Here is a 72,089-nt window from a genome sequence, read left to right on the forward strand (position 1 = left end):
CGCAGTCGGTGCCTGTGCATTGCAGACCGCCAGCACACATTCGTGTGCAAGAAGCCTTATGCTCTAAACAGTGGTAGGTGGTAGACCCTTTCAAGTAAAACACATGGTTAAAATCTCTTCCTGCTGAAACTGAAGAAAGACTATGCAAAACAATGAAGATAAATAACTGGTATATACTGTTATTCCTGTTCTTTTTTTACTTCCCTTTAGTATGAACTTAAATCAACAATTCATACTTTTCTTTACCTTTTTAACTTCTATTTAGTATGTACTTAAATCAACAACTCATACACCAGAATATTTCCAAGCAAAACAAGAAATTTCAGTCACTTAAATCACGTGTCATTGAAATGTGTGACAACAGAATGGAAAGTTTATTTGCATATCACATATTGCATTATGCCATGATATTCCTATGAGTAAAAAGCATTTTCAGATGACTTGGCATTTTTAGATCACAGTTTGACAGACAGATAAATGGGCACTGCCGTTTCAACAAGCTGTATAATAAATATCAATAGCACAGGTGAGAATAACATTTTTTGTTATATCATCAGAGAAAAATGTCTCTCACCCTAATCTTATCCTCAGGATAGGCCATCAATATCTGATCGGAGGGGGAATGACACCCCACACCCCCACCAATTAGCACTTTCCTAATGCCTCTGGAGCCAGAACTATGTAGCTCTATCCATTGTGTCCTGGATAGAGCTTGTTACGGCAGTAAAGTGGAAGGCACCCAGCACTCGGAAATAAAATACAATAAGGTAGAAAATGTAATATCCAAGTTGCCTATATGCTTATAGTGCCCAATACCCACTTAGTAAACAAGTAGACAACTTGGATTGGGGTCATTGATTAAGGGACTTGCGACTATTTTATTTGTAAAAATAGTCGCAAGTCCCTTTTTTTACCAGCTGTGTGACAATATTTTGTTGCATGGCCAATTTTATGCCATGTTCTGAAGTTGGGGGGGGGGGGGGGGGGGGCGGTGCACCTCGGCAAATTTACTAACATTTATGCCTGCAACAAAAAAAAAACTACTCCAGCTTTGTCGTAAATTAGCCAAATCTCACAATAGAGTAGGAGGGAATCTAAAGGCGCATTTAGACCCGCCGAGTAGCAGCAGATTGTCGGGAAGGAAACGTTCCTTCCCAACAGTTCACTGCTCATTCAGTGGAGGAGAGCACTGCATTTACAAGCAGCGATCACTAAATCTAAATTTAGTCATAGCAACCAATGACGCCGTGTGCTCCTGCTCTCAACAGGAATCCAGGCCGTGTTACCACGGACCGCTCTTGGCCGCGGAAAACGGCCGTGTGCATGAGGCCTTAGCAAAGCTCATTTGGAAGAGTGCTGCTAAGGGACATTTCAGCACCAGTTTTCTACCACAAATAAACTTTTTTCCTAGATAAAGTATATTACAAAAATGTTCCCTGTCACTGTCCCTACACATAAGAAAAGAAAATTTTAAAAAATTTAACGGCATTACTCTTTAAAGAGAACCTGTCGCCAGTTTTATGGTGTCCTAACTAAGGGCAACATAAATAAGTGACTGATTCTTTTAGCAAAATACTGGGTCGCTTTCTTTAATTGACCCAGTTAATCTGCCAACATCTTGTATTGGAAAGCTCCAGCTGATAATGATGAGTCATGAATATTTATGAGATCCTGACTCTCCCCGCCCACCTGCTGCTGAATGAGTTTGTTTCCATATAAATCAGCAGCAGGTGGGCAGGGGAGTGGCTATAGCTCTGAATTAAATATACACTGGACTCACTGACATCACGCTGGACTCAAATCAGCTCATTAGCATGTGGCATCTTTGTGTGTATATTATGAGGTAAACATCTGTCACACCAGTAAGTGAATACATCTAAGGTACTTTTCAGTAGTTAATGATTGTATATAATTAGATTATAATCGAATATATACATGACAGGTTCCCTTTAAGGGCTCTTTTACATGACAGTGGACATTTTTCATGCATCATCTCTGCGTTCAGGAAAAAAATCGCAGCGTGTTCTATATTGTGCATTTTTCACCCAGCTCTGGCATCATGGAAGTGAAAAATGCATCCGGATGCAATGTGTTTTTCACTGATGGTTGCTAGCAGATGTAGATTGTTATTCTTTAGTTTTAATTCACAAGTGTGAAAATTGCATGCAATCCAGATACAATACTGACAGAACAACGCACACACTGAAAGTAATCGCAGACAAAACTGATTGGACTTGTGTGCAAAACCATCAGATCCTGACATAATCCATATCATTCATGTGAAAGACCCCTTGTGTACCTTCACACGCGGCAGATTTTTTTGAAGAAATTTCTGCGACTTAAAATTAGTTCCACTAACCTGTATGGGGCTTCCAGGAATCCATGTGCTTGTGAGACAGATTTTCAGTTGCAGAAATTTTCTGCAACAAAATCTGCTGCATATGAAGACACCCTAAAGGGGTTATGCAGGATTTTACTTTGTATGGCCTTTCCTGTAGATAAGCAATCATTATCTAACACCCCACACCCCGTAGCTCCAGCGCCAGAAGTAGCTGTAGATAGGCCATCAATGGTAAAATCCTGGAATAACTTTTAAGGGCTCATTTAGATGAGTGTGTGTGGCCCGTGCCCGTATGGCGGCCTGCAAACAGCAAGTCCGCAATATATGGCACCAGCCGTGTGCACTCCGTGTCACGGAGGCGGACCCATTCACTTGAATGGGTATACAATCTGCAATATACGGAGCGGAGGCACGGAGCGGAAACCCACGGAAGCCCTACGAAACATGTTCTAATTTTTTGTGGAGCAGACAGAATATTGCGGATCGCAGGACCCATTCAAGTAAATGGATCTGCATCTGCAAACGACGCCGAAATGGACGGTTCCTGTGCATTGCACGGGCCACATACCTTCGTGTGCATGAGCCCTAACCCTAAGTTCACACCTGAGCGTTTTACAGCACGTTCCTACGCCCTGTAAAACGCTCAACAAGGAGAAACCAATGCTTCCCTATGGGAATGGTTCTCACCTGGGCGTTTTACAGCGTGTACGATCGCGCTGTAAAACGCCCGACGCTCAAAAAAGTTATTGAGCTTCTTTGGGGCGTTTTGACGCGCGTTCCCGTACATAGAGTTTCGGGAATGCGCGACAATGGGTGTTCGCTTGTCTCTGTATGCGTGATTGCAAACGCCCGTACAATCACGCATACAGAGCGCTCCTTTCAGAACGCTCAGGTGTGAACCCAGGGTAAGGGAGTATCTGTTGGGATCTGCAGTATTTCTTTCCATTGAAACTATTTAAAGTGATATACAAAATAAAAACTGAACAGACTTCGGGAGAGTTCACATCACCATTTCATTTTCTGTTTTTCTGATGCATCAGAAGAACAGAAGAAGAAAAGAAACAGGATCCTGTAAAAAAAAAAAAGCATATCCTGTTCATCAGTTATGCACATTTGGCCTCAGTTTGAGCCATTTCCATTTTTTTTAGGGAAAAAAAATCCTGCAGTCGGCACCTTTTTCCGTCTAAAAAAACGGATCTCGTTCCAAAATAGCTCAAACGGATGCCAAATGTGCATGACTGATGCACAGGATCCGTTTATTTTTTTTCTTCTGTTCTTCTGATGGATCAGAAGAATTGAAAATGGTAAAATAAAACTGTCATGTGAACTATCCCTTAAAGGGGCTGTCTCACTTCAGCAAATTACATTTATCATGTAGAGAAAGTTAATACAAGGCACTTACTAATGTATTGTTATTATCCATATTGCTTCCTTTGTTTAAATTGATACATTTCTCCATCACATTATAAACTGCTCGTTTCCAAGGTTACGACCACCCTGTAATCCAGCATTGGTGGCCGTGCTTGCACATTATAGAAAAAAAGGGCTGGACTATGCACACTGCCACGGTCCCACCCACCCGAAAGCCAAGCGCTTCCTTCCTAACAATTGCTCAGTTGAGCAAATCTCCAATGATCCACTTTGATACTTATCAAGATAAACTAATTTGCCTTCAACAAGTACATGAATAATTTCAAACCAGACTGCCCTGTTTGAGAAAAGTTATTTACTCTAGTTTCACAATGCAATTGTCTGACCCATTTTTCTCTTTTCTAGTTATGTAGCTGAAAACCAGGTGCAGACTTGGAACTTAAAGTGGTCCTGGAAAAAATATGAAAAGTGGCCCTGTTTTGTAGTTGGGACCAAATTGATGGAAGGCATGGCCAGCAATACCATATTGTAGCACATTATACCAATCCAACAGTCCATCACATAATACTGTGATGGACTGTTGGATTGGTAATTTGTGTAATAACACATAATCCGTATGGCTTTTTCAGTGTTTTGCGGGACGTTTTTAACGGATCCGTTTTTTGTTTCAGTGGTGTTTCCGGTTCCATTCCCTTTTTCCGTTCCATTTTTCCGTATGGCATATACAGTATACTGTAATTACATAGAAAAAATAAGGCTGGACATAACATTTTCAATAGATGGTTCCGCAAAAACGGAATAGATACGGAAGATATACAGAGTACATTCCGTATGTGTTCCGTTTTTTTTTGCGGACCCATTGACTTGAATGGAACCACGGAACGTGATTTGCGGGCAATAATAGGACATGGTATATCTTTGAACGGAAAAACGGAAACTGAGTGCATATGGAGTACATTCCGTTTTTTTTGCTAAACCATTGAAATGAATGGTTCCGTATAAGGACCGTATACGGAACTAAAAAAAACGTCCCGCATACAGAACGCAAAAAAGGTTTGTGTGAACGAGCCCTAAGGCCTTTTGCACACGACTGTATGCATTTTGGAGTCCATAAAAAACAGATCCACAAAAAATACGGATGACATCTGTGTGTATTCCACATTTTGCAGAATAGAACAGCTGGCCCCTAATAGAACAGTACTATCCTTGTCTGTATGCGGACAATAATAGGACAAGTTCTATCTTTTAGCGGAACGGAAATGCGGAAACGGAATGCACACAGAGTACCTTCTGTTTTTTTTGCAGACCCATTGAAATGAATAGTTCCGTATAAGGTCCGCAAAAAAAACGGAACGGAAACAGAATTAAAATACGGTCCTGCGCAAGAGGCTAAGACCTCTTGCACACAAACGTTTTTGTTTTCCGTTTCCGTTCCGTTTTTTGCGCTCCGTATACGGTCCGTATACGGAAGCATTCATTTCAATAGGTCCGCAAAAAAACGGAATGTGCTCCATATGCATTCCATTTCCATATTTCCGTTTTTCCGTTCAAAGATAGAACATGTCTTAATATTGCCTGCAAATCACGTTCCGTGGCTCCATTCAAGTCAATGGGGCTGTAAAAAAACAGAACGGATACGGAATGCATCCGTATGTCTTCCATATCCGTTCCATTTTTGCGGAACTATCTATTGAAAATTTTATGCCCAGCCCAATTTTTCTATGTAATTGCTGTATACTGTACTGTTTATGCCATGCTTTTGTTTCTGTTTGCGATTCGCAAAAAATGGAAACCAAATGGAACGGAAGCGGAACGGAAATGGACAACCAGAAAGACGGATCCGGTATTGCAATGCATTTGTGTGACGGATCCGCGTTTTGTGTCCAGATTGCCGGATTGCGACGGTACTGCCTGAAGGAAATCTCTGCAGCAAGTGTGAAAGTACCCTCAGGCTGTAACAACTATAGAGAAAAAGACATGGATTGAACATCCACATGCCATGCACTCATCTATTGCTGCTATAAACATGCATAGGCCCACTCACCAAATATGTGGCCTCTTTTGATTAGGTTCCAACAACCTAGTAAAAAATAAAGATCTGAGGTTATGTTAGCTTTAGTGTCTTGGACCCATTGGTTTGAGCTAGTTCTCCTCCCTCTAAGCTATACATTGAAGCATACACTAGTAAAAACTCCACCCTTTTACAGTGAAAAGCTGTTTTGTGAGATGTCATGGATTTTTCTCTTCAATAGTCTACATACTGCATAGTGGTTACACAGGTCTCATGAATTTTCCCATGTACAGCCAACGATGAAGAAAGAAACAAAGGATGACCTCAATGAGACTTCGCCACTTTCAGGCAATCCAACGGGATTTAGGAAATTTGTAAAACGTTTGGTAATTGATGGATTCTGTGATGAAGCAAAAAAGCTGCTTGCCTTGGCCATACCAGTGGTAAGAGATGATTTCACTATTTATAGACTAGTTGTAAAGTAGAAATGTATATTGTCGAGACAGTTGTGACTGGGCATATCAACTAAATTGCGGACTGTACAGTATGTTAATATAATATTGAATATATAAAGTATTATTTCTACTAAGTATATTTTGATGACAACTAAATAAGTAATGGACAATACTGTTGTCACTGTCACAAGATTTCTTAGACTTGCTTTGACATACGCTCTTGTTATATACCTGGCTAGTATGGTGGTGCCTACTGGGGGACCATTAAAGACCCGTTTTTGGTGTCAGTTGTCAGAATAACCAATGCATCATCCTCACACAGACCATTATACTGTATTAACATTAGTAACTACAATGTATGAAGCTCATACAAGAAGAACTTGTATGCAGCTATTATACATCGGACAAATAGACAGCAGGGATTAACAGAGAAATGGAGATGGATTATGTAGTATGGAGACTGTGGGCCAGATTTATTATTAGCTCAGGTCAGAATAATGAAGTGAAAAAGTCCCTAAAAAAGTCCCAAACGCTAAAACTGCGCACAAATTTGCGACTTTTTTCTGCTCTGCACTATGCTCGCCAGTTTTCTGAAAATGGGCGTGTTTTCTTATGTAAATGAATCTCTAGACAGATTTACTATTGGGACTATTCAAAAAGTCACAAAAAAGTCGCATGCGACTTTTTCATAAAAACGTGTGACTTTTTCGTAAAGATGTGCGACTTTTGTAAAGCTGCTTACTGACGGATAAACTGCTACCATCAAACCACATTTATTACAGTCTTAAAGGGCCGATCGAGTCATGATAAATCTGGCCCATGGTGTTTTGCTATGTAGTATTACTTGTTTGGCACTATTTTTATGTGGTCAATATGTTGAATATATCCTAAAATGTAGAAAGCCATTCAGCGTCAAATTATGGGAGCAATTGGAAGGAGAGTAACTAGACCAAGATGTTTAATAATTTTGTGATCGCCCCTGATCTACATTCGTTTTTTTTACTTTGAGTTCCTTTATATACCTTGACGGTCCCTTCTAGAAGACCATTCCTATTGCAATCTTGGATGGTTGTCCCCAAGCGGTGTGTGTGTGTGTGTGTGTGTGTGTATTGCCCAGAAGGAAAGAAATGCCACATGGTCTTTGGAAAGCTGATTTCACTGGTATAATTTTAAGCTGCCATGTCACATTTGAAGACCCCCTGAAGCACCCCTAGAGTAGAAACTCCAAAAAAGTGACCCCATTTTAGAAACTACACCCCTCAATGTATTCAAAACGTATTTTACAAACTTTGTTAACCCTTTAAGTGTTCCACAAGAATTAATGGAAAATAGAGATGAAATTTCAGAATTTCACTTTTTGGGCAGATTTTCCATATTAATAAAAAAAATTCCACTAACAAAGCAAGAGTTAACAGCCAAACAAAACTCAATATTTATTGCCCTGATTCTGTAGTTTACAGGAACACCCTATATGTGGTCGTAAACTGCTGTACGGGCACACGGCAGGGCGGAGAAGGAAAGGAACGCCATATGGTTTTTGGAAGGCAGATTTCACTGGTATAATTTTAAGCTGCCATGTCACTTTTGAAGGCCCCCTGATGCACCCCTAGAGTAGAAACACCAAAAAAATTACCCCTTTTTGGAAACTACGGGGTAAGGTCACAGTTTGTTGGTACTATTTTAGGGTACATATGATTTTTGGTTGCTCTATATTACACTTTTTCTGAGGCAAGGTAACAAAAAATAGCTGTATTAGCACCATTTTTATTTTTTGTTATTTACAATGTTCATCTGACAGGTTAAATCATGTGCTATTTTTATAGAGCAGGTTGTTACGGACGCAACAATACCAAAAATGTTTTACATAATAAAATACATCAGTGTTTTGCATTTTTTTAGTGTCTCCATATTCTGAAAGCCATATTCTTTTGAAGGGTCTAATTTTTTTTGGTATGAGATGATGGTTTGCTTGGTACTATTTTAGGGTGCATATGACTTTTTGATCGCTTGGCATTACACTTTTTGTAATGTAAGGTGACAAAAAATGGCTTTTTTGACCCTTTTTATAATTTTTTTTTACGGTGTTCATCTGAGGGGTTAGGTCATGTGATATTTTTTATAGCAGGTTCTTACGGACGTGGCGATACCTAATATGTATACTTTTTTTATTTATGTAGTTTTACACAATAACAGCATTTAAAAATTTTAAAAAATCATGTTTTAGTGTCTCAATATTCTGAGAGCCCTATTTTTTTTTATTTTTTTTATGCCATTGTCTTAGGTAGAGTCTCATATTTTGCAAATGGATTTTTTAACAAACTTTTTTTTTTACGGTGTTTACCTGAGGGGTTAGTTCATGTGATATTTTTTATACAGCAGGTTCTTATGGACGCGGCGATACCTAATATGTATACTTTTTTATTTATTTATGTTGTTTTACACAATAACAGCATTTTTGAATAAAAATAAAAATAATGTTTCAGTGTCTCGATATTCTGAGAGCCCTATTTTTTTTTTTTGGGTGCTTATCTTAAGTAGGGTCTTATTTTTTGCGGGATGAGATGATGGTTTGATTGGTACTATTTTGGGGTGCATATTACTTTTTGATCACTTGGTATTACACTTTTTGTGATGTAAGGTGACAAAAAAAATTGCTTTTTTGACACCGTTTTTATTTTTATTTTTTATGGTGTTCATCTGAGGAGTTAGGTCAGAGGTGGGTAAACTTTTTGACTCGTGGGTCAATATGGGTTCACATATTGGACCCGGGGGCCGGACCAAGAGTAGATGGATGGGGTGTTTGTGTGAATTAATATAAATTAAATTTACATTTCGTAACATTAAATGTTTAGTTTAATTCAAGGTTGAAAAGCATAAAAAGAGTTATTGTAAAAAACTTTTATGCAATGTATATCTTTCATAACATATGTATAACTCACCTTCAATTTTAGTGGGAACAGTGTTGTTGGTCTCACTTTTTTGTTAAGGCATCAAAGTGTCGAGTTATCTTTGTTGTTGCAATTCACAGAATAGATACTGTGCCAGTATATAGGGCCCCCATAGTGCTTCCTCTCTTCTCTATAGTGCCCCCCCATATTGTGCCAGTATATAGGGCCCCCATAGTGCTTCCCCCTCTTCTCCATAGTGCCCCCCATATTTTGGCAGTATATAGGACCCCCATAGTGATTCCACTCTTCTTCATAGTGGCCCCCATAGTGCTTCCCCTCTTTTCCATAGTACCAATCTATATTGTCCCAGTATATAGGGCCCCCACCCCCCTTCTTGCCACAGTATACTATAAATAATAAAAACAATAAACACATATACTTACCTTATGCTGCTGTCAGTGATGCGATGCAGGCCTCTTCCGGCCTGTGTCACGCTCTGTACGGCTCAGGCGGTGCTCCTCCACACCATTCATCTGTATCGCTGTTCTGAGGCTTCCATTGTGGAAGCACTCATCTCCACTCCTGCTGCCTCCGGACAGCTCTGCGGGCCGGATAAAAAGGTCCGTCGGGCCGTATACAGCCCGCAGGCTGTAGTTTGCCCATCACTGGGTTAGGTCATGTGATATTTTTTATACAGCAGGTTGTTACAGACATGGCAATACCTAATATGTATGATTTATTTAATAAAAATTTTACACAATAATATCTTTTTTTTTTTTTTTTTATCAAGTTTTAGTGTCTCCATAGTCTAAGAGCCATATATTATTATTTTTTGGGTGTTTGTCTTAGGTAGGGTATCATTTTTGCAGGGTGAGATGAGCACTATTTTGGGGTGCATATGACTTTTTGATTGTTCGCTATTACACTTTTTGTGATGTCAGGTAACAAAAAATAGCTTTTTTGACACCGTTTTATTTAATTTTTTTACGGTGTTCACCTGAGGGGCTAGGTCATGTGGTATTTTTATAGAGCAGGTTGTTACGGATGCGGCGATGCCTAATATTTAAACTTTTTTTTTCTTTTTTTTACATTTAACAGAATAAAAGCATTTTTGAAACAAAAATAAATAAAATCATGTTTTAGTGTCTCCATAGTCTGAGCCATAGTTTTTTTATTTTTTGGGGCGATTTTGGGACGATTTTTTGGAGCCGGGTGAGTGCAGGAGCTGTCGGGTCTTTCATAGACCTCGATCAGCCCTGCACTGAGGCTGTACAGAGCAGTATACCGATGTACAGCCTCTCTGGGGGGTGTATTTCCCCTATGTCTGCCCCAGTTACAAGAGAAATCAATAGGGGAAAAAAAAGTTAATTTTTTTTTAAAAAGTAAAAAAAAAAAAAAAAAATTAATAAAGTGTTAAAATAAAAAATAATTCCCCAATAAAAAAAAATGAAAATAGAAAAATAAAAATAAAATAGACATATTTGGTATTGCCGCATCCGTGATGGTCGGCTCTATAAATATATCACATGATCCACCCATAAAAAAGCCATTTTTGTCACTTTTTTCCATGACAAATAGTGCAGCACCATTTTAAGAATTGCTTCTAAAATTCTAAGCATTCTAACGTTCTAAAATAATTAAATGACATTTACAAAATGATGCCAACATAAAGGAGACATATGTTAAGTAATAAATATTTTATGAGGAATCACTTTCTGTTTTAAAAGCAGAGAAATATAAGTTTTGAAAATTGCGAATTTTTCAAAATTTTTGGTAAATTTGTTTTTTTTTCATAAATAAAGGTGAAATATATTGACTCAAATTTATGACTATTATGAAGTACAATGTGTTATGAGAAAATAATCTCTGAATGGCTTGGATAAGTAAAAGTGTTCCAAAGCTATTACCACATAAAGTGACATAGGCCAAGAATGCAAAATTAGGCCTGGTCAGGAAGGGGGCAATTGGCCCGGATGTGAAGTGGTTAATTAGACACACTGAAAAAAAGATTTAAAGACAAAGGATACCCCACAAAATTGATTGAGTCAAAGAAAATAATTCTTACAGAAACTCAGAAAGATAGCTTGAAAAGAAAAAGGAAATAACAGGATAACTCGAAACACTCACAATTTAGTCTTATTACATGTTATAATGCGAAACACACTGAAATAAGAAAAATCATAGGAAAACATTGGATAGCCCTACAGAAAGATCCCATTATACGACAAAATATTCCAAAATTCCCAAGCCTAACCTTTCAGAAGGCCCAAATATCTTAAAAATATGCTAGCACCATCCTGTCCCAAAATAAGAAAAAACCCCAATAGCTTAATGTCCCTTGCCAAAAAAATGTAATAACAGAACAGGTTCTTTTAAATGTGGAATAAAGAGATGCAAATGATGCGATATCATCACTCACGGCCAAAAGGAGATAACATTACTAATGTTGAAAGATCCGATTTTATTACGACATGACATGAACTGCGGCACTTCTAACATTATATATTTATTACAATGACCTTGTTATTTGTATTACGTCGGTCATACAACACAAACCCTCTGCGAACGTATGAATGAGCAGAGATCAAATATAAAATGAAAGATTGGCACCCATAGTGTATCTCACCACTTTGCAACACATCATTAAGGCAATCCGACATCCCTTAGGCCCCTTTCACACGGGCGAGTATTCCGCGCGGATTGAACGCATTGTACCCGCACTGAATCCCGACCCATTCATTTCTACGGGGCTGTTCACATGAGCTGTGATTTTCACGCATCACTTATGCGTTGCGTGAAAATCGCAGCATGCTCTATTTTGTGTGTTTTTCACGTAACGCAGGCCCCATAGAAATGAATGGGGTTGCGTGAAAATCGCAAGCATCCGCAAGCAAGTGCGGATGCGGTGCGATTTTCATGCACGGTTGCTAGGAGACGATCGGGATGGAGACCCGATCATTATTATTTTCCCTTATAACATGGCTATAAGGGAAAATAATAGCACTCTGAATACAGAATGCATAGTAAAATAGCGCTGGAGGGGTTAAAAAAAATAAAATAATTTAACTCACTTTAGTCCACTTGATCGCGAAGCCGGCATCTCCTTCTGTCTTCATCTTAGCTGTGTGGAGGAACAGGACCTGTGGTGACGTCACTCCGGTCATCACATGATCCATCACCATGGTAAAAGATCATGTGATGGATCATGTGATGACCGGAGTGACGTCACAACAGGTCCTGTTCCTCCACACAGCTAAGATGAAGACAGAAGGAGATGTCGGCTTCGCGGTCAAGTGGACTAAGGTGAGTTCAAATATTTTTTTTAACCCCTCCAGCGCTATTTTACTATGCATTCTGTATTCAGACGGCTATTATTTTCCCTTATAACAATGTTATAAGGGAAAATAATACAATCTACAGAACACCGATCCCAAGCCCGAACTTCTGTGAAGAAGTTCGAGTTTGGGTACCAAACATGCGCGATTTTTCTCACGCGAGTGCAAAACGCATTACAATGTTTTGCACTCGCGCGGAAAAATCATGCGTGTTCCCGCAACGCACCCGCACAGTTTCCCGCAATGCCCGTGTGAAAGAGGCCTTAGAGTTACCCCCTTGGAATGGATCCCCCAATCATGCCAGATGCTATGCAGAAAGAAAATGTTCTGGATATACCAGCTTAATACATTGGTACCATTCGGATTAAACGAGTCATTGGAGTATATTAACTACTAGAAAACATGTCTTTTTTTATTTTTATACATTTAATCATCACTTTACCAATATTGACTCTCTTAAAAATCGATAGGGACATCCAATGAATTATGTTATCCATATTGAATTTGATTAAATTTATAGGGACTTCCAATGAAATCAGGATTGTTTTTTTCGCATACTATCATGTCATCTATATTCTATCTATGTAACATGAATTTTATGGGATCAATAAGAATTTTTAACGTAATCAAGAGTGTTGGAACCGTTTGAAGAGTATAATATAGTTGATAAAAGATCTACTCAATTTTATATATCTATATACTTTAATTTTTGTTGATATTTTTTTATTCTATATTTTTATACCCTAATTTTTTATTTTTTTACATATATATACGTTCATGTGCTCATATTTTTATATATTAATATATCCATGTGCTTACGGTATATATTTATGTATTTATTTATTCATATATTTTTTATAATCATGATTAGGGATGAGCGAACTCGAACTGTATAGTTCGGGTTCGTACCGAATTTTGGGGTGTCCGTGACACGGACCCGAACCCGGACATTTTCGTAAAAGTCCGGGTTCGGGTTCGGTGTTCGTCGCTTTCTTGGCGCTTTTGTGACGCTTTCTTGGCGCTTTTTGAAAGGCTGCAAAGCAGCCAATCAACAAGCGTCATACTACTTGCCCCAAGAGGCCATCACAGCCATGCCTACTATTGGCATGGCTGTGATTGGCCAGAGCACCATGTGACCCAGCCTCTATTTAAGCTGGAGTCACATAGCGCCGCCCGTCACTCTGCTCTGATTAGCGTAGGGAGAGGTTGCGGCTGCGACAGTAGGGCGAGATTAGGCAGATTAACTCCTCCAAAGGACTTGATTAACTGATCGATCTGCAGCTGTGGATTATTGAGCTGCTGATCCTCAATTGCTCACTGTTTTTAGGCTGCCCAGACCGTTTGTCAGTCACATTTTTCTGGGGTGATCGGCGGCCATTTTGTGTCTTGTGGTGCGCCAGCACAAGCTGCGACCAAGTGCATTTAACCCTCAATGGTGTGGTTGTTTTTTGGCTAAAGCCTACATCAGGGTGAAGCTGTCACACCAAGTGCATTTAACCAGCAATAGTCTGTTCATTTTTTGGCCATATACAAAATCAGGGGCAAGCTGCGCCTGTCACCAAGTGCATTTAACCCTCAATGGTGTGGTTGTTTTTTGGCTAAAGCCTACATCAGGGTGAAGCTGTCACACCAAGTGCATTTAACCAGCAATAGTCTGTTCATTTTTTGGCCATATACAAAATCAGGGGCAAGCTGCGCCTGTCACCAAGTGCATTTAACCCTCAATGGTGTGGTTGTTTTTTGGCTAAAGCCTACATCAGGGTGAAGCTGTCACACCAAGTGCATTTAACCAGCAATAGTCTGTTCATTTTTTGGCCATATACAAAATCAGGGGCAAGCTGCGCCTGTCACCAAGTGCATTTAACCCTCAATGGTGTGGTTGTTTTTTGGCTAAAGCCTACATCAGGGTGAAGCTGTCACACCAAGTGCATTTAACCAGCAATAGTCTGTTCATTTTTTGGCCATATACAAAATCAGGGGCAAGCTGCGCCTGTCACCAAGTGCATTTAACCCTCAATGGTGTGGTTGTTTTCTGGCTAAAGCCTACATCAGGGTGAAGCTGTCACACCAAGTGCATTTAACCAGCAATAGTCTGTTTATTTTTTGGCCATATACTACATCAGGGGCAAGCTGCGCCCGTCACCAAGTGCATTTAACCCTCAGTAGTGTGGTTGGTCAAGCTGTGACACCAAGTGCATTTAACCAGCAATAGTCTGTTCATTTTTTGGCCATATACTACATCAGGGGCAAGCTGCGCCCGTCACCAAGTGCATTTAACCAGCAATAGTGTGGTTATTTTTTGGCCATATCCCAGTCTAATTCTGTCACTAAATCCATACCGGTCACCCAGCGCCTAAATACTAGGCCTCAAATTTATATCCCGCTAAATCTCTCGTTACCGCTGTCCTGTTGTAGCTGGGAAAGTTATTTAGTGTCCGTCAAAGCACATTTTTTGTTCTGGGTTGAAGTACAATTCCCAATTTAGCAATTTCATAATTTAGTGGTTTCTGCTATATCAGAGCTATTTGAAATCTATCCCTAAAAGGGTATATAATATTCAAGGTGCACATTGGGTCATTCAGAATAACTTCACACACACCCGCTACTGTGTATTTTCAAGTCTAATTCTGTCACTAAACCCATACCTGTCACCCAGCGCCTAAATACTAGGCCTCAAATTTATATCCTGCTAAATCTCTCGTTACCGCTGTCCTGTTGTAGCTGGGAAAGTTATTTAGTGTCCGTCAAAGCACATTTTTTGTTCTGGGTTGAAGTACAATTCCCAATTTAGCAATTTCATAATTTAGTGGTTTCTGCTATATCAGAGCTATTTGAAATCTATCCCTAAAAGGGTATATAATATTCAAGGTGCACATTGGGTCATTCAGAATAACTTCACACACACCCGCTACTGTGTATTTTCAAGTCTAATTCTGTCACTAAACCCATACCTGTCACCCAGCGCCTAAATACTAGGCCTCAAATTTATATCCTGCTAAATCTCTCGTTACCGCTGTCCTGTTGTAGCTGGGAAAGTTATTTAGTGTCCGTCAAAGCACATTTTTTGTTCTGGGTTGAAGTACAATTCCCAATTTAGCAATTTCATAATTTAGTGGTTTCTGCTATATCAGAGCTATTTGAAATCTATCCCTAAAAGGGTATATAATATTCAAGGTGCACATTGGGTCATTCAGAATAACTTCACACACACCCGCTACTGTGTATTTTCAAGTCTAATTCTGTCACTAAACCCATACCTGTCACCCAGCGCCTAAATACTAGGCCTCAAATTTATATCCTGCTAAATCTCTCGTTACCGCTGTCCTGTTGTAGCTGGGAAAGTTATTTAGTGTCCGTCAAAGCACATTTTTTGTTCTGGGTTGAAGTACAATTCCCAATTTAGCAATTTCATAATTTAGTGGTTTCTGCTATATCAGAGCTATTTGAAATCTATCCCTAAAAGGGTATATAATATTCAAGGTGCACATTGGGTCATTCAGAATAACTTCACACACACCCGCTACTGTGTATTTTCAAGTCTAATTCTGTCACTAAACCCATACCTGTCACCCAGCGCCTAAATACTAGGCCTCAAATTTATATCCTGCTAAATCTCTCGTTACCGCTGTCCTGTTGTAGCTGGGAAAGTTATTTAGTGTCCGTCAAAGCACATTTTTTCTTCTGGGTTGAAATACAATTCCCAATTTAGCAATTTCATAATTTAGTGGTTTCTGCTATATCAGAGCTATTTGAAATCTATCCCTAAAAGGGTAGATCATATTGAAGGTGCACATAGGGTCATTCAGAATAACTTCACACACACCCGCTACTGTGTATTTCCAAGTCTAATTCTGTCACTAAACCCATACCTGTCACCCAGCGCCTAAATACTAGGCCTCAAATTTATATCCCGCTAAATCTCTCGTTACCGCTGTCCTGTTGTAGCTGGGAAAGTTATTTAGTGTCCGTCAAAGCACATTTTTTGTTCTGGGTTGAAGTACAATTCCCAATTTAGCAATTTCATAATTTAGTGGTTTCTGCTATATCAGAGCTATTTGAAATCTATCCCTAAAAGGGTATATAATATTCAAGGTGCACATTGGGTCATTCAGAATAACTTCACACACACCCGCTACTGTGTATTTCCAAGTCTAATTCTGTCACTAAACCCATACCTGTCACCCAGCGCCTAAATACTAGGCCTCAAATTTATATCCTGCTAAATCTCTCGTTACCGCTGTACTGTTGTTGCTTGGAAAGATATTTAGTGTCCGTCAAAGCACATTTTTTGTTCTGGGTTGAAGTACAATTCCCAATTTAGCAATTTCATAATTTAGTGGTTTCTGCTATATCAGAGCTATTTGAAATCTATCCCTAAAAGGTTATATAATATTCAAGGTGCACATTGGGTCATTCAGAATAACTTCACACACACCCGCTACTGTGTATTTTCAAGTCTAATTCTGTCACTAAACCCATACCTGTCACCCAGCGCCTAAATACTAGGCCTCAAATTTATATCCTGCTAAATCTCTCGTTACCGCTGTACTGTTGTTGCTGGGCAAGATATTTAGTGTCCGTCAAAGCACATTTTTTGTTCTGGGTTGAAATACAATTCCCAATTTAGCAATTTCATAATTTAGTGGTTTCTGCTATATCAGAGCTATTTGAAATCTATCCCTAAAAGGGTATATAATATTCAAGGTGCACATTGGGTCATTCAGAATAACTTCACACACACCCGCTACTGTGTATTTCCAAGTCTAATTCTGTCACTAAACCCATACCTGTCACCCAGCGCCTAAATACTAGGCCTCAAATTTATATCCTGCTAAATCTCTCGTTACCGCTGTACTGTTGTTGCTGGGCAAGATATTTAGTGTCCGTCAAAGCACATTTTTTGTTCTGGGTTGAAATACAATTCCCAATTTAGCAATTTCATAATTTAGTGGTTCCTGCTATATCAGAGCTATTTGAAATCTATCCCAAAAAGGGTATATAATATTCAAGGTGCACATAGGGTCATTCAGAATAACTTCACACACACGCTTCTGTGCATTTCCAAGTCTAATTCTGTCACTAAATCCATACCGGTCACCCAGCGCCTAAATACTAGGCCTCAAATTTATATCCCGCTGAATTTGAATACAATACATTGGGCCAAATAATATATTTGTTGTTGTGGTGAACCATAACAATGAGAAAAACATCTAGTAAGGGACGCGGACGTGGACATGGTCGTGGTGGTGTTAGTGGACCCTCTGGTGCTGGGAGAGGACGTGGCCGTTCTGCCACATCCACACGTCCTAGTGTACCAACTACCTCAGGTCCCAGTAGCCGCCAGAATTTACAGCGATATATGGTGGGGCCCAATGCCGTTCTAAGGATGGTAAGGCCTGAGCAGGTACAGGCATTAGTCAATTGGGTGGCCGACAGTGGATCCAGCACGTTCACATTATCTCCCACCCAGTCTTCTGCAGAAAGCGCACAGATGGCGCCTGAAAACCAACCCCATCAGTCTGTCACATCACCCCCATGCATACCAGGGAAACTGTCTCAGCCTCAAGTTATGCAGCAGTCTCTTATGCTGTTTGAAGACTCCGCTGGCAGGGTTTCCCAAGGGCATCCACCTAGCCCTTCCCCAGCGGTGAAAGACATAGAATGCACTGACGCACAACCACTTATGTTTCCTGATGATGAGGACATGGGAATACCACCTCAGCATGTCTCTGATGATGACGAAACACAGGTGCCAACTGCTGCGTCTTTCTGCAGTGTGCAGACTGAACAGGAGGTCAGGGATCAAGACTGGGTGGAAGACGATGCAGGGGACGATGAGGTCCTAGACCCCACATGGAATGAAGGTCGTGCCACTGACTTTCACAGTTCGGAGGAAGAGGCAGTGGTGAGACCGAGCCAACAGCGTAGCAAAAGAGGGAGCAGTGGGCAAAAGCAGAACACCCGCCGCCAAGAGACTCCGCCTGCTACTGACCGCCGCCATCTGGGACCGAGCACCCCAAAGGCAGCTTCAAGGAGTTCCCTGGCATGGCACTTCTTCAAACAATGTGCTGACGACAAGACCCGAGTGGTTTGCACGCTGTGCCATCAGAGCCTGAAGCGAGGCATTAACGTTCTGAACCTGAGCACAACCTGCATGACCAGGCACCTGCATGCAAAGCATGAACTGCAGTGGAGTAAACACCTTAAAACCAAGGAAGTCACTCAGGCTCCCCCTGCTACCTCTTCTGCTGCTGCCGCCTCGGCCTCTTCTGCTGCTGCCGCCTCGGCCTCTTCCTCCGCCTCTGGAGGAACGTTGGCACCTGCCGCCCAGCAAACAGGGGATGTACCACCAACACCACCACCACCACCTCCGTCACCAAGCGTCTCAACCATGTCACACGCCAGCGTTCAGCTCTCCATCTCACAAACATTTGATAGAAAGCGTAAATTCCCACCTAGCCACCCTCGATCCCTGGCCCTGAATGCCAGCATTTCTAAACTACTGGCCTATGAAATGCTGTCATTTAGGCTGGTGGACACAGACAGCTTCAAACAGCTCATGTCGCTTGCTGTCCCACAGTATGTTGTTCCCAGCCGGCACTACTTCTCCAAGAGAGCCGTGCCTTCCCTGCACAACCAAGTATCCGATAAAATCAAGTGTGCACTGCGCAACGCCATCTGTAGCAAGGTCCACCTAACCACAGATACGTGGACCAGTAAGCACGGCCAGGGACGCTATATCTCCCTAACTGCACACTGGGTAAATGTAGTGGCAGCTGGGCCCCAGGCGGAGAGCTGTTTGGCGCACGTCCTTCTGCCGCCAAGGATCGCAGGGCAACATTCTTTGCCTCCTGTTGCCACCTCCTCCTTCTCGGCTTCCTTCTCCTCTTCTTCCACCTGCTCATCCAGTCAGCCACACACCTTCACCACCAACTTCAGCACAGCCCGGGGTAAACGTCAGCAGGCCATTCTGAAACTCATATGTTTGGGGGACAGGCCCCACACCGCACAGGAGTTGTGGCGGGGTATTGAACAACAGACCGACGAGTGGTTGCTGCCGGTGAGCCTCAAGCCCGGCCTGGTGGTGTGTGATAATGGGCGAAATCTCGTTGCAGCTCTGGGACTAGCCAATTTGACGCACATCCCTTGCTTGGCGCATGTGCTGAATTTGGTGGTGCAGAAGTTCATTCACAACTACCCCGACATGTCAGAGCTGCTGCATAAAGTGCGGGCCGTCTGTTCGCGCTTCCGGCGTTCACATCCTGCCGCTGCTCGCCTGTCTGCGCTACAGCGTAACTTCGGCCTTCCCGCTCACCGCCTCATATGCGACGTGCCCACCAGGTGGAACTCCACCTTGCACATGCTGGACAGACTGTGCGAGCAGCAGCAGGCCATAGTGGAGTTTCAGCTGCAGCACGCACGGGTCAGTCGCACTACAGAACAGCACCACTTCACCACCAATGACTGGGCCTCCATGCGAGACCTGTGTGCCCTGTTGCGCTGTTTCGAGTACTCCACCAACATGGCCAGTGGCGATGACACCGTTATCAGCGTTACAATACCACTTCTATGTCTCCTTGAGAAAACACTTAGGGCGATGATGGAAGAGGAGGTGGCCCAGGAGGAGGAGGAGGAGGAGGAGGAAGAGGGGTCATTTTTAGCACTTTCAGGCCAGTCTCTTCGAAGTGACTCAGAGGGAGGTTTTTGGCAACAGCCGAGGCCAGGTACAAATGTGGCCAGCCAGGGCCCACTACTGGAGGACGAGGAGGACGAGGATGAGGAGGAGGTGGAGGAGGATGAGGATGAAGCATGGTCACAGCGGGGTGGCACCCAACGCAGCTCGGGTCCATCACTGGTGCGTGGCTGGGGGGAAAGGCAGGACGATGACGATACGCCTCCCACAGAGGACAGCTTGTCCTTACCCCTGGGCAGCCTGGCACACATGAGCGACTACATGCTGCAGTGCCTGCGCAACGACAGCAGAGTTGCCCACATTTTAACCTGTGCGGACTACTGGGTTGCCACCCTGCTGGATCCACGCTACAAAGACAATGTGCCCACCTTACTTCCTGCACTGGAGCGTGATAGGAAGATGCGCGAGTACAAGCGCACGTTGGTAGACGCGCTACTGAGAGCATTCCCAAATGTCACAGGGGAACAAGTGGAAGCCCAAGGCCAAGGCAGAGGAGGAGCAAGAGGTCGCCAAGGCAGCTGTGTCACGGCCAGCTCCTCTGAGGGCAGGGTTAGCATGGCAGAGATGTGGAAAACTTTTGTCAACACGCCACAGCTAACTGCACCACCACCTGATACGCAACGTGTTAGCAGGAGGCAACATTTCACTAACATGGTGGAACAGTACGTGTGCACACCCCTCCACGTACTGACTGATGGTTCGGCCCCATTCAACTTCTGGGTCTCTAAATTGTCCACGTGGCCAGAGCTAGCCTTTTATGCCTTGGAGGTGCTGGCCTGCCCGGCAGCCAGCGTTTTGTCTGAACGTGTATTCAGCACGGCAGGGGGCGTCATTACAGACAAACGCAGCCGCCTGTCTACAGCCAATGTGGACAAGCTGACGTTCATAAAAATGAACCAGGCATGGATCCCACAGGACCTGTCCGTCCCTTGTCCAGATTAGACATTAACTACCTCCCCATAACCATATATTATTGGACTCCAGGGCACTTCCTCATTCAATCCTATTTTTATTTTCATTTTACCATTATATTGCAAGGCTACCCAAAGTTGAATGAACCTCTCCTCTGCCTGTGTGCTAGGCCTAAATATATGCCAATGGATTGTTGCAGTGGTGGCTGACGTGAAGCCTCATTCTCTGCTATGACATGCAGACTGATTCTCTGGTGACATGAAGCCAGATTGTCTGTTACGGGACCTCTCTCCTCTGCCTGGGTGCTGGGCCTGAATTTATGACAATGGACTGTTGCAGTGGTGGCTGACGTGAAGCCTGATTCTCTGCTATGACATGCAGACTGATTCTCTGCTGACATGAAGCCAGATCCTCTGTTGCGGGACCTCTCTCCTCTGCCTGGGTGCTGGGCCTAAATTTATGAAAATGGACTGTTGCAGTGGTGGGTGACGTGAAGCCTCATTCTCTGCTATGACATGCAGACTGATTCTCTGCTGACATGAAGCCAGATCGTCTGTTACGGGACCTCTCTCCTCTGCCTGGGTGCTGGGCCTAAATTTATGAAAATGGACTCTTACAGTGGTGGGTGACGTGAAGCCTGATTCTCTGCTATGACATGAAGACTGATTCTCTGCTGACATGAAGCCAGATCCTCTGTTACGGGACCTCTCTCCTCTGCCTGGGTGCTGGGCCTAAATATCTGACAATGGACTGTTGCATTGGTGGCTGACGTGAAGCCTGATTCTCTGCTATGATATGAAGACTGATTCTCTGCTGACATGAAGCCAGATTGTCTGTTACGGGACCTCTCTCCTCTGCCTGTGTGCTAGGCCTAAATATATGCCAATGGATTGTTGCAGTGGTGGCTGACGTGAAGCCTGATTCTCTGCTATGACATGCAGACTGATTCTCTGGTGACATGAAGCCAGATCCTCTGTTACGGGACCTCTCTCCTCTGCCTGGGTGCTGGGCCTAAATTTATGAAAATGGACTGTTGCAGTGGTGGGTGACGTGAAGCCTGATTCTCTGCTATGACATGCAGACTGATTCTCTGGTGACATGAAGCCAGATCCTCTGTTACGGGACCTCTCTCCTCTGCCTGGGTGCTGGGCCTAAATTTATGAAAATGGACTGTTGCAGTGGTGGGTGACGTGAAGCCTCATTCTCTGCTATGACATGCAGACTGATTCTCTGCTGACATGAAGCCAGATTGTCTGTTACGGGACCTCTCTCCTCTGCCTGGGTGCTGGGCCTGAATTTATGACAATGGACTGTTGCAGTGGTGGCTGACGTGAAGCCTGATTCTCTGCTATGATATGAAGACTGATTCTCTGCTGACATGAAGCCAGATTGTCTGTTACGGGACCTCTCTCCTCTGCCTGGGTGCCGGGGCCTAAATATCTGAGAATGGACTGTTCCAGTGGTGGGTAACGGGAAGCCAGATTCTCTGCTATGATATGAAGACTGATTCTCTGCTGACATGAAGCCAGATTGTCTGTTACGGGACCTCTCTCCTCTGCCTGGGTGCTGGGCCTAAATTTATGAAAATGGACTCTTACAGTGGTGGGTGACGTGAAGCCTGATTCTCTGCTATGACATGAAGACTGATTCTCTGCTGACATGAAGCCAGATTGTCTGTTACGGGACCTCTCTCCTCTGCCTGGGTGCCGGGGCCTAAATATCTGAGAATGGACTGTTCCAGTGGTGGGTGACGGGAAGCCAGATTCTCTGCTATGGAACCTCTCTCCAATTGATTTTGGTTAATTTTTATTTATTTAATTTTTATTTTAATTAATTTCCCTATCCACATTTGTTTGCAGGGGATTTACCTACATGTTGCTGCCTTTTGCAGCCCTCTAGCCCTTTCCTGGGCTGTTTTACAGCCGTTTTAGTGCCGAAAAGTTCGGGTCCCCATTGACTTCAATGGGGTTCGGGTTCGGGACGAAGTTCGGATCGGGTTCGGATCCCGAACCCGAACATTTCCGGGATGTTCGGCCGAACTTCTCGAACCCGAACATCCAGGTGTTCGCTCAACTCTAATCATGATTAATATTCTTTTATAGCCATTTCATACGTTTATAGTAGGTGTCTAAAGTAAGTAGACCTACTAGTAAATACTCTCAGTGGTCTCAAATAGTGTATATTCTGTACTGAGTGTGCCTTATTATATTTGAGCTAAGATTTAACTTTTATTTATATAATTAAAATAGATGAGACAATGGAGTAAAGTGAACTCCTGCGCTATTTAGGGAAGGAGGATAGGGTCTAGATAAACAGAAATAGGCCTGGTGGAGTTCCTGTATTGTAGGGGGCGTTTTATATGTATTGGGGAGGAGCCTAGTCAGGCCAGTAACTCTCCCTACGTGCTCACCCTACTTGACCTAATCTAGTCAGTGTAAATGCCTCAGTGGCTGTAGTCGGGGCACTCGTCCTTAGAAGAACGACCCCCAGCCTCAGGAACCATGGGCCTATACTGTAGGTCCCTATACTCTTACCTCCCTAGTAGAAATTTCCTGTATCATCTTCCGACGCGTTTCGCAAGGTAGGAACTTGGCTCTTCAGGGAAAAGGATGTCCAGGCGTCAGAAGCAGTGGCTGTGCACCTGTTTCGATCATGCGGCAGTGGCAATCTGATAGTGCTCTTGCCTCTCTTTTAAATGCGTGCCGCTCCGCCCACATTCAAATTGACCAATAGGTGCTACGCATTGGTTACTCCCCCCCACAGTTACCTGTCATGTCCAAACGGAGACGTACACAGCGAGGTGCCGCCTCCTGAGTAGGTCGGGCTCGCTGTGCTCCGCTGCTAGCCGGAAGTGACGTGGTACTGGGGCGTGACTAGTTGTCATGGGAACCTCACACCGCTTTCCCGGCCGGTCCTCCGTACAGCAAGGTTCTAGTTATGATCACTACGTATCATATTGGGCTCGGCTAGATTTGAGAAAGGAAAATGAAGTTAACACTGACTGCATTAACCCTATATATCTTGGATGTTATAAAGTGATTTCTAAATACTGCAGTATCTATATCCATAAAGTCGGTATTAGGTTTTAAAGGGGGGGGGGGGGGGTTACTTGTCAGGGTATGGGAACCGTAGACTGTACTGGCGCCTTGAGTAGATAGACATTGACTAGATTCATATATTCTTGCTTATTCATATTTATATATGAGGATATATATTATCCAGTGCAGTCTACAGTGCACTCTTTTTACAGTCAGAGACAGTGGACTACTGTAAAGGTAGACAGGATTTTTATATAGGGAAAGGTAGTATACTGAATTTGTTGGTAAAACACATAGATGGACCTGCCTCCTGTATATATAATTCATGTTTTTACTACAGGAAGGGCTTATACAAAAGGTATTCGTTTAGGCCATTTGGTGTTACAGATTTCAGTCTATAGATCCACCTTGTTTCTGACTAGGCTCCTCCCCAATACATATAAAACGCCCCCTACAATACAGGAACTCCACCAGGCCTATTTCTGTTTATCTAGACCCTATCCTCCTTCCCTAAATAGCGCAGGAGTTCACTTTACTCCATTGTCTCATCTATTTTAATTATATAAATAAAAGTTAAATCTTAACTCAAATATAATAAGGCACAGAATATACACTCTTTTATAGCCATGTTTATTTTTCCTACCACGTGTAATGCAACAGAAGTGAGTTTTTCTCCTTCATCCTGAGAATTACAGGGAGTAACGCTCTTTCTGTACCCACTTTTTTGTAGTCAGATAAAACACGCCTTGTGAATCATCATTTCACCACGATTATCTGTCTATATTGGCATAACCGTTTACTTATCCAAGCCATTCTGAGATTGTTTTCTCGTGACACATTGCACTTCATGACAGTGGTAAATTTGAGTCTTAAGACAGAGTTGAGTTTTAAGACAGATAGTAATGCCTCATAAAATAGTTATCAATGGACATTCCCTTTATGTTGGCATAATGTTGTCATAAAAAAACAAAAATCCAAAACCATTTTTTTAAGCACCGATTCAGTTATAAAGTGATTTTGAGGGGATTACGTAATGGAAACCACCCATAAATGACCCCATGTTAGAAACTACACCCCTTAAATTATAAAAAACTGATGTTACAAACTTTATTAACCCTTGAGGTGTTCCACAAGAATTAAAGGAAAATGGAGGTGAAATTTCAAATTGTCATTTTTTTGGTAGACTATTTTGTTAATCAATTTTTTCTTGCAACACAGCAAGTGTTAACAGCAAAAAAAATTATATACATTACTCTGATTCTGCAGTTTACATAAATATCCCATATGGTGGTAAACTACTCTATGGGGACGTGGCAGTGGTCAGAAGGAAAGGAGCGCCATATGGATTTTGGAGGCAGATTTTGCTGGAATGGTTTTTAGGCACCATTTTGGATTTGAAGAGGCCCTGACGTACCCCGACAGTGTAAACCCTCAAAAAGTGAAATCCATTTTGGAAACTACAACCCTTAAAGAATATATTACGGGGGGTACTGAGCACTTTCACCTCATAAGTGTTTTACAGAATTTGGAAACACTTGCCTGTGAAAATTAAAAATTTCATTTCTTCCAATAAAATGTTGCTTTAGCCCCAAATTGTTCATTTTCAGGGGGTAACAGGAGAAAAATCACCCCATAATATGTTACCCATTTACTCCTGAATACAGCAACACCCCATATGTAGTGGTAAACTGCTGCGGGGGTACATGGCAGGACTGATTGGTTTATGGGTGCCATTGGTTTTAATTTTTTGAGCGATTGTCTCATGTGGGGGTTCATTTTTTGTGGGATGAGGTGACATTTTCATTGGTACCATTTTGGGGTACATAAGACTTTTTGATCTCTTGGTGTTACACTTTTTGTGAGGCAAGGTTTTGTTTTTTTCCAGCATTCACCTGAGGGGGCATCTCATGTGATATTTTTATATAACAGGTTGTTACAGATGTGGCAATACTTAATGTGTCTATTATTTTTATTTTTGTTAAGTTTTACACAGTAAAAGCCTTTTTAAACAGAATAAAATCTTGTTTTTGTTTTTGTGTTGCCATTTTCTGAGAGCCATATTTTTTTATTTTTTGGGCGATTGTCTTTGGTAGTGTCTCATTTTTTGCAGGATGATATAACGGTTTGATTGGTACCATTTTGGGCTGTTTTGGCACTATTTTTATATATTTTTTTACGGCGAGGTGGATCATGTGATATTTTAATAGAGTCCGTTGTTGCGGACGCGGCAATACCTAATATGTTTCTAAAATTATTTTAGGAAAAGGACGCTTTTATTTTTTTTACTTGAAACCTTTAATTTTTAATTGTGTCAAATTAACTTTTTTAGTAAAAATTTTTTCCCACTCATTTCAATTTTGGGGGGTCTGATCCCCTGTACAATGCATTACCCTATATCTATATTGTAATGCATTGGCTGTAAGTGTATTACACACTGTCGTACACTTACAGCCTGCTTGCCTGTGAGATCCAGGGGGACTGGATCTCACAGACTTACAGGGAAGGCAGCCACGATGCCTAAGGAAGGCATCGGCCTGCCGTCCCAGCCATCAGGTCGCCATCACAGCAGCGCGGGGACCCGATGGAAGCTTCCTCCCTCCACACACATCGCACGTGCACCGGTCAGCGATGACCGTGACACATCTAGGGTTAATGCGCCGCCATCGTTGTTTTCACCGATGCCGGCGCATACAGCAGGGGTCTGCCAATCAGTGACTGCCGGACCCCTGCAGCTGATCTGGTGGGCGCAGCTCCTGCACCCACCCGATCAGTGCTCCGTAGTACTACGGCACTGGTATTTTAAACACAGTCACCAGCACCGTACATGTACGGCGCTGGTACTGTATGGGTTAATAGCTTTGCTTTCTTCTCATCGTTGTCTGCAACTCCCCTCTCATCACTCTTTAAAGGGCCAACACCTTCAGATTTATACTTTTTACCATTTATATAATTGAAGAACATTTTAGGGTTAGTTTTTCTCTCTTTGGCAATGAATCTCTGTCTCCATTTTTTTTATTTTTATACTGGACATATCTAGATTCCACTCAAATACTTGAGAGGAATAGAGAAAGGGGCGCACAATAGGGTAGTATGTTCAATGAAAATACAGAAAGAAGTGAGCAATATGGAGGCTCACCTTATGGGGTTGTGCTAATATAGGCTATTATAATATTAGACCTTTACACCAGGACTGCAGCCGAAAAAACTGAGTTTCTTTTGGATAGGATGTCCAGTCCCCCAAAGGATACTTGGGGGCGGGGCAGCAGAGCTGGTACATGTGAAATCAACAGGAAAACCCACAGAGCCTCAGAACAGATGAGGAGAGTGAGTAAAACTCATAGAAGAGCATTTCTGAGTGCATGTGAAGCAAAGCTGAGACCAATAAACAAACAAGTGCAATTTTATTATGTGCTGATGACAGTAAGATATTGGGTTATTGATTTTAAATGCACAAAGGTGTCCATAGCCTTTAAAAAATATACTTTACCCCTTTTATGGTCATAAAATATTGATTTTGACAAATGTTATGCAACTTTTAATATACATTTACAGTATATATATATATATATATATATATAATCAGCTTTTTTCTTTTTTTTAGTTTTTATTTCAGCTCATGGTGTTTCTTTTACCGTTTGTGAGCTCTGCATTCTGTGGGCATTTAGGCAAAATTGAGCTGGACTCTGTGACACTTGGTGTAGCTGTAAGTATTCTGAGTATTCAGACAGAATTAAACCGGAAAAATTAAATATCTGATTTGCTTAAAGTATATTATATGCACACCAATAATTATCAGGGCGATCAGAGACATAGCTTGAGGTCACAGGACCTTCATATAAAGGCCTCATGCACATGACCGTTTTTTCAGGTCCGCATCCGAGCCGCAAATTTTGCGGCTCGGGTGCGGACCTATTCACTTCAATGGGGCAGCAAAAGATGTGTGCTGTCCGCATCCGTTGCTCCGTTCTGAGGCCCCGCAAAAAAAATATAGCATGTCCTATTCTTGTCCATTTTGCGGACAAGAATAGGCATGTCTACAATGGGCCGCCAGTTCAGTTCCGCAAATTACGGAAGGCACACCGGCGGCTTCCGTTTTTTGCAGATCCGCGGTTTGTGGTCCGCAATAAACAGCACGGTCGTGTGCATGAGGCAAAAACCAGTTATATTTATAATGCTGGTGGCCTATTATGTTGGAGCCTTTATCACCTCTGCACGCCCTGTAGTTATGTTCCCAAGAGAGACAGGATGTTAAAAATAGAAAATGATGGTATTAAAAATAAAAATTCTATGGCACTTTAAGAATAATAAAATTGCACACATGAAGATTCTGAAGCTAAAATCATAATTTAACATATAGATATAGCATTGTAATAATGAAAACATTTCAGCTACTATAAATCCAAAATAAAGAATTAGGCTGAGTTCACATCACCGTTCAGCCTTTCCGTTCTCCTGCTCCGTTATAGGAGCAGGAGAACGGAAAGGACGGATTGGGCACATAACTGAGCCGAACTGAGCCTACGGACCCCATAGTCTATAATGGGGTCTGTTAGGTTTCCGCTCAGAGGAAGATTTTTGAAGCAGAGACAAAAGTTCTGCGCGCACAACTTTTGTCTCCGATTCCAAAATCTTCCTCTGAGCGGAAACCTAATGGACCCCATTATAGTCTATGGGGTCCGTAGGCTCCGTTCGGCTCAGTTAGGTGCCTAAGGCCTCATGCATACAATGGTTTTTCGGGTCCGCATCCGAGCCGCAGTTTTTGCGGCTCGGGTGCGGACCCATTCACTTCAATGGGGCCGCAAGGTTCCGAGGCCCTGCAAAAAAAATATAGCATGTCCTATTCTTGTCCGTTTTGCAGACAAGAATAGGCATGTCTACAATGGGCCGCCCGTTCCGTTCCACAAATTGCGGAAGGCACACGGGCGGCTTTTGTTTTTTGCGGATCCGCGGTTTGCGGACCGCAAAAAACGGAACGGTCGTGTGCATGTAGCCTAATCCGTCCTTTCCGTTCTCCTGCCCCTATGATGGAGCAGGAGAACAGAAAGGCTGAACGCTGATGTGAACTCAGCCTAAAAGGACAGAAAAAATGGAGGCCAAATTACATTTCTAAAAATGTTCTAGTTTATTTTTTCATTTCAACAACATGTAAAATCTCATTTGAGCCAAGCAAGGGAATAGTGAGCGGGCCATATGTCCCGAAGCAGCATACATCGTGCACACGGGAGCGCACAGCATCATATGAGAGTGCAGTCACTAGCCCTGCGGGTGGCCTGATGCGCACAGCATCATAGTAACCTATGATGCTGTGTGCTCCCGATGTATGCCGCTCTGGGACATATGGCCCGCTCACTGACCGTATGTCTCGGAGGGCATACAGTCGTGTGCATGAGCCCTTAGTTTCTGATCACACTTGTGTCATGACAGACAGAATTGCATAGTCTGCTGGGTTATCTACCTAGTAAAAGGATGGAAAGCTGCTCAATGGAATCTATTATAAAATGGATCCATAGTGAATCCTTAAAATAAAATCCGCTGAACTGCTGACTGCTCCCCCTCCCAAACTATTGGCATGGACAGCTGAAAAGACACATATTCAGAATGTTATTTTATCTTTCTACCGCAGTGGGTCGGTGTGCTGAAGCACTTAGGAGTCCTTTCCATTAAATCTGAGCCTGTGAGTCCTTGGTATACATATGCATACAGTGCACAGACCCACTGCAGGCTTAGTACAGGGGGAGTCAGTAAGTAGAAAGATAAGCATTACATACTCTGAATCTGTCCTTTATGCTATCCAGTCATTACTGTAGTTCCAAGGATGGGGTTTTGTGGTCACAGATATCCTTTAAAAAAAAGGATGTCCAGTATGAACCTTTTTTATTCAGCGTAAGCAATATTTCCTTGTTATGTATGATATTGGGCATCGCATATGTGTTTTTTTTTTTCATTCTGTCTTGTATTTTATTTTACAGATTATAAATGTGACAGGGTTATCCGTGGCCTTTGGTATGACTGCTGCATGTGACACACTCATATCCCAGGTATGAAAGATGGGTCATTCATTATACTTCTAAAATATTCACCAAAAACAGTGGCATGATAGCTGTAGCCAGTGGTGAATTCATCATGGAGACAAACCACACGACTGCTGTGGGACCCCTGGTCAGAGGGGACCCAGCGCTGAACATCTGCTTCCTAACATAGAATCACTGCATTTTTGATTAGCTACCACTAGAGGGAGCACAGTGCAAAGAGATTTTGTAGCTTCCTTTTAGTTAAATAGCAACTGTATAAATTTATATATATATATATATATATATATATATATATTCACAAAAAGGCGTAGCAGGTGCTATGTCCAGGGTTGTTACTGCTTACCCATGAGAATGTAGATGTAAACGGACAGCACATCCAGTAGAAAAAAGTAGAAATTTATTCAACCACGGTGGCACAGTGAGGCGACGTTTCGGCTCAAAACACAGAGCCTTTCTCAAGCTCCTCCACTTTTCTACTTAGAGATGTTGGAAAATAAGATTAATCAACAGGGTATTCGTCATTATTCTATTTATCGCAAATAATATACGATTTAATTATTCGGGCATTGAGATTTTTCTTTTGACAGTATAAGGCAACATTTCTATGACTATAGCTAGGCTAATATGTGCATTTTACGAATATTCTATATATAGCTCTAAGTTCGTCTTTTAGAAAATTACGAATATTCTAAAAGACAAAGTTAAAGCAATATTACGAATATTCGTAAAACACACATATAGACTGTAATTTAGCTAATATAGTTCTATACTATTTTTTTAATAGTGTTCATATTTTCCAACTCCTGTGGGTTAGAATATACCATCGGATCTGAGTTTTCACGATCTCAGGGAAAACTCAGATCCGATGGTATTTTCTAACCCACAGGCGTTCCCATGGTGATGGGGACGCTTGTCGGGGAGGAGTATGCGAACAACTGTACAGATAGGAAAAAAATAATGCCAAAATTCTAAATAACTAAGATATTCACTATATTGCTATGTATTCGTTTTTTAGAATATTAGTCATTTTTTTTTCCATCTGAAAACATGATTCCCCCCTGCTTAAGTTGCTTGTGGGCCAATGGCTTATTGACCCACAAGAAAGAAGCAGGGAGGAATCATGTCAGATGTTAAAAAAATTACGAATATTTGATATAACGAATATATAGCATAATATTCGTAATATTCGCGAATTTACGAAGTTACGATATTCGCGATTAATATTCGCTATTCGAATATTCGAGCTCAACACTACTCATTTAGGGATTCAGAATTGCTAAGGGCTGTAAACGGTAAGAGTTCATTGCAGTATATAATTAGCCTGCGTTTCTCAAGCACCAATAAGTAAATATGGAATAGGGTATGAGATATTTAACCATACTTTATGCAGCGAGCCCCCGTGAGAGCCGGTACAGAGGATGGAAGTCGTAGTGGTCCTGATGTAGTGTCACAGTGTCCTACCTCAGGTCATCGCGCTCTGGGGTCTGTTGCAGTGAAAGTTGTAGCACTGAAGAACGAAGCCAGAATTGAATGTAACAAATTCATTTTACTAAATGCAATGTAGAACTTGAGAACACAAACAGTAGTACCAGGCTTTAGTGCAATTCACTTCTGGCACCAGCGGAGGAGGTATGCTGGCAGGCTGACTTGATACTGATAACTTCTGCACTTAGCTAACACTGGCCTGATAGTGGTTTGACGATGATGAGGGTGTCCTTGGCTTGTTTCCCCTCTCTGTATATGCAGGAAGTGGGTGCTCTATGAGCTGCTTCCATACCCCTATGGCTGGAGATGAGGCAAAACACATCCCCTCTCTGCCTCATTCTCCTCTCAGCCCCCACCCTTGGCAGGAAGTCAGACTAACCCACTTCCACCAAAGTGAGGAGGAAAAAAATAGTGTAACGGCAGTTGATGACTACCGATGTTCCCCTACTCACCGCCATGGTCCCGGACTCTGTGTTCGGGTGAGCACTGTCCTTCCTGGCCGCATCTGTCATTGTCTGTGTCTGGCTGCATTCTGGGGCATGTAGCTGCTGTGATCTGTTGCAGGTGTCTTCCCATTGATCGCCACAGCCCTGGGTTCTGTCCTTGCAGGCATCGTCCTTCCTTAAATCCATGGTTTTCTTCCAGCCCTGTACACTGCATGCTTTCCAGCCTGTTCCCTGAGGAACCTCGTTAAGGGCCGGCGCACGTCACTTGCTGTTCTTTAAAGATTTTGCACATGTGACCTGTGTGATCAATCCCAGCCATCCTGCACTTATATAAGTGGTCCTGCCCCCTTCACAGGTGCCTGAGCATAAAAGGTCCTTGTGTCCCGCAAAGGTGAATTTGTCTGTTCCTGACCCGTGTTTGTCTTCTGGATTCCACTACCTGTCTGATCCTTGCCTGCTACGTCTCAACTCTCCTGTTGCTGACTCAGATTGCCTGAAATGTATCTGTGCCACCTGCCCTGACCCATTGATTGTATGACTATGCCTCTGCCTCATCCTCGGTCCTGCACTGTCGCTCCTGGTTACGACTCAGCTTGTTGATTACATCAGTACTTCTGGTACTTTGCTCTGGTACCTCCTGGTATGCCTGGACCAGCCGAGACCAGCTTCTTCGTGTGCCAATCCTCATCAAGAGGTAGCAACCTGGTGTTCCCCCCCAGAAAAGTCTATCTCCACCATTAGGGGTACTGTAAAGAACAAGGAGTTGTTAGACAACGCTCTGAGAGGAGGTTGGTCACGTGGCACGGTGGGTTCACACCCGCTGGTTCGTGACAAAAGGTAAGTTCCATTCCTGGTGCAGAGCACTGCGAGCCATACTCCACCTGATGGTAAACCAGGTACTTAGCATGTCATACATTAAGATTATATCAAAATTATGTCAAATACGATAACTCAGTGCAACAACAGTAATGCCCCTACTCTGGAGTATTACATATACAATATATTAACCATTTTGTTTCTACTAACAACCAGTCATAGTTTTTCATAGTGGTTAGGTTTATTTATTCAAGCCAGTGAGTTTTATGTTTTATAACAATAGGGAACAATCAGAGTGGATATTACACTTTTACTTTTAAAATAGATCTTGTAGAGGTTGTTTCACCCTCAAACCTGCTCCTGGAACCACTGTCAACCAGTTGATTTTGTTGGGGAAAGCCACTGCCAGCCAGGCATTTGTAATTTTACAGTACATGGTGGCTATAAGAGGAATGGCTGTGCATGGAATACAAGGACAGCTCAAATTCACTAGAACGCTCTTCCTACAGTATGGGTCTACTGTCTTCTGTATTATAGAGGGGGTCTTGAGTGGGGGACTTTATAAATAGAAGGGGGTTGGTTCTATGATGTCTATATGCCCCAATATGATGTATGGACTGGGATTGTCTTCATGAGATAAATCCTTTAATAAAACTATTACATAGAATGTTTCGGCAGATAAGAACCATTTGGCCCATCTAGTCTGCCCAATATACTAAATACTATGGATAGCCCCTGGCCCTATCTTATATGAAGGATGGCCTTATGCCTATCCCATGCATGCTTAAACTCCTCCACTGTATTTGCAGCTACCACTTCTGCAGGAAGGCTATTCCATGCATCCACTACTCTCTCAGTAAAGTATTACTTCCTGATATTACTTTTAAACCTTTCCCCCTCTAATTTAAAACTATGTCCTCTTGTAGCAGTTTTTCTTCTTTTAAATATTCTTTCCTCTTTTACCTTGTTGATTCCCTTTATGTATTTAAAAGTTTCTATCATATCCCCTCTGTCTCGTCTTTCTTCCAAGCTATACATGTTAAGGTCCTTTAATCTCTCCTGATAAGTTTTATCCTGCAATCCATGTAGCAGTTTAGTAGCTCTTCTCTAAACTCTCTCCAAAGTATCAATATCCTTCTGGAGATATGGTCTCCAGTACTGAGCACAATACTCCAAATGAGGTCTCACTAGTGCTCTGTAGAGCGGCATGAGCACCTCCCTCTTTCTACTGGTAATTCCTCTTGCTATACACCCAAGCATTTTGCTAGCATTTCCTGCTGCTCTGTGACATTGTCTGCCTACCTTTAAGTCTTCTGAAATAATGATCCCTAAATCCCTTTCCTCAGATACTGAGGTTAGGACTGTATCACTGATTTTATATTCTGCTCTTGGGTTTTTACGTCCCAGGTGCATTATCTTGCACTTATCAACATTACATTTTAGTTGCCATATTTTTGACTATTCCTCTAGTTTTCCTAAGTCCTTTTCCATTTGGTGTATTCCTCCAGGAACATCAACCCTGTTACAAATCTTTGTGTCATCAGCAAAAAAGACACACCTTACCATTGAGGCCTTCTGCAATTTCGCTGATAAAGATATTAAACAATATGGGTCCCAGAACAGATCCCTGAGGTACCCCACTGGTAACAAGACCATGGTCTGAATATACTCCATTGACTACAATCCTCTGTTGCCTGTCCCTCAGCCACTGCCTAATCCATTCAACAATATGGGAGTCCAAGCCCAATGACTGCACTTTATTGATAAGCCTTCTATGTGGGACAGTATCAAACGCCTTACTAAAGTCTAGATAATCGATGTCTACTGCACCTCCTCCATCTATTATTTTAGTCACCCAATCCAAAAAATCAATAAGATTAGTTTGACATGATCTCCCTGAAGTAAACCCATGCTGTTTTTCATCTTTCAATCCATGGGATTTTAGATGGTCCACAATCCTCTCCTTAAGTATGGTTTCCATTAATTTCCCCACTATTGATGTCAGGCTTACTGGCCTATAGTTGCCCGATTCCTCCCTACTACCTTTCTTGTGAATGGGCACAACATTTGCTAATTTCCAATCTTCTGCGACGACTCCTGTTGCCAGTGATTGGTTAAATAAATCTGTTAATGGTTTTTCTAGTTCACCGCTGAGCTCTTTTAATAGCTTTGGGTGTATCCCATCAGGCCCCTGTGACTTATTTGTATTCATTTTAGACAGTTGACTTAGAACCTCTTCCTCTGTAAAGACACATGCGTCAAAAGATTCATTAGTCTTCTTTCCTAACTGAGGTCCTTCTCCTTCATTTTCCTTTGTAAAAACTGAACAGAAGTATTCATTGAGGCAGTCAGCTAGTTCTTTATCTTCTTCCATATACCTTCCTTCTTTAGTTTTTAATTTGGTAATTCCTTGTTTTAGTTTCCTTTTTTCATTTATGTATCTGAAGAATGCCTTATCGCCTTTTTCCCTGAATGAGCTAATTTCTCTTCCTCCTGTGCTTTAGAAGCTCTTATAACTTGTTTGGCCTCTCTCTGCCTAATCTTATTAATTTGTCTGTCATCCTTGTTTTGTTTGTTTTTTTTGGTTTTTTATAATTCCTAAATGCTATCTTTTTGTTTTTAATGATTTTGGCCACTTCTGCTGAGTACCACAGTGGTCTCTTCCTTTTTTTGCTTTTACTGACAAGCCTGACAAGCAATTTTCTGTTGCCTTCAATAGTGCCACTTTTAAGTAGTCCCATTTCTCCTGGACTCCAATGAAACTGTTCCAGTCTGATAGGGACTAGTATACCACTAATCTAATTTTAGAAAAGTCAGTTTTTCTAAAATCTAAAACTTTTGTTTTTGTGTGGTGTGACTGTCACTGTACTTATAGTAAACCACACTGACTGGTGATCACTAGATCCCAAGCTTTCCCCTACAGTAATATCAGATACCAAATTCCTATTTGTGAATACTAAATCTAAAATGGCCTCCTTCCGGGTTGGCTCCTCCACTACTTGCTGTAGAGATAATCCCAGTAGGGAATTTAGAATATCTGTACTCCTGGCAGAACTAGCTATTTTGGTTTTCCAGTTTACATCTGGAAGATTGAAGTCTCCCATAATGATAACTTCCCCCTTCAATGTCATTTTAGCTATTTCCTCAACTAGTAGATCATTTAATTCTTTGACTTGGCTAGGTGGTCTATATATCACACCTACACGAGTTACCTTATGATTATTAAGCTGCAAGGTAACCCAAACTGACTCTAAATTGTTCTCGCTAACTTGTATCAAATTAGATTTTATGCTATCTTTCACATACAGGGCCACCCCTCCCCCCTTCTTGCCTTCTCCGTCTTTCCTGTATAGAGAGAACCCTGGTATTGATATATCCCAGTCATTACTCCCCTTGAACCACGTCTCAGTAACAGCCACTTCATCTATATTCTCAGATGCCATTATAGCCTCAAGTTCATTGATCTTATTCCCTAGACTGCGAGCATTTGTAGACAAGACTCTGAGCTTGTCATTTCTTAACTTTTGTGCTACTGGCCTCTTCTGGCATTGTTCCAGGGGGCAGTTGGACTGCTGGATTATCACTCTTTTGCCCCCCCTTTCCTAGTTTAAATGCTTCTTAGCAAATACTTGGAACTGTTCACCGAGGACATTCGTTCCCTTGAGAGAAAGATGCAAACCATCTTTCTTGTACAGTTCTTTTCCATTCCAACAAGAGCTAACATTCGACACAAAGCCAAACCCTTGGTTCAGACACCATTCACCAAGCCATACATTGAATTCCTTAATGCGCATCTTCCTGTCATGCTGAAGGTTCTGCACAGGCAATACAGCAGAGAATGAAACAGTTGATGCAACCTCCCGTATATCCTTTCCAAGTGTATGAAAAGCTTCTTTCACCTTTGAAACCTCATTGCAAGCCAGATCGTTTGTCCCAAGATGGAGAATAACATCCACTTCCCTTTCCTGCTTTGCTTGCCTAACAATATTTAGGATCCGTCGTCTATCCCTGCTAGCGGTAGCACCAGGGAGACATCTCACAACACCATTCTTCTCAAACTTCACACCCCTTATGATGGAATCGCCCACCAACAGCTGCTTACTATCAATCCTCACCTTCTCCTTTTTGTCTTTGGCTGCAGTCTTACATACTTTAGGCATGGGAGGTGATTGTTTCTCACCCACTGTGCTTGAGCCATCCTCCATGTTGCTCTTGCACTCTGAAAGTGCTGCAAATGAATTATGGAGAGCCACAGACTGTGGGACATGCCTTCTATCCACAACTCTCAGTCTACCTGAACCTACAGTAACCCATCTTCCATTTCTAGGGGGCCTTAGTGGCAGTGGCATTGCAATGTTCTCAGCCTGAGTTTGTTTAGTGGTTAATTTAAAAATCTCATATTTCAAAAAGGTAATTTCCTGCTGCATTATGGAGAGCTGTCTACAGATCAGACAGTATCCAAATCTCTGAAGAGTGGAACCTGAAATAAAAGCACAACAATTCCTGCACAGAACCAGGTCTGCCATTGTAAAGAGGGGAAAGATTTTAAACAAACAAATCTTACTTGTTTAGATTGTATCCACCTCCAGATTACCTCCTGAATATCTCCAATGCACTTATAACAAGCAGCACTTGAAATAGCAGCCTTGGAAAAGCAGCAAGCTATAATTAGCAAGCTAATACTGTGTGGATATATATACACACACACTCCCACAAAGGCTCCTCCCCCAACAGCAAATTAACACCTTACTTGCCTATGCTCATTTGCAATCAGACAATAGAGAAACTGTGTCTAGAAAATTCCTTACCTCTTTTGAAACACAGTGTCTGAGTATTCACCAGAAACACCACTGAAGTTCTGCTCTTTTGAAACACAGTGTCTGAGTATTCACCAGAAACACCACAGAAGTTCTGCTGGAAAAACTCTGAGTTAGACTGTTAGTCTCCTGAATATCTCCAATGCACTTATAACAAGCAGCACTTGAAATAGCAGCCCAATTATAAAGCCCAAAAAAGGATGGTAAAAATGGAAAACCATTGTTTTATATGATAGAATGAGAGATAAGATGAGATTTTACATGTTTATTACATAGCTATGAAATAAACTCTTTTCTCCATTTTCTCTAGACATACGGTAGTAAAAACCTGAAACGTGTGGGAACAATACTGCAGAGAGGAATTCTCATCTCAATGCTCTGTTGTTTTCCTTGTTGGGCTATTTTCATTAACACAGAGCAAATACTGCTCCTCTGCAAACAGCATCCGGATATAGCCAGGTAAATAATAATCCTATATGATTTTCTGTTGAAGCAAAGGCAAGCACATTATTAATTTAATATTACTACCTCTGCTGTGCAGCAACTACTGCAGTGGAAGTTCTATCAGCAATACTGGTTGGAGGCTTATTTTCAATGAGTTATTCAATTCGGACAGCAGCGCCTCACTTAATCTCACGTCAGTTAAATCCACATATTTTGACTTTCCCACTAGCATACTCATACACATTTGACTTCAGACACCCCTGACTATGGCTTATCCTGCGACTGAACAAAGGATGTGGAATGTTGAAATCCAACATGTCCGATCCTTGTTTCTCCATACATTTGCCATCACATTACATTCTCCACTGATTGTGCTGAGCTGACATGTATCTAACACAGTGATGGTGAACCTTTTAGAGACGGAGTGCCAAAACTGCCACCCACCTATTTATCGCAAAGTGCCAACACTGAAATTTATCCTGAATACTACAGTCCAGTATAGTATATCTTCCATGTACTTTATCATTTAGCTATAATAGCCTGCCTACATTCAGTGCTCTGCTTGTGCTGTTCATAGTGGGCCCTGCGCTGATGAATGGCAGGAAAAGTCTGAGGCATATCGGTACACCATAGACCTTTTACAGGGCGTGGGAGCCCACAGAGAGGGCTTCGAGTGGCGCCTCTGGCACCTGTGCCATAGGTTCACCAACACTGATCTAACATATTAAGGCAGCCTTAACCCCTTCAGGACCAGGCCATTTTATATGTTTTCGTTTTTTACTCCCAGCTTTCCCAGAGCCATAACTTTTTTATTTTTCCATTCGCATAGACGTATGAGGGCTTTATTTTGTACTTTCTAATGGCACAATTCATAGTTGAAAGTGGAAAAAAAAATTCCACCACAGTTTTATGGATTTTTGGGGTTATTTATAAAAAAGATGTATGTATTTTTTGTGGTCGAGGCAACCAGGAGAGCGCCCCTGCCCTGCCTAACTACCCTGTTCCCTATGCGGTTAGAGTTGTGCCGCAACCGCGCCATAGTGGGGACGCCTGAAAGAGGGCAAAAGACACACTGGTTAGCAGGAATAATTTATTACAACATAACTCACAAAACCAAACTTTGGAAAGCCATAGACATCTCAGTTTTGGGATGAGGTACATATCGGCTAAAACACGCAGAGCGCCAACGCCCTAACTTCTGGATGACATGCGCTGGCACCTGATTCTTAGAGGCCGCAGACGCGGCACCTATGCGGAATGAGTGTCCTGAGATCGCAGCCGGATCACCGCCCAAACTGGCCACTAAAGAGCGTACATGGGACACGAACTGATGAGTAGTGAGTGGCGTCACTCCGAATGGCAGTAAAGGACTATCCGGCCCGTGCCCAGTTAACGCTGACTGCAACTGACGGAAGACTGCAACGGGGCACCACTGATGAGTCGTGGGGAAAAGGACACCGGAACTGGGGGACCCGTCTGCGAGGTTTTGGACGTCCTGAGTAGTAGCACGTAACCCTCGGTGCTCTGAACCAACTGGCTGACCGTGAGAAACCTGCCACTACCAGGGGAACAAGTGAACTCCCCAGGTCTCAAGAAGCCATAGAAGGCTAAATAAATGGCAGATTTAAGCACCAGGCTGGGCAAGGCCCCGAAAGGGCTCCTATCCAGGACGTCGGACAAGTTGCGGAAAAGGAGCCCGGTGACAGCTTGTCTGCGCACTTGGCCTCCAGACCCACATCTGCCCAGACCCCTCAATGCAGCTTTGACAGCATGTATGGAAAAAACCGATGCCCGTTCAGGATGACTGACCGAGAGGAAATGTTGCACCCCCGACAAGTACCTCTTCACTGTGTTATGGGATAGCCTAAGCTCTGAGTGGCAGTAGCCAATGAAAGCAAGGATATACTCCACGAAACTGGACTCCCCCTGAGGACACTCCTGCTGAAACCTGCAAAATACCCTCCACCCGGTGTTATACGCCCTGGTCGTGTTTGGTGAAAGGGACTTGGCTATTAAAGCGTGGGCCGTCTCTAGGTGACTGGTCACATTAGTATTAATGACTCGTGGGGAGGGACGGTAGCACCCACGACATCTGCCTCTGGCATGACCTGCAAGAAAAGGGAGAAATTAGCCCTTGATAAGGCGTCAGCAGCCACGTTTTGTGAGCCTGGTACATGCGAGCTATAGACACGGAAATGATAATGAAGGGAGAGTTGAACTAATCGTCTCAAGAGACACATGACATGCAAGGATTTAGACAACCCACTATTCAAAACGTCAACCACCGCAGCGTTATCAGTAATAAACAAGACAGAGCGATTTACCCAGTTACTGCCCCACACATGGGCGGCTACCACGATGGGGTACAGTTCGAACAGTGCTGAGGTTTGTAGGAAACCTGGGATTTGTCTCACCTCAGCCAGCCATTCGTCTGCGACCCAGTGGGTGCCAAAAATAGCAGCAAACCCTGAACTAGCAGCCGCATCAGAAAACACTACCGGGGATTGGCTGGACAACTCAGGGATAAACAAAGACACCCCATTCCACTGGCAAAGAAAGTGATCCCACATGTGAAGGTCTGCCAAGGCCTGACTGTCCAGACGCACTGGGCTGTCTTGTTCCGGGGCCGTGGCAAGAAGCACCAGCAACCGGGAGATGAATGACCTGCCTTGCGGAATGATGCGCATGGCGAAATTCAACATGCCCAGTAGCGACTGTAAGTCCGCCTTGGTGACCACCGTCGTGACAGAAAACCTGTGGATGACTTCCCTAATCCTAACTAACTTGTCTGACGGCAACCTGGCTAACATGTCCTGCGAGTCTAGCTCAATGCCCAGGAAGGTGATGACTGTGGACGGGCCTTCGACTTTCTTGGGGGAGACTGGTACACCTAGCTGGGAGAAACACCTCAGTAACTTCCCCAAGCCTAGGGGAGCTGCCCCGGGCCTCTCGATCAGCAGGAAGTCATCTAAATAATGGATGACAAACTCGCAGCGGACTTTATGTTCTAAAATCCAATGAAGGGCCTGAGCCAACTGATCAAAGAGCCAGGGGCTGCTCTTAGAACCGAAGGTAAGCTTGGTGGAGAAATAATATTGGTCCTTCCACTTAATGCCGTGCCACTGCCAGAGCGCTGGCATAATGGGAAGTAACTTAAAGGCGTCCGAAATATCAGCCTTGGACAACATCGCTCCGGGCCCTAACTGTAAAATAATGGCGATGGCCTGATCGATGGAAGAATACCTCATGCCCACTTCCTCAGAAGAGATAAGGGAGTTAAGACTAGGGACATAGGAACCATGTGGGGCTGACAGGTCGATGATGAGTCTCTCCTTCTTACTAAATTTGCCCGTGACCACCCCCACAGGACTAACTCTCCACCGCTGAAAGGGGGGCACATCGAAAGGACCGATCAAGAAACCCTTACCCAACTCGGACTCTATTAGTTTGTCTACAGACTCAGGATTCCTGTCGGCAGACTGGAGGTTCTTGCACTCATACGTGTATTCGGGTGTGGTGATTAACCCTGTATGAAAGCCCTTGCAGAATCCTGCAACTAGAAACTGCACGAACCCTGGATTACGATGTCCTTGCAAAAACTTTTGTAAACAATCGGTATTGACCACACTCATGTAGGCTTTAACTGATTTTAATGAGCATGCGGCTCTGGGGTGGGCCCTAAAGCAATTGGTACAGATATGTAACAGACAGCATTGACCAAAATTACAAGACCCGTAATTATAATTTTTACAAATCTGGGCCCTACCCAACTGCACGATGGGCCGGCCTAACTTGTCGACTGAGCTAGGAGGTCTGAACACATCGAGTGGCCCAGCCGACGAGCCAGAAGGGAATGACTGTGCACTGCTGGCTGATTCTTGGCACCACTCGGTAGAGTGGAAGATGGACTGACAGGCCGAACAGGAGGGAGCTTTAAGACCCGCAAAATGCCGGCAAAATAATTCAGTATCCAAGTTGGACCAATCTGTGACATAACCAAACTGAGTAAAAGCCGCAGCTGCCTTGGCTGAGAAGGAACAATGGTAATCATAAAACGAAACCCCTCCGTACTTATGACCCAACTCCGTAACGCGAAAAAGGTACAGATCAAGTTCCTCCCTCCTATCCGGCCTAGCAGAACATATAACATCTCTGAAAAGGCTAAATGCCATGACAAATTCGGGAATGGTTAATTTGCGGTTAAGCCTGTGGTCACGGCCTCTCAGTACCACCGAGACTTCCCCGCAAGCTATAACCTTATTATCGGACAAATCCCTGGAAGCTATCAGTAAAGATGCAAGGTTAACATCCCTACCCTCTAGGATGTCTTTCCTGACGTTGGTCGGGATAAAATGAGAGGGAGCCACATTGGGAACGGCCAGGGTAGTACGGGTTTCCCCTACAGCAGAGGTAGTGGCTACCGGAACCTCAGGGGGGGGGGAGCAGGAACGACCGAGTCACGAGACTCAACTGACTCCAACCTCGCTTGTATGGAATTTACAGCTGCCGTTAGGCCGTTCAGCATGACATGTAGCTGCGCGAGCGATGTTTGCACCGTGGACGTGGGGAGAACATCTTGACTGGATGCCACAGAGTCTTTCCACAACCGATATAATTCCGCCTTCCTGGCGGCAGCCGGGAAGGGGATACCCCTCTTTGTCAGTTCCGACATGAGCCTAGGGATAGTCCAAGCTCTCAGGGACGGTAGACTGCCCCCTTCAGACATTCCTGCCACATTCTCGTCCACAGACGCCTCGACGATGTCCGATGCGTGCGACATCACAGCTGTGGAAACAGTAACGTAAATGACCGGCTACACTGGACGACCGCCAGCACCAGTGACCTGCTCAGCCGTGTACAGAAAGGTGACCCGCCCCCGTGTAGCTCCGCACATTAACACCAGAAGGACCGTGAGGAAGTGGACCGTAACCGACACCCAGAAGTACCACACAGAGAGAACATGATATACTTACCAGCTTGGAAAACTACAGAATGACCACCGCGGGGAGTTTGTAAAACAATGCAACCTGAACGTGAGACAGTGCATGAGACACGACCCCGCTTGTACGGCCTCTTCACCCCCTACCCCCACATGTACCCCTACTACCTTGCCGACAGGCCACACCCTCAGGATGTAAGTAAGACAGACTAGGACCTAGAAGCAAAACAATAAGCATCAACTCTGGACGTGCACGCATAGCAAAGAACCAAGCGAATAAGTAAGACATGAAGACGTGGTAGTGAACCTAGTGAGCAGCCGGTAGGAGGAGGCCAGCCAACGGCTAACACCTGTACCCCCTGACCGACCTTAGTGTAATCACGGATCCCTGCCTATCTATGCGGCACGGCGGCCCGTGACAGACTTTAATGCAGGTGAGGGGCGGGGCCACCGCGCCGCCCACGCGCCTCAACGATAACCACGTGGGGAGCGCGAAGCTCCCTGGCACCGTGGGACGGCGCGGGGGGATTCTTTCTGCGCGGTGGCCCCCGTCCCACACAAACACCGTTCGTGAGCCACGTGGGGAGCACACGCGACTCCCTGATAGAGCGCCCAGTGCGGGGGAGCCCTCCGACACCTATGGGCCGTGGGGAGCAGCACAGCTCCCTGGCATGAACCGGTAAGGGGGGAAGCCCAGCCTAACGTGGACCCCGCCCCCACCGGTCGGTGAAATGTTGCCACGTGGGGGGCCGCACCGCTCCCTGGCAGAGCGCCCAGTGCGGGGGAGCCCCCCATTGCCTAAAGGGCTGACCCTCCGCCGGCTGGGCACTCCACCACGTGGGGACACGGCGCAACCCCCTGACATAGAGCCGGGCAGGGGGAGGCTCTAAACATCAAGGCTCCGCCCCCCGCCGGAAAACAAGCGTGCCACGTGGGGGGCCGCACCGCTCCCTGGCAGAGCGCCCAGTGCGGGGGAGCCCCCCATTGCCTAAAGGGCTGACCCTCCGCCGGCTGGGCACTCCACCACGTGGGGACATGGCGCAACCCCCTGACATAGAGCCGGGCAGGGGGAGGCTCTAAACATCAAGGCTCCGCCCCCCGCCGGAAAACGAGCATGCCACGAGGGGGGCAGCACTGCTCCCAGGCAGAGCGCCCAGTGCGGGGGCCCCCCATTGTCTAAAGGGCTGACCCTCCGCCGGCTGGGCACTCCACCACGTGGGGACCCAGCGCAACCCCCTGACACATAGCCGGGCAGGGGGAGCCCCCAACACATCCTGGCTCCGCCCCCCGCCGGACAAACATGCATGCCACGTGGGAGGCCGCACTGCTCCCAAGCAGAGCGCTCAGTGCGGGGGTGCCCCCCTTCGCCTAAGGGGCTGACCCGCCGCTGACTGTGCGCTCCGCCACGTGGGGAGTCAGCGCGGCCTCCTGGCACATTACCGGAGCGGAGAGCTCCCCGGCATGCTCCGCCCCCGGCTGTAAGCAGGCTCACCGGCACTCAGAAGGGGGGGAGGAGGAGAGCCCTCCTCCAGTCACCAGTCCGTCCGGAGCACGGGGTCCCCACTCACCAAGGAGCCGACCGTGCTGACCGGACCTGAACGCTCCTTACCCTCGCCTGCAGGATCGATACCAGGTAAGTGCTCTTTCAGGAACGCTGAACGACGTACGAGGTGGAATCGGCCTTACACTTATTGATATAATTTTGGAGTGTGTACGACTTTTTGATCACTTTTTATTCAATCTTTTTGGGGAGGTGAATTAAAAAAAAAAGCGAATTAGGGTTTTGATGTTTTTTTCCATTACAACATTCGCAGTATGGGATAAATAATTTTCGATTTTAATAGTATGGGCATTTTAGAAGTGGCAATGCCTGTTGTTTATTTTTTTAATTGTTTATGTATTTTTATTTTAATCTTGGGAAAAGGGGGGTGATTTGAGTAAAAAAAAAATAAAAAAAAAAAAAAAAATTATTTTTATTTTACAGGTTATGTGAACTAGCAATCATTAGATTGCTTCTTTCATAGACTCCAATGCATTAGCATTGGAGTCTATGACAATTCCACTATGTCCCTAAGGAACCCTGCCGCAAGCAGGGTCCTCATAGGAACATAGCTGTGACAGCCTTGGATCATCCAGGAGGACTGTACACACCTGCCATACACACCATCCAGCTTTCCGATCCCCGCTAGGGGTTGCCTTTGCACAGCTGGGAGCGAACGTTTTTTGACATCCCAGATGCCATAGTCACATTTGACCAAGGCATCTGAAGGGTTAAATGTGTGCGATTAACTTTATCATCAGTCACATACACTGCTTTAAATACCTGACCCCCCCATGTATATTTATGTTGGGCGGTTAGTAAGCTGTTAAAGAGGCTGTCAAGCTTTTCTACCAGAAGCTCCTGTCCTTGCTTGCCATTGTCTGGAGGGAACAGAAGTCACATGTCATGTGCCGCTTGGGGGATACATTACAGCTGTGGCAAGTCATTGGCTGCAGCAGCATGTGTGACACTTGTCTACACTGGAAGTTTTCAAGTAGGGACCAGAGCTCCAGAACCAAAGTAGTGGACTAAAAGAGCAGAAACCCAGCGGTGAGGAACATCGGTGAAGTTTGTGAGGGGGGATAGCCAGAAAGCCTTTCAGAGCGGGAGAACACATTTATATATTTACCCATTTATATATTTGATGTATTGATTATATGCAGCCTACCTTATTAGGCATCAAGGGAACTTGTCCTTCCTGAAGATGTCTATTTTAATTCAAGCTAAAAGTATATTTTTTTTGTTCGTTTTTTTATAGGTTGACACACAAATACGTAATGACATTTTTGCCTGCACTTCCAGTAAGTATCAGTTTTGTCATAAGGTACATCAGTAAATACAATTTACAATTCTTCCCTGTTTTTATTTTAGCCTCTCTTATATCTGCCATATACTATACACGTGTCTAGAAGATGCAGAAATTAAAAATTGAACATTAGATTTTCCCTAAAAATACAAAAGTTTCAGCTCACCCTCAGCATATCACGGCCATGCAAGGAAACCCCAGACCAGGGAGTAAGGCCCCATGCACACGGCCGTTGTTCACGGCCGTGTGCGGGCCGTGGAACCGCGGCCTGGATCCCTTCCTGTGAGCTGGAGCGCACAGCGTCACTGGTTGCTATGACGCCGTGCGCTCCCTGCTGCCGCCGCAATACAGTAATACACTGGTACGATCTATACCAGTGTATTACTGTACTGTGCCGGCAGCAGGGGGCGCACGGCGTCATAGCAACCAGTGACGCCGTGCGCTCCAGCTCACAGGAAGGGATCCAGGCCGCGGTTCCACGGCCCGCACACGGCCGTGAACAACGGCCGTGTGCATGGGGCCTAATCCAAAATAGAAGCCAAAAAATTCCAGCATACAGGCCATGGATAAAATCCAAATCCTTTACTGTATCCTTTTAAAATCCATGTGCTGTAAAGAGTGTACGGACTGTCTACGCATTTGGACAGAATGTCTTAATCATGACCACAATATGTTACCAAACTTACTGGTTTAAAAATCCCCCCTCCCCTCCCACTAATAGCACGCCACCTCACATGTGTAGCATGCCTCATTAATCAAAGCATGGGAGTGTGCTATCTGGCATAATAAAAACACAACAATGTGAATATTGACATATAAACATAACCCAGCAAAACAAAACAAAGACCTGAATCAATATTCAAAATTTAAATCATATCTACTATTCATACCATTAGGAATCCTCCAGATCAAGGAAAAAATCTATTGAAAAGCAGTCTGTTAGTGTCACCCCCCCCCCCCCCCTCAACAGGTTTTGAAACTTTCTCAATATCCATAATGTCTAAATCTGTAATATCTCCCTTTATGTACATCCCTAAAATGTCTTGATAGCATGGAGACGTTGACTATTTTCATATTGGATATATCCAAGGGATGTTTCCTAATCCTCACTTTAATGCCTAAGGCCTCATGCACACGATCGTTCAGTTTTTTTGCGGTCCGCAAGCCGCGGATCTGCAAAAAACGGAAACAGCTCGTGTGCCTTCCGCAGTTTGCGGAACGGGCGGCCCATTATAGAAATGCCTATTCTTGTCTGTTTTGCGGACAAGTTCAATTTTTTTTTTTTTGCGGGGCCACGGAACGGAGTAACGGATGCGGACAGCACACGGAGTGCTGTCCACATCTTTTGCGGCCCCATTGAAGTGAATGGGTTCGCACCCGAGCCGCAAAAACGGTGGCTCGGATGCGGACCCAAACAACGGCCGTGTGCATGAGGCCTTATTCACACAGTCAGTGTTCGGTCAGTGATTTACATCAGTGATTTTGAGTCAAAACCAGGATTGGAGCCTCCACAGACAAAAGGTATAAGGGAAAGATCAGCACCTGTTCTGTGTTTAGAGCCGCACCTGGTTTTTGCTCAAAATCACTGATGGAAATCACTGACCAAACACTGACTGTGTGAATGAGGCATAAAACTGTTGGAGGAACAACCTACATATTGGATCTTACATTTGTTGCATGTAGCTAAATAGACGACATTGCTCGGGTTACAGTTAATGTAAGATTTAACCCTGTAAACATCACCTGTAACAATGGAGCTGAACGTCTTTCCCACTTTAAAAGGAAACCTGTCACCAGGATAATCGCTATTGAAGTAAAGCCATGGCCTAATAGCACTTAGTACCTTATTTCAAGATGTGCCTTTGTTCCAGCAATAGATGTTTTCTATCTTCTGAAAATCCAGTTTATTTGATATGCAAATGAGCCAGTAAGGTGCCCAGAGGGGAGTCACTCTTGCAGGAAGGAGCTCAGGCACGCCTCCTGCTAGTGCCCAAGCCCGCCCTCATGCTGGGAGCAGGGAAAAGGTGGGCAGAGTTATGGCTTGAATGTGATGTAGGAGGGGTGGGTGGACACATTGTTGCATGAGGCGTGCCTGGGCTCCTTCCTGCAAGAATGAGCCCCTCTGGGCACCTTACTGGCTCATTTGCATGCCCAAAATGCTCAGAGAATAAAAAACATGTATTGCTGGAACAAAGGCACATCTACACTGAGCAAAAATATAAACGCAACACTTTTGATTTTGCTCCCATTTTGCATGAGCCGAACTCAAAGATCTAAAACATCTTCTACATACACAAAAGACCTAAAACTCTCAAATATTGTTCACAAATCTGTCTAAGGCCCCATGCACACGACCGTGCCATTTTTTTGCGGTCCGCCCGTGTGCCTTCCGCAATTTGCGGAACGGGTGGCCCATTGTAGACATGCCTATTCTTGTCAGCATCACGGACAAGAATAGGACATGCTATATTTTTTTTGCGGGGCCACGGAACGCATCCGAGCCGAACCGGTGTGGCATATCAAGGTGCTGATTAGACAGCATGAATATTGCACAGGTGTGCCGTAGACTGCCCACAATAAAAGGCCACTCTGAAATGTGCAAGGTTTTGCCTTACCGGGGGGGGGGGGGGCAGAAAACTAGTCAGTATCTGGTGTGGCCAACATTTGCCTCACGCAGTGCAACACATCACCGTCGCATAGAGTTGATCAGGTTGCTGATTGTGGCCTGTGAAATGTTGGTCCACTCTTCTTCAATAGCTGTGCGAAGTTGCAGAATATTGGCAGGAACTGGAACACGCTGTCGTATACGCCGATCCAGAGCATCCCAAACATGCTGAATGGGTGACATGTCCGGTGAGTATGCTGGCCATGCAAGAACTGGGATGTTTTCAGACACCAGGAATTGTGTACAGATCCTTGCAATATGGGGCCGTGCATTATGCTGCAACATGAGTTGATGGTTGTGGATGAATGGCACAACAATGGGCCTCAGGATCTCATCACAGTATCTATGTGCATTCAAAATGCCATCAATAAAATGCACCTGTGTTCATTGTCCATAACATACGTCTGCCCATACCATAACCCCACAGCCATCATGGGCCACTCGATCCACAACGTTGACGTCAGCAAACTGCTCACCCACACAACGCCACACACGCTGTCTGCCATCTGGCCTGAACAGTGAAAACTGGGATTCATCCGTGAACAGAACTCCTCTCCAACATGCCAGACGCCATCGAAAGTAAGCATTTGCCCACTCAAGTCGGTTATGACGACGAACTGCAGTCAGGCCAGACCCCGATGAGGATGACGAGGATGCAGATGAGCTTCCCTGAGACGGTGTCTGACAGTTTGTGCAGAAATTCTTTGGTTATGCAAACCGATTGTTGCTGCAGCTGTCCAGGTGGCTGGTCTCAGACAATCATGGAGGTGAACATGCTGGAGGTGGAGGTCCTGGGGTGGTGTGGTTACACGTGGTCTGCGGTTGTGTGGGCGGTTGGATGTACTGCCAAATTTTCTGAAATGCCTTTGAAGACGGCTTATGGTAGAGAAATGAAGATTCATTGCATGGGCCACAGCTCTGTCTAATCAGCACCTTGATATGCCACACCTGTGAGGTGGGATGGGTTATCTCGGCAAAGGAGAAGTGCTCACTAACACAGATTTGTGAACAACATTTGAGAGTAATGTTTTTTTTGTGTATGTAGAAAATGTTTCAGATCTTTGAGTTCAGCTCATGCAAAATGGGAGCAAAACCGAAAGTGTTGCGTTTACAGTATATTTTTGTTCAGTGTAGAAATAAGGTACTAAGTGCTATTAGGCCATGGTGAGAGATTTCCTTTAAATAATGACATGTCTTACAGATATTATGCCCACACGTGTAACAACCTGCAACATTCGACCATGTGGATTTACTAACATTAGAGTCCTCCAAAAATAGACTAGGGGATAATACAGGGACTAATGTGGGTGCTCATCTACTAACCACTTTAACACCCGATTCCAGAATATGCAGCAAACTGTCATCTTTATATAGAATAGGGAGGTACCCCATGATAAATGTCATGTAACTCCCTAAACTGTCGACTAAAATTAGTCACAACCCTTAGCTATTTTTGTTACTCATTCTTATTACCCTTACTATATTTTTTTGTATTGTTATGGTATATTAATGTCTGTCTATCAATATGTCTCAGTTTTTCTTTGGCATACTTAAAAATACGGTCTCCATAGCCCCTTGACCTAGCTTTTTCCTAATATGCACAAACTAGCAAAATGTCTCTGTAAAAAGATAATAGAGTAGTTTTTCCTGAATTTCATATTCCCCGGTGCATAGAATCCAACGCAATACTGTCAATATTAACACCTCTTTATTATGGCTGGGTTCACATCTGCAGTATGCCCATCCAGCACAAATGCTACGGTAGCTGTCGGCTGGACCAAAAATTGCCAGAAAACCAGCCAGATCCCATTATAGTCAATGGGGATCTGGTGGTACGTGGTCTTATCTGGCAATGCCGGATAAAGTGATTCCAAATGCGACTGTGAACATAGCCTAACTACTTTATATACACTAAAGCCTTGATTTATCAAGACCAGCTTGTGCTACAACAGTCTTGATAGGGTGTGACCCACTGAAGGAGGCATTTATCATGGGCCACAGGCCTTATCATAAATGAAATGCTGCCTCCGACAGTCTGTGAGCCAGACTGAAAACTAGATAATAGATTTCAGTCATTATTTATGCCAGTTTCTGGCGTATCTAATGTTACATGTGCCGTGGCCAATGGCCTTGTCCACATCCTGCTCTCACCATGCCCTCTTTTTGGAAACATGGTGAAAGCACCATTAAAATGACTTTTGTGACTTTTTAATGCTGGAAACTGGCATAGGAGAATGATTAATTCCCCCTCAAATGTATATACATTTTTGCAGGTGAAACTCTAATGACTTCCTAAAGACTGCGTTTTCCTTTTTTCATGTCCTTTTTTCTTAATGCCATCTACAGGCAACTTTTCTTCTGCAGCTACAAGCAAAATATTTACAGAATCAGGTAATAAAATACAATATATTTCTACAGCTGATTTATTAAGGAGCTCTGAGACCAGGAACTCCTGTTCAGATGGCAAGGTTAAAAGACAAGTCTCCCCTGTCACAAATGTTCTGGCTAGAGATGAGTGAATTTCTCAATTATTCGATTCAGCCGATTTGCTGAATTTTCCAAACAAATTCGATTTGTTTGATCCGAATTTATTTGCGGCGAATCGCGTTAAAAAACTGCTATTTCCTGGCTGCAGAGAGCCTTTATAGTGGTGTAGAACACTGTGCCTTACAGTAACACGCATAGGGAATCTGCTGTGGTAGTGAAACAATACTGTGAGTCAGTATGACATGTAGATGACAGGCGTCACTCTTAGCCTCCATTCACACATCCGCAATTCCATTCCGCATTCCGGGTCCGCAATTCCGATCCCGAAGAAAATAGAACATGTCCTATTCTTGTCCGCAATAGCGGACAAGAATAGGCATATTCTCTTAGTGCCGGCAATGTGCGGTCCGCAGAATGCGGAACGCACATTGCCGCTGTCCGTGTTTTGCGGATCCGTGGATCCGCAAAACACACATGGATGTGTGAATGGACCCTTAGAATCACTGCACACTTCACTTATTTAGGCAGTCACGGGGCCAAAACTGACCAAATAACTCAAGTATGAACTTAGTCTTACAGGTCGATGTTAGCGCCAAGAAGAAGCGCACTCCTTTTACACCGTCGGCAGCTTATTCCACATAGATGTCTACAGAACCTGTTCTATTAAACGGTTATACAAGTAGAGCCCCCCGACAGAGTGGAGAGGCTGTCAGCAGTAAGTTTGTGTTGACGTCACTGATAGTGTTTAATGCGAATATTAGTATTACAAATTTTTATTGCGAATATCGGCACTTCGAGAATTCGTGAATATTTAGAATATAGTGCTATATGTTCGTATTGACGAATATTCATTTTTTCTTTTCTTTAACACAGTACACATCAGGTGATCATTCCTCCCTTCTTCTAGCTTGTGGGCCAATGAGAAGGCTTTGTCACAGCTTAGCAATCGATAGAAAAGTTTCCTACCCCTTCACTATATAAATTAAGACACTACCCAGCAGGCATTTTGTGGAGTTTTATATGTGAAAGGCCTCATGCACACGACAGTTTTTTTTCACGGTCCGCAAAAACGGGGTCCGTGATCCGTGACCGTTTTTTTCGTCCGTGGGTCTTCCTTGATTTTTGGAGGATCCACGGACATGAAAAAAAAGTCGTTTTGGTGTCCGCCTGGCCGTGCGGAGCCAAACGGATCCGTCCTGAATTACAATGCAAGTCAATGGGGACGGATCCGTTTGATGTTGACACAATATGGTGCCATTTCAAACGGATCCGTCCCCATTGACTTTCAATGTAAAGTCTGGAGTTCTTTTATACCATCGGATTGGAGTTTTCTCCAATCCGATGGTATATTTTAACTTGAAGCGTCCCCATCACCATGGGAACGCCTCTATGTTAGAATATACTGTCGGATATGAGCTACTTCGTGAACCTCAGATCCGACAGTATATTCTAACACAGAGGCGTTCCCATGGTGATGGGGACGCTTAAGGTTAGAATACACTACAAACTTTGTACAAGACTGCCCCCTGCTGCCTGGCAGCACCCAATCTCTTACTGGGGGATATGATAGCACAATTAACCCCTTTAGGTGCGGCACCTAAAGGGGTTAATTGTACTATCATATTCCCCTGTAAGAGATCAGGGCTGCCAGGCAGCAGGGGGCAGCCCCCCCCTCCCCAGTTTGAATATCGTTGGTGGCACAGTGTGCCCCCACCATCGCCCCCCCTCCCTCCCTCTATTGTATTAAATCGTTGGTGGCACAGTGTGCCAACCACCATCGGCCCCCCTCCCTCCCTCTATTGTATTAAATCGTTGGTGGCACAGTGTGCCAACCACCATCGGCCCCCCTCCCTCCCTCTATTGTATTAAATCATTGGTGGCACAGTGTGCCAACCACCATCGGCCCCCCTCCCTCCCTCTATTGTATTAAATCGTTGGTGGCACAGTGTGCCAACCACCATCGCCCCCCTCCCTCCCTCTATTGTATTAAATCATTGGTGGCACAGTGTGCCAACCACCATCGGCCCCCCTCCCTCCCTCTATTGTATTAAATCGTTGGTGGCACAGTGTGCCAACCACCATCGCCCCCCCCCCTCCCTCTATAGCAGTAACATTGGTGGCAGTGTGCGGTCTCAACAGTAGAAGATTCATACTTACCTGCTTGCTGCTGCGATGTCTGTGTCCGGCCGGGAGCTCCTCCTACTGGTAAGTGAAAGGTCTGTGCGGCGCATTGCTAAAGAACTGTCACTTACCAGTAGGAGGAGCTCCCGGCCGTTCACAGACATCGCAGCAGCAAGCAGGTAAGTATGAATCTTCTACTGTTGAGACCGCACACTGCCACCAATGTTACTGCTATAGAGGGAGGGGGGGGGCGATGGTGGTTGGCACACTGTGCCACCAACGATTTAATACAATAGAGGGAGGGAGGGGGGCCGATGGTGGTTGGCACACTGTGCCACCAACGATTTAATACAATAGAGGGAGGGAGGGGGGCCGATGGTGATTGGCACACTGTGCCACCAACGATTTAATACAATAGAGGGAGGGAGGGGGGGCGATGGTGGAGGCACACTGTGCCACCAACGATTTAATACAATAGAGGGAGGGAGGGGGGGGGCGATGGTGGAGGCACACAGCAGGGGGCAGTCTTGTACAAAGTTTGCAGTGTATTCTAACTAGAAGCGTCCCCATCACCATGGGAACGCTTCTGTGTTAGAATATACTGTCGGATCTGAGTTTTCACGAAGTGAAAACTTAGATCAGAAAAAGCTTTTATGCAGACGGATCTTCGGATCCGTCTGTATGAAAGCAACCTACGGCCACGGATCACGGACACGGATGCCAATCTTGTGTGCATCCGTGTTCTTTCACGGACCCATTGACTTGAATGGGTCCGTGAACCGTTGTCCGTCAAAAAAATAGGACAGGTCATATTTTTTTGACGGACAGGATACACGGATCACGGCCTCGGCTGCAAAACGGTGCATTTTCCGATTTTTCCACGGACCCATTGAAAGTCAATGGGTCCGCGAAAAAAAACGGAAAACGGCACAACGGCCACGGATGCACTCAACGGTCGTGTGCATGAGGCCAAAGAGAGAGGAGCTTAAAGGGTTTCTACCACTTCGGTTTCACATATTTAGCTGTCAGACACTAGCGATCCGCTAGTGTCTGCTCTGCCCAACCATCCTAATATAATTGCTTTTGGGGCAGCCGTTTTGAACTTTTATTAATATGCTAATGAGCCTCTAGGTGCTATGGGGGCGTCATTAGCACCTAGAGGCTCCGTCTACCTTCAGAAACTGCCGCCGCCCAGCGCGTCCCTCCAGCCCGCCCATCTCCTCCTGAATGCGATCCTCCTTGTAAGCGTATGTGTTCTGCGCATGCGCAGTGAATGTCTGACTGCTTCCTTGCTGAGACATCTCCACTGCGCCTGCGCGATGACGCCATAGTGCTCCGAGGAACAGGCGCAGTGGAGATGTCTGAGCAGGGAAGCTGTCAGACATTCACTGCGCATGCGCCGAATACAGGCGCTCACAAGGAGGATCGCATTCAGGAGGAGATGGGCGGGCTGGAGGGACGTGCTGGGCGGCGGCAGTTTCAGAAGGTAGACGGAGCCTCTAGGTGCTAATGACGCCCCCATAGCACCTAGAGGCTCATTAGCATATTAATAAAAGTTCTTTTTTTTAGCAAAACGGCTGCCCCAAAAGCAATTATATTAGGATGGTTGGGCAGAGCAGACACTAGCGGATCGCTAGTGTCTGACAGCTAAATATGTGAAACCGAAGTGGTAGAAACCCTTTAAATACTGTGCTGTGCTTTTTCAAATAACATTCCAAATCGCATATAAATATTCCAGATAGTTAGTGTTAGATAGTAATAGGGAATTGTGTAGCTGAATAGCTGATAGGGTCCAGTGCAGGGTGTAGTGTAGGTTATAGAGATAGTTAGCTGAGATATATAACCCAGATAGTTAGTGTTAGATAGTAATAGGGAATTGTGTAGCTGAATAGCTGATAGGGTCCAGTGCAGGGTGTACTATAGGTTATAGAGATAGTTAGCTGAAATATATAATTCATATAGTTAGTATTAGATAGTAATAGGGAATTGTGTAGCTGAATAGCTGATAGGGTCCAGTGCAGGGTGTACTGTAGGTTATAGAGATAGTTAGCTGAAATATATAATTCATATAGTTAGTGTGTGGCAGGAAAATAAATGTGCAATGTGCATGTGATAGAGATTTCTCTGCTGTCCATACATACATGCTACAAAAATAGTGCTGTGATGTCACAACAATACTAAGTTCAGCAATCAGTATTATGTTGTCAGACCTGATTAAAGGTGAAGTTGTATGTATTGCGCTAAAATATTCGAATCAATAGTGGCGATTTGCGCGATCTCGATTACTTTGAAAAACTGTATCTGCATATAAAGCTATTGTTATGACATACATGGAATTTTATTCTAAAACAGTGCTGTAATGACCCGCCTGACCTGAGACTACCTTGGCGCTTGGTAGGCGGGCTCAGATGTATTTTGATCAAAATATATTGGCTAAGTGTCTCAGATATTATCATATCAGAATGAGGGCTTAGTCTATATATAATGCTTGCATCTACTTTACAAAGTGCATTTCTGTGGTTTTCTGTGGTTTTCTTTAATGATATGGCCAGGGACATCAGCACTTTTCCATATCATATTGTGCAGGATGTTTTTATCTTAGTTTTTTCTGTGTTTGTTCTATGTAGTATTTGCTTGAGGGAGTGGCACCTTCAAGTGTGAATGCGCACCTATTATCTTGGGAGTAGCATTCCTCTGCACTTTTGCCCCCTCCCCTATCCAATAGAGCTCCTTAATTAGGTGGTACATATGGCTGTGCTTGCTCCTCCTCCCATTGGTTGCATGATGCAGATGGAGGTGACTAGGAGCAGCACACCATATGTGCGGCATCTTTGCTCCTGAACATAGAAGCCCAATGGCTTAGGTAGGTTTAGCGTAGGACCCGCCTGACCTGAGACTACCTTGGCGCTTGGTAGGCAGGCTCAGATGTATTTTGATCAAAATATATTGGCTAAGTGTCTCAGATATTATCATATCAGAATGAGGGCTTAGTCCATAGATAATGCTTGCATCTACTTTACAAAGTGCATTTCTGTGGTTTTCTATTGTTAGCCTTTGACCAGACTTCAAGGAGGGATTCATCGGGTGTAGGCACAGCAATAACACATGTTTGTATAAGATCCTGTGGGCTCTGTAAGTCTTTAAGGCACAATGAACTAACATTTAGGGCATTTGCCATCCTGACTATACTATTCTGTTCAGAATAAAAGGGGACGGGAGCAAAGGGATCTTGCTCCTGAGCTCTTTTATATACTGACTGATTATTTGGTGCACCGCAGAAGAAACTCATCTCCTCTGGGTGATAAATACATGTAGTAATAAGCCAGACTGGCAAGAAAACACAAAGATTAATAATTATCAGCAGACAAACAAATCTCCCAGAATATTGTAGGGTCTTCATCTTCAGCCTGTGGCAAGGCATTTTTCAGGGAAACCTCTTCTGAGCTCCCCTCTTTGTTCAGGGAATTCACACCTGCTTCACCCTCTTTGTCTTTGTCCGTCAGAGAAGAAGCCTCAGGGATCCTTTTAACTCTGCTAGCGTGAATCCAGATTGGAGCCTCTTCTGTGAGAATCGCTGTTCTGGTGACTGCTACCACTCGGGTGGGTTGTTCAAACGAGAACTCAGTCTGTTTTCATCCTTTTGCCAGGCGCTGGACTATCACCACGTCTCCTGGTTGGAAGGATGCGTAGGTTCCTGTGGAGAGAAAGGAGAGGCACGAGCAACATCTCGTTCAATTTGATCTTAAGTTTCTACAAGTTTCCTCACATATTCTGCCTGTACTACTTCTAGATCCCCTTTTTTTTATCACAGGGGCCTTTGGACCCCAAGGTGTGGGGAAGGGTCTTCCCATTAGGACCTCAAATGGTGAGTAACCAGTATTCTTATTAGGCTGCATCCTAATTTCTGCTAGGGCTATAGGCAAGAACTTTTTCCAATTAGTGAATGTGCCTCCAGTAATTTTCCTTATTTTCTCTTTAATTGTTCTATTCATCCTTTCTACTACCCCTGAACTCTGCAGGTGATAAGGAAGATGAAACTTCCAGTCAATCCTAAGGGCTTTGGAAAGCTCCTTACATACCCTGGATGCAAAAGCTGGGCCATTATCTGAGTCAATTTGAACAGGACACCCCCATCTGGGGATGATCTCCTGTAACAAACTTTTTACCACAATTTGTGTGGTTTCATTGGTGGTAGGAAAACCTCCGGCCATCTAGAGAACATATCCACAATTACAAGGGCATACTCCTGCTTTCTTCCTGTCTTTGGGATATGTGTGAAGTCAATTTGTAAGTTAGTGAATGGTGAAGTCGGGTAATTCATATGCTGATGTTGGGCCTTCTTTAAATTATTTGGGTTGTTTCTAAGACACAATATAATACACCGTGAAACATAAGATTGTACCTTTGCTCTAAGACCTGGTATAAAAAAATCTCTCCGAATGAGGTCAGTGGTTGCCTGTGCTCCCCTATGGCCAAGACCATGATATTGTGCAATTGAAATTAGGGTGCTTGCAACTAGGATACATGGTTTCCCCTCTTTGCAGATAAGACCCGTATCAGGGTCTTGTAATGCACCTACCGACTGCCATTCTATTTTGTCACTACTGGTAGCCAAATCCTGGAGGCTGAGCAATAGATTGTCAGTAAGGGTAATGACTGGAACTAGGGAGGGCATTTGAACTGTTGCTGCCGTTCTAATAGCTGCCTGATCAGTTAGGGCATTCCCTTTAGCTATGTGCATTTGTAGACCAGTATGTGCCTTACAATGGATAATAGCAACTTTGCTTGGTAATTGGATGGCGGCCAGGAGATCATGTACTAGGGTGGAATGTTAGATTTGTCTCCCATCTGCATCTATGAAGCCTCTCCTCTGCCAGATTACCCCATGATCATGTACAACCCCAAAGGCATACTTGGAATCGGTGTAAACATTTACATCTCTCCCCTCAAAAAGACAACAAGCTCTAGTGAGGGCAATCAGTTCAGCTGCTTGGGCTGACTGAAAAGGTATAGGATTCGATTCCAGTATAACATCAGGGAGTTGAACCACAGCGTATCCTGCATGATAAGTTTTGTCATTAGGACGGGAACAGGATCCATCCACAAAAATATCAGGTGCTCCTTCAATGGGTGTGGACTGTAAGTCAGGCCTAGGTGAGATATGTTCATGTATAAGTTCAGTACATGCATGGGGAGGAGGCAAATCATCCTGCTCTCTCGTGTAGCCAAGTAGGGCATTCAGTATAGCCATTGGACCGAATGTGGGTGCTGAGTATTTGATATGAAGTTGAGGATTAGATGGCAACAAAACTTCATATCCACTCAGTCTTTGTGCTGACATATGTTGCGTATGTATGTTCCTCAATAGGGCCTGAACATTGTGTGAGGTATGCAGAGTGGTGGGATGACCTGGGGTGATAGGCGTGGCCATCTCAGCGACCATAGCACAGGCTACCAAACTCCTGAGACACGCAGGCATGCCCTGAACCTGTACGGGAACCACTTTTGAGAAAAAAGCAACAGGGCGGAATTTGCCTCCATGATCTTTCGCCAGGACTCCTGCCTTGGTTTTACAATTGTCCCTGGCAAATAAGTGAAACATCACGCCATGGTTGAGTAGGACCAAACCAGGACTTGAAACCATTGCACATTTCAAATGACTAAAAGCTTGTAACATTTAATGAGACCATTTAATGAAGTCAGGCATCTCAGTATTAGTGGCTTGTCTCAGAATATTATCATAGTAAGAACAATCAGCAATCCATTGGCGGCAGTAACCAATCATGCCAAGAAAGGTCAACATGTCTTTCTTGGTTTGTGGGAGGGGCAGACCCAGTACGGAGGTAATTCTGGCATGGCTGATTTTCCTCTCACCTTTACTGAGAACAAAGCCCAAATACTCAACACTTTCCATACACCATTGTAATTGCTTCCTAGAAACTTTGTGACCACATTCACATAACCACAGTAATAAACTAACAGTCAGCCTGGCAGGCCTCCCGAGTAGAACTACATATGAGGAGATCGTCCACATATTGTAGAAGGACAGAACCATGAGGGGCAGTCCAAGGGCGCAGTGTAACTTGGAGGACAATGGAGTAGACTACTGGGGAGTCTACATAACCCTGAGGCATTCTACACCAAGTATACTGGCGAAATTTAAATGTGAAGGCAAAAAGTGGCCGTGTCTCTTTGTCAACTGGGACAGAAAGAAATGCATTCTTTAAATCAATAACATGGGCAGGAATAGCTGATAGCAGAGATGGTACGTCTGGAACCACAGGGGCTATAGGTATGATCTGTGCATTTACTGCTCTAAGATCCTGGACAAACCTAAAGGTATTATCTGCCTTTCTCACTAGGTTGATAGGTGTATTATAGGGGGAGATAATATCCTCAATAACCCCTGCCTCTAGGAATTCCATCACCATAGACTCAATCCCCTTTTCTTTTTCTGGGGAAAGGGGGTATTGTTTAATGTAAACAGGTGCAGCGCCGGGCTTAAGCATTGCCTTATATGGTGTACAAGAGATAAGGCCAACATCTTGGTCAGTATTTGCCCAAACCTCAGGAGGTACTGGATCAAGTAGCGGATCCTGAGGTTGGCATTCCAAATATAAAAAACAATTATCCTTTGGAAAATGAATGGGCAAAACTGAGGATGTGACATGTAGGTGTCCCGTCTTGCTAATCCCCAACTGAAACTTTAACAGAACAAACAAATCTCTCCCTAATAAATTCACAGGACAATTTGGAATGATCCTAAAACTGTGTGTGAACATTGACTGGTGCTCGTATGGATGTTGGATCGAGAGAGGAGGAGTTTTATAACATCTGGTCAGTATTCCATTAATTCCCACAGAGGGCTCAGCATTCTCTCTTGGACCACTCTAATAATCCTCACATATAGTACTACTAGTAGCACCAGAATCCACAAGAAAAGGGAGAGGACGTCCCTCTATGGTTAACACAATCAGTGGTGATTCGTTATAGTGGTTTGTGATGAGAGTGAATGCTGGGATACTGTCCCCCGGGCATCCTCATTGCGATGTCTGCTGCCCCCAGACTACGGGAAAACGAGGAGTATTATTCTGGGGCTGTAGCAGTGGTGGGGGAAGATCTCGGATCTGAGCTTGTGGATAAGGTTGGGTGCCTTGAGCTTGGGTATCATTTGGGGCATGTTGCCTGAGTGGGTAAGGGCATCGACTGATCCAGTGGTCAGTTATACCACAATTAAAGCAACCTGCAGGGCGATTGCTATAATTCCCTCCTCTCCCAGAGCATGGCCCTCTACCCCTTCTTCTGCCACTTCCGCTATTGAACTGATTTGAGGGACAATTCCTATCCTGAGTTTGGTAATGGGCCTCTTTAGGTCTTACTATTTCAAAACAACCCGCCGTATCTTTCTCCAGTAACTTATTTTGGAATTGATCTTTATTAAGACTAGGCCATTCGGAGATCATTTGTTTAACAGTAAGCTGGAGATGTGGCTGGATATTGGTAAGGAAAGTCTAAATGAGCATAGAATGCATATTATCTTGAATACTCATTCCTGCCTCTAGAGTCCAAACTTCATTGAACCTCTTCCAAAAGTCTATAACAGACTCTCCTGATTTTTGTTTACAAGCTACAGCAGTTGGCAATGAGGACCTAGTCTAAAAACACCTCTCCATTTCACACTTAATTTCTTCCCACATTGTGTCTATGCCTGCCTCAGTATTTAATTTATAATTTCCAGCCGGCGTATTCAGAGGCTCTATAGTGCTTATAGAGGGGACCTTACTCCAATTCCAGGGGGAATTGTGTCCGACTATCCCATCTATTATAAGGCGCATATCCTCCTGAGTCAGACATCTCCCTTTACAAGCTCTCTTCAAATAATGAAATGTCCCAGATGAAGATGAAGAGGGTTTAGGGCAGTGTTTAACAATCTTATTAATATCATCTACCGTATTTTTCGCCGTATAAGACGCACTTTTCCCCCCCCAAAAGTGGGGGGAAAATAGCACTGCGTCTTATACGGCGAATGTAGCTTATTTTGCCCAGTTTTCAATGATACACCCGCCGCGATGCCGTGCGGCGGGTGTATCAGCTGTGAGGGAGGAGGGGCTGGGGGCGGCATCTGCATTTATAATGACAGCGGGGCCCGTGCAGTGACTGTATTCTACTACACGGGCCCCGCTTACTGTATAATCATATCCCTAATAGTTAATCGTTGTATGCATGTAAAAGCATAATGAGCGTTAATGAGCGCTGTGTATTACTTACAATTAGAAGCGCTCGCCGTTCGGAGCAGAGAGGAGGGAGGAGGCAGGCCGGGAGGACGGGCGCTGGCAACGTGAGTCATACGTCACGCGCCTGCGCCGCCCACTTTATGAATGAAGCAGGCGGCGTGGGCGCATGACGTATGACTCACACTGCCAGCGCCCGTCCTCCCGGCCTGCCTCCTCCTCTCTGCTCTCTTCTCCGAACGGCGAGCGCTTCTAATTGTAAGTAATAAACAGCGCTCATTAACGCTCATTATGCTTTTACATGCATACAACGATTAACTATTAGGGATATGATTATACAGTAAGCGGGGCCCGTGTAGTAGAATACAGTCACTGCACGGGCCCCGCTGTCATTATTAAAGCAGATGCGACCCCCACCCCCATTATAAAAGCAGATGCGACCCCCACACTTATGGAGGGGATCTGTGGATGACACATAGCATAAGATGCTATATATGTGTCATCCACAGATCCCCCCCATAACTGTCATACACAGATCCTCATCCTCATAACAGTGCCATCTAGAGAGGATCCCCCATAAGTGTCACCCACAGATCCCCCATAACAGTGCATCAACCACAGATCCCCCATAACAGTGCGTCATCCACAGATCCCCATAACAGTGCGTCACTCACAGATCCCCCATAACAGTGCGTCACTCACAGATTCCCCATAACAGTGCGTCACCCACAGATCCCCCATAACAGTGCGTCACCCACAGATCCCCCATAACAGTGCGTCACCCACAGATCCCCCATAACAGTGCGTCATCCACAGATCCCCATAACAGTCCGTCACTCACAGATCCCCCATAACAGTGCGTCACCCACAGATCCCCCATAACAGTGCGTCATCCACAGATCCCCCATAACAGTGCGTCACTCACAGATCCCCCATAACAGTGCGTCATCCACAGATCCCCCATAACAGTTCGTTACTCACAGATCCCCCATAACAGTGTGTCATCCACAGATCCTCTATAACAGTGCGTCACCCACAGACCACAATTAGTTCAAAAACCACCAAAAGCACACCTTTTGGTTCAAAATATTTTTTTTCTTATTTTCCTCCCCAAAAACCTAGGTGCGTCTTATGGGCCGGTGCGTCTTATAGGGCGAAAAATACGGTACTTCAATAGGTTTCTTTAACAAGGTGTCCCCTACAGTCATAAAAGGGTCACTTTTATGATGATGATGAGGTATATGATGAGGTATATGTTCAGGTTTGGGAAAATTATTTTGTGATCTAAGGCGCATGGGAGCTATGACATCCCCAGCACCAACAGCACCAGCCGCTAGATCCTGACCACTCCGATCAGGCATAGGTTGTGGTAACTGTGGAGGTGGCTGCGGGAGCTGGGGAGCTGAAGGTGGTTGGATGTTGGTAGCAGTATATGCAGCCAGTAAATCTAAGTCATCTTTTGAAAGGGATGGATATATCTGTGGGATATTTCCTAAATAGGGAGGAGGGGGAGTGAACCCCTTGTCAATTCTTTTTCTAACTCATGTTTCTTTTTATATCCCTCCTGGTTCTCTGCCTTCTGTTTGTTAACCTTTTTATTTGGTCTATCATACCAATATGGTGCATAAGTAAGCCAATTTTCCCCCCCCCGACTTCATATACTGCATGTCCCACTGGAGGTCTGGACCATAATATGGGTAAGCTTCAGTGTCACCCAAACATAACCCTTTTACCATATCCATATGGAAGGTGTCATTAGCCCCTTCCCGAGGGAACAAATTTATACTCTTCATCCCCTCTGTCCATCCTGCCATATTATCCACCCAGGGAGTAACTAAATAATAATCAGTCCCACAGACCCGGGCTACATAATCCTTACATGTTTCTCCTACGGAGGGGGTGGAGAGACCTTTCCTTGCTTTGCACCCATTTCTTATAACTTAATTGAGACGGAGGCAGAGCACAACTCTCCCCAGGACTGGCTGTACTGAACCGTAAAGGCTCCGACAATTCCTGTCAACTGGGTCAGAGGACATATCTATGCTCAACTTCCTTCTCAACGGACTGTTAGTATTATCCCTTCAAACCGTCACTTGCGTTCACTAATTTCTGGGTTAGCGGGTTTAACCACGCCAGAAAAGTGGGGTGTCTTACGGTTATCCAGGACACACACAATAAAGTTAGTACAGTTTTCACAGTATCATTTGCTGCTTACCTTCAGCATAAAATTGACTTAATGCTTCATAACATAACAAAAAGCAGAAGAAAGCGACAGAAAAGAAGCGATAGAAATTGGGTGACAAGAGAAATCAATGTGCAGACACTATTTGAATTCTTCCCAAAAGAATTCCTCTTTTAAATCCTTCCCTAAAGAATTTATCTGTTGGACTTGGCCAGTAGTCTATTTATAGTCTATTTTGCCTAAAGATAGATACTATTCCTTTCAGTGTGTCTAAAGTGGATTCAAAATAGAATCAACAGAAATTTTTTCGGAATGTCCCCAGTCTTTAACCCCTTAAGGACACATGACGTACCGGTACGGCATGTTTCCCGAGTCCTTAAGGACACATGACGTACCGGTACGTCATGTGTTGTTCCGATCACTGCCGCCCGGCCAGCTGTGATCGGAACAAGGTGCCTGCTCAAATCATTGAGCAGGCACCTCGGCTAAATGCGCGGGGGGGTCCCGTGACCCCCCCATGTCCGCGATCGCAACAAACCGCAGGTCAATTCAGACCTGCGGTTTGTTGCGATTTCTGCAGTTTCTGATCCCCGCGGTCCCTGACCACGGCGATCAGAAACTTTCGTGTGGCGAAAATATATATTTATCAACCCCCCTGCACCTCTGAATGATTTTAGCCCGGTGGGAGGTGCAGGGGGGGTTGCGGGCGGTGCGGGAGGCGGGCGGTGCGGCAGGCGGGATCGTGATCCCCCGCCCGCCTCCCATTGAATAATCGTTGGTGTACAGTGGGTATACCGGTGATGCAATGTCAGCCGTTTAACCCTTTCCATACAGCGGTCCGTACGGACCGCTGTATGGAAAAGGTTAACAGCTCAGGGAGCCCCCTCCCTCTCCGATCGGGGGGCTGCTGTGCCTTTGCAGCCCCCCAATGGGAGAGGGAGAGAGCCCCCAGACAGCCCCCCGAAGCCCCGTCCTCACCCTACCCCATCTGCAAAGTTGTGGCAGACTAGGAAGGTTCCCATGGCAACAGGACGCCTTCTCAGGCGTCCTGCTGTCCATGGTGCTGAACAGATCTGTGCTAAAGGCATAGATCTGTTCAGTGTAAGTAAAATACAGTGCAGTACCCTATATAGAGTACAGTACTGTATTATACAGACATCAGACCCACTGGATCTTCAAGAACCAAGTGGGTCTGGGTAAAAAAAAAGTGAAAAAAAGTGAAAAACTCAAAAAACACATTTATCACTGATTAAAAATGAAAAAAATAAAATTCCCTACACATGTTTGGTATCGCCGCGTCCATAACGACCTGATCTATAAAACGGTCATGTTACTTTACCCGAACGGTAAACGCCATAAAAATAAAAAATAAAAAACTATGATGAAATTGAAATTTTGCCCACCTTACTTCCCAAAAAAAGGTAATAAAAGTGATCAAAAAAGTCGCATGTACACAAAAATTGTAACAATCAAACCGTCATCTCATCCCGCAAAAAATGAGACCCTACTTAAGATAATCGCCCAAAAAATGAAAAAACTATGGCTCTTAGACTATGGAAACACTAAAACATCATTTTTTTTGTTTCAAAAATGAAAGCATTGTGTAAAACTTACATAAATAAAAAAAATATATATGCATATTAGGTATCACCACGTCCGTATCAACCAGATCTCTAAAAATATCACATGACCTAACCCCTCAGGTGACCACCGTAATAAAATAAAATAAAAAACGGTGTAAAAAAAAGCCGTTTTTGTCATCTTACGTCACAAAAACTGTAATAGCAAGCGATCAAAAAGTCATATGCACCCCAAAATAGTGCCAATCAAACCGTCATAGTATCATTTGCTGCTTACCTTCAGCATAAAAATTACTTAATGCTTCATAACATAACAAAAAGCAGAAGAAAGCGACAGAAAAGAAGCGATAGAAATTGGGTGACAAGAGAAATCAAGGTGCAGACACTATTTGAATTCTTCCCAAAAGAATTCCTCTTTTAAATCCTTCCCTAAAGAATTTATCTGTTAGACTTGGCCAGTAGTCTATTTATAGTCTATTTTGCCTAAACATAGATACTATTCCTTTCAGTGTGTCTAAAGTGGATTCAAAATAGAATCAACAGAAATTTTTTCGGAAAGCATCGGAATGTCCCCAGTCTTTAACCCCTTAAGGACACATGACGTACCGGTACGGCATGTTTCCCGAGTCCTTAAGGACACATGACGTACCGGTACGTCATGTGTTGTTCCGATCACTGCCGCCCGGCCGGCTATGATCGGAACAAGGTGCCTGCTCAAATCATTGAGCAGGCACCTCGGCTAAATGCGCGGGGGGGTCCCGTGACCCCCCCCATGTCCGCGATCGCAACAAACCGCAGGTCAATTCAGACTTGCGGTTTGTTGTGATTTCTGCAGTTTCTGATCCCCGCGGTCCCTGACCGCGGCGATCAGAAACTTTAGTGTGGCGAAAATATATATTTATCAACCCCCCTGCACCTCTGAATGATTTTAGCCCGGTGGGAGGTGCAGGGGGGGTTGCGGGCGGTGCGGGAGGCAGGCGGTGCGGCAGGCGGGATCGCGATCCCCCGCCTGCCTCCCATTGAATAATCGTTGGTGTACAGTGGGTATACCAGGGTGTCAGCACATTGCTGACACCCTGGTATAAACGGCTGACATCGGTGATGCGATGTCAGCCGTTTAACCCTTTCCATACAGCGGTCTGTACAGACCGCTGAATGGAAAAGGTTAACAGCTCAGGGAGCCCCCTCCCTCTCCGATCGGGGGGCTGCTGTGCCTTTGCAGCCCCCCGATGGGAGAGGGAGAGAGCCCCCAGACAGCCCCCCGAAGCCCCGGCCTCACCCTTCCCCATCTGCAAAGTTGTGGCAGACTAGGAAGGTTCCCATGGCAACAGGACGCCTTCTCAGGCGTCCTGCTGTCCATGGTGCTGAACAGATCTGTGCTAAAGGCATAGATCTGTTCAGTGTAAGTAAAATACAGTGCAGTACCCTATATAGAGTACAGTACTGTATTATACAGACATCAGACCCACTGGATCTTCAAGAACCAAGTGGGTCTGGGTAAAAAAAATGTGAAAAAAAGTGAAAAACTCAAAAAACACATTTATCACTGATTAAAAATGAAAAAAAAAATTCCCTACACATGTTTGGTATCGCCGCGTCCGTAACGACCTGATCTATAAAACGGTCATGTTACTTTACCCGACTGGTGAACGCCATAAAAATAAAAAACTATGATGAAATTGAAATTTTGCCCACCTTACTTCCCAAAAAAAGGTAATAAAAGTGATCAAAAAAGTTGCATGTACACCAAAATTGTAACAATCAAACCGTGTATGAGTTTCTACTCATGGGGTGCATCAGGGGGCTTCAAATGGGACATGGTGTCAAAACACCAGTCCAGCAAAATCTGGCTTCCAAAAACTAAACGGCGCACCTTTCACTCTATGCCCCGCTGTGTGGCCGTACAGTAGTTTACGGCCACATATTGGGTGTTTCTGTAAACGGCAGAGTCAGGGCAATAAAGATACAGTCTTGTTTGGCGGTTAACCCTTGCGTTGTTAGTGGAAAAAATGGGTTAAAATGGAAAATCAGGCAAAAAAATGAAATTCTCAAATTTTATCCCCATTTGCCAATAACTCTTGTGCAACACCTAAAGGGTTAATGAAGTTTGTCAAATCAGTTTTGAATACCTTGAGGGGTGCAGTTTATAGAATGGGGTCATTTTTGGGTGGTTTCTATTATGTAAGCCTCGCAAAGTGACTTCAGAGCTGTAGTGGTCCCTAAAAATTGGGTTTTTGTAAATTTCTGAAAAATTTCAAGATTTGCTTCTAAACTTCTAAGCCTTGTAACATCCCCAAAACATTTAATTTCATTCCCAAAATAATTCAAACATGAAGTAGACATATGGGTAATGTAAAGTCATCACAAGTTTTTGGGGTATTACTATGTATTACAGAAGTAGAGAAACTGAAACTTTGAAATTTGCAAATTTTTCCCAATTTTTTGTAAATTTGGTATTTTTTTATGCAAAAAATAATAATTTTTTTACTTCATTTTACCAGTGTCATGAAGTACAATATGTGACGAAAAAACAATCTCAGAATGACCTGGATAAGTCAAAGCGTTTTAAAGTTATCACCACTTAAAGTGACACTGGTCAGATTTGCAAAAAATGGCCTGGTCCTTAAGGTGAAATAAGGCTGTGTCCTTAAGGGGTTAAGGACAGGAATCTTCCGTACTTACCGAATTCCTGTATTTTCTATCCCGGACAGAGCCCCCAGCTGAAAGTATCCTTTCCTTCTCAATGCACCTTGATTCCTTTCTTTGTCTCCGAAGACAGGCCTGGAGAACTATCAATGACACACAGTCTGATGTCAGAAACAGCTCTGAGTTTATTCTTGACCATACGGGCCTTTTATACATCTATCAATACATACAAGAAGAGCTGCAGCTCTCATTACAATAGTGCTGACTAGGAACAGTTCCTTATACAGACAGAAGGTCAATGTAAATATATGTTCACCCTCTAGTATGATGTCGCTCAACCTCCTGTCCTTCATACAGATCATATAGCTTATTCTATTTAACCCTTCACTGGTAACATGTCTACCATTTTGTGTTTGTACTGGGGGTCTAAGTACGTTGCCACCCAGGACTGGTCTTTGCTCTTTATGCTTTTAAAATGGGAGTCCCTCTTAAAAAACTGGAGCATGAAGGCCCCCATTTGCACTAAATTGGAAGCGGTGGAGCGCCCTGGCACCTGCACATCGCCCAGGGGAAGGTCGTCCTCAGTCTCCTCCCCCCAGCCACGGACAACACCAGGGATCCCCGAAAAGTTTAAAGTCCCCCTCAAAGCTTGCTCTTCTTGCTCCTCCTCCTCCTCCCCCTAGCCACCATCCTCCTCTGAATCCTCTTCAGGATCCTACTGACTTGTCTAAGATGGAGTTGCCCCCCCTGGGAATTCATTCAGCATTGCAACTTCCTCATCTTCCAGCTTCTGCTCCTCGATGGCTTGATCAATGACACAACGCAATGCAGAAAGAAGGCGTAAGGTATGATGTCCCCTGGCTGCGACTGACCAGTTTGGTGATGTCAGCAAATGGCCACAGTAGTCTGCATGCTTCGCTCATGAGCAGCCACTGGCACGGTTAAAAGAAACCAAGCTCCCCAGAACCTGTCCTGCTGCAGAGTTCGTACAGGTAGTCGTTAACGGCACGTTGCTACTGGAGCAGCCTATCAAGCATATACAAGGTGGAGTTCTAGTGCATCAGGCTGTCACAAATCAGACTTCTGATGGGCAGGTGGTGTCGCCGCTGAACGTCAGCAAGGCGAGCCATGGCCGTGTAAGATCTTCTAAAATTTTCCTGGCCTGCCGCAAGACATCCTGGACCCGGGTATTTGGCAACGAATCGCTGCACAACTAAGTTCAGGACGTGTGCCAATTTTGCCCAGTTTCAGCAGATTGGCACCGTTGTCGCACACCACTTTACCAACTGTCGAATTGAGCGGGGTTAGCCACTGATCGGCCCGTGACCGCAGAGCTGAAAGCATTAAAGGACCGGTGTGGCTCTTGGCTTCCAGGCACAACAGCCGCAGCACAGCATGGCAACTTCTCACATGGCACATCAAATAGGTTCTGGGGAGCTTGGGGGGTGCAGTGGAAGAGGCGCTAGCAGTGGAAAATTAGGAGTTAGCCGATGAGGAGACGGAGGATGAAGTAGGAGGAGGAGAAGAGGCATGCCTGCATGCAATCCGTGGCGGTAAACCCAAATCCACACGGGTGCCTCGGGTTACATGCTTGATGGCCGTCAGAAGGTTTACCCAGTGGGCAGTAAAAGTTATGTACCTTCCCTGACTATGTTTGCTAGACCACATGTCTGTGGCCATATGTATCTTGGCACCGACACTGTGTGCCAGAGATATATTCAATTGCTGCTGAACATGGCCATATAGCTCTGGGATGCCCTTCTGGGAGAAATATTTCCTTCCGGGGACCTTCCATTGCAGTGTGCCAAAGGCCACAAATTTTCTAAAGGCCTGAGAGTCCACCAGTTTATATGGCAGTAGTTGGCGGGCTAGCAGTTCCGACAAGCCAGAAATCAGCCGTTGGGCAAGAGGGTTATCCGGCGTCATCAACTTTTTATGCTTGAACATTTGGGCGACGGAAACCTGCCTTCTGCCAGATGAACGCTACGACGGCACGGTGGAAGGTGGAGTGGAGGACAAATGGGATGAGAGAGGAGAAGGAGAAGAGGCAGGACGTGGAGTGCCGGGAGTGTGGCTTTGTGGGTTCTGACGGCGTTGCTCCCACTGGGCTCGGTGATGGGAGGCCAGGTGCCTTCTTAAGGCGGTCATCCCTAGGTGAGTGTTGGGCTTACCGCGACTTATGCATTGACAACACAGGCTGCAGATGGCAACACTATTGTCAGCAGCTGACACGTTAAAAAAAGCCCACACTGCGGAGCCATGTGCCGGCATCCTGGGAGCGCCAGATGTGACCGTGCATGGTGGATGGCTCGCTCCAGATACATTTGCAGTCTGCTTTTTGCCTCCTGTGCACTGCGAGTTCTACCTGCTTCTCCTCCTTCTCCTCCCTATCTGATGCTCCGTCTCTCCCTCTGAACTCCCCTCCTCTTCCTCTCTTGTGGGCACCCAGGTGACGTCCATCGACACGTGATCATCATGACCTTCACCACCACTGACAACAGCGGGGACCACCCTCCTTGGGCTTATCTGGGTACTGTCGTCAGACTGCTGGGTGACGGCCATTGCTACCCCCTCTTCCTCATCCGATGACAAGAATGGCTGCGCATCGGTAAGGTCTGGGAATGTATGGGAAAATAATTCCTCTGACTCGAGTGGAGGGGCTATGGTGATGGTGGTGTCTTTGGGGGTGCACACAGCAGAGAGTGAGGAGGGTGCCGATACAGAGGATGAGGAGGGTGCAGAAGCGTAAGGCTGAGTGAGCCACGCAACTAACTATGGTGCATCCTTTGACGTAATCGCACGCACCTTCTCCAACTTCCCACTTAGGCTTCAGCCTGGTGCACCTGCTCGACCCCTACCACCTCTGCGGAACAGCCTGCCTGTTCCTCTGCCTGTCATTTTCAAAATAATCAGTATTTTGTGGAAGCCGGTATATTGCATCCCTCAATCTGTATTTTGTGGAAGCAGGTATATAGAACCCCTTAATCAGCATTTTGTAGAAGCAGGTATATCGCACCCCTCAATTATTATTTTGTGGAAACAGATATATAGGACACCTGAATCAATATTTGGTGGAAGCAGGTATATCGCACCCCTCAATAAGTATTTTGTGGAAGCAGGTACAGTGGATATAAAAAGTCTACACACCCCTGTTAAAATGTCAGGTTTCTGTGATGTAAAAAAATGAGACAAAGAAATAATTTCCAAAGTTTTTCCACCTTTAATGTGACCTATAAACTGTACAACTCAACTAAAAAACTAACTGAAATCTTTTAGGTAGAGGGAAGAAAAAATATAAAAAATAATATAATATGGTTTCATAAGTGTGCACACCCTTAAACTAATACTTTGTTGAAGCACCTTTTGATTTTATTACAGCACTCAGTCTTTTTGGGTCTATCAGCATGGCACATTTTGACTTGGCAAGATTTGCCCACTCTTCTTTGCAAAAACACTCCAAATCTGTCAGATTGCGAGGGCAGCTCCTGTGCACAGCCCTTTTCAGATCACCCCAGACAGTGGCGTACACACAATCCATGGGGCCCCTGTGCGAAACTGATCCATGGGCCCCCCCGCCGCCGCCCCCCCCCCCCCACTTCCCCGGGCAATAGGAGATTATGGGGCCCCTGTGTCCCCGCCCACCCTCAAGCCACACCCACACATAGCCCTACTTATATATCGCGCCCATACCTCTTACATCCAGTGACGTCTCCTTTGATGTACAGTAGATGTTCCCTTTCTTCATCTTCTCCATTCAGACCGGACCACCATGATGATTTCTTTCAGCCATCTCTCATCTCTGCAGAGTTTGACAGACAGACATCTTAGTTTCCTACCCCCATCAGACCCCCAGTCAGCCCCCATCAGACCTCAGATCAGCCCAAAGACCCCCAGTCAGCCCCCATCAGACCTCAGATCAGCCCAAAGACCCCTCCATCAGACCCCCCACTCAGCCACCAGATCAATCATCAGCCCAAAGACCCCCCAGTTATCCCCCATGCCCATCAGACCTCAGATCAGCCCAAAGACCCCCCCATCAGCCACCAGATCCCGTCTGAGTCAATCATCAGCCCAAAGACCCCCCCCAGTCACCCCCCATGCCCATCAGACCTCAGATCAGCCCAAAGACCCCCCACTCAGCCACCAGATCAATCATCAACCCAAAGACCCCCAGCCATCCCCCATGCCCATCAGACCTCACATCAGCCCAAAGACCCCCCCCCCCATCAGCCACCAGATCAATCAGCCGAATTGCCTTGCTTTGATGGGATTGCCAGATTGGGGCCTGGGCTGATTTGATCATCTGAG

At 44.6% G+C, this 72,089-nt stretch overlaps 1 protein-coding gene across 1 annotated transcript; it reads left to right on the top strand.

The window, feature by feature from the left end:
* Positions 1–12,324: 12,324 nt before the first annotated feature.
* On the top strand, positions 12,325–45,995 carry LOC122931533 (multidrug and toxin extrusion protein 1-like). The gene is made up of 6 exons (XM_044285600.1): positions 12,325–12,369; positions 27,646–27,747; positions 30,014–30,082; positions 37,951–38,099; positions 45,822–45,887; positions 45,935–45,995. The coding sequence occupies exons 1-6, from the start codon at positions 12,325–12,327 to the stop codon at positions 45,993–45,995; spliced, it is 492 nt and encodes a 163-aa protein (XP_044141535.1).
* Positions 45,996–72,089: the final 26,094 nt, after the last annotated feature.

The sequence above is a fragment of the Bufo gargarizans genome, chromosome 3 (genome assembly GCF_014858855.1).
Source record: "Bufo gargarizans isolate SCDJY-AF-19 chromosome 3, ASM1485885v1, whole genome shotgun sequence".
NCBI classification, from domain to species: domain Eukaryota; kingdom Metazoa; phylum Chordata; class Amphibia; order Anura; family Bufonidae; genus Bufo; species Bufo gargarizans.

Coding starts and splice junctions, on each gene's coding strand:
- LOC122931533 (XM_044285600.1), top strand. CDS start 12,325: ATGAAGACAGAAGGAGATGTCGGCTTCGCGGTCAAGTGGACTAAG. Junction 27,748..30,013: donor CTGTGACACTTGGTGTAGCT/GTAAGTATTCTG, acceptor TTTATTTTACAG/ATTATAAATGTGACAGGGTT. Junction 45,888..45,934: donor AGTATCAGTTTTGTCATAAG/GTACATCAGTAA, acceptor TTTTTATTTTAG/CCTCTCTTATATCTGCCATA.